The 72,089-nt window shown below is 36.3% G+C and overlaps 1 protein-coding gene and 1 pseudogene across 1 annotated transcript; both read right to left on the bottom strand.

Annotated features, from left to right (window-relative positions):
• Positions 1–23,858: 23,858 nt before the first annotated feature.
• LOC149183371 (protein TOPLESS-RELATED PROTEIN 2-like) lies at positions 23,859–48,973 on the bottom strand (annotated as a pseudogene).
• Positions 48,974–50,743: 1,770 nt separating this feature from the next.
• On the bottom strand, positions 50,744–51,403 carry LOC149183370 (putative UDP-glucosyl transferase 73B6). The gene has a single exon (XM_089414926.1). It carries the CDS (start codon positions 51,401–51,403, stop codon positions 50,744–50,746), a length of 660 nt encoding a protein of 219 aa, XP_089271052.1.
• Positions 51,404–72,089: the final 20,686 nt, after the last annotated feature.

The raw sequence follows: 72,089 nt of genomic DNA, 5'->3' as shown, positions 1-72,089 counted from the left end.
CAAAAAGCTTCACGAGCGAACACATCACCTACAAGACAGAGAGTAGTGGTAATTGAAGGGCTGTGAACCATATATCCGTTTTTTCCATTTTTACAAAGTGGATCCACTCTGTGAACTCCCATTATAATAATAAGATTCCGAGGAATCCTTTTTCAGTATGAAAAAAGCTTGATAGTATTATAAATCATTGATTCTAAAACACAATATAGTAGGATAGAGAGCCAATACTTGTAGCTCGATAAACAATCTATGTTGCAAAGATACGGGGTATAAAACAATGCTCTAGAAACCATATCATCACTAGATTCTAGGGATAGGAGACAAAACCCACAACCGGCTATACTTGCAATAACTGAGAAACATGTGCTTTTAGAAGAAAAATCTGAATAATAGGTTCATGAAACATACCAGGGCCTGTAGTATGATCACTATGTACCCAGAAGAGAGAAATCCTAGATTTGATGTGTTTCATTCCCCACTGTTATGTTCATATTCCATTTTTCAATCTGTGTATGGAGCCCTTTCTTTGAAAGATCATCTGCAAGTATATTCTGGGATCTGTCATCATGGTTAATGGAGGAATCCTTTGTAGTTTTCGAAAGAGAAGCGATTTTGTTCATCCAACTAGAGAAATTGTGATTTTTTATGGAAATCTTACCGTTAACATGGTCTATTGAGTCTGGAGTCTCCATCGATCTGCAAGGAATGTATATTTAGGAATTTATAGAACAGAAGTAGTCCTGATAAAGCCATAGCTTCCGCTTTGTTATTTGTTCCTTCTCCCCCATTCCAATAGATAGAAAAACGGTGATCCTCCTTTATACTTATGAAGACTCCACAAGCACATATTCTATTTTGAGTAGCCCCATCAAAATGAACCCTAGGAAAACTCCTCCAGAAAGCTAATATTTCCTTTGAATTTTCATTTTTCTGCTGAGGGATGGGGGCTGGAAATGCATTGTACTGAGAATTGATAAGTTCAAAAATAGTTTTAAAACTATCCTTTCTATCTTGAAATAAAACCTTATTTCTCTATTTCCAGATTGACCAAAAGACTAATAGAGGGATAGGTCTCCAAATCGCTTTCTGTTTACTCCACCAAACAAATGTTTCTTTATTGTAGAATGAGTAATATAATTGAAGCCAAAATAAGAGGCCATATTTTTCCAGAGCTTCTCGGAATGAACACATTTTAAGAAAATGTGTAAATTGTGTTCTTCCTCATATTTGCAAATTAAGCAGATAGCAGGGCCATACCAGTTCCTCTTTTGCAGATTGTCCAAGGTAAAATTTTTATTTTGAAAAACAAGCCATGAGAATATGATAATCTTATAGGGACACCGAGATTTCCAAAAGGTTAAAGGGAAGATGTTTTCAGAAAATGGAATATGGACCTCTAGAAGAGATAGATATATGTCTTTTACATAAACATTCATCATCCCTCCCCCTTCTAGGTAATACCATCCTCAACTTCAGATCTACATATCCCCATGTTTTTCATTATCCAAACAATCTGATTCCACTGTAGGGCTAATAAACCATTAAGGCCCAGCGCAGAGGCATTTTTTCAGATGGGTAGAGTACCCAGCCATTCATCTATAACCTGTGCCCACTTAAAAATTCCCTTTTGGTGGAGAAAATGTAATACTGTGGAGAAAAAGATATATCTTCTTCTCCGCCCACAATGGCATCAAGACCAATAATTATATTGTTCCCTATCTGAAAGCTCCACACTAGGTTTTTGAGAAACCACTTTTCTATCTTATGGAAGCTTCTCCATATGGTAGATCCCTGGGTAGATCCTATCGATCTTTTCCTTTACCAATAAGTAATATCTCTATTTCCCATGTATTTCACTCTGATGGACTTACTTGATATATTGTACTCTAAAACAACTCTCCATAAAGATTTACACAGCAAAGCTAGACCAAATTTTCGTAGATCCATGATACCCCATCCCCTTATCTTCTTTGGAAGGGTAAGGTTTGATAGTTTAAAGAGGTGAAATTTCCTTTTTTCCTTATTTCCCCCTTATATAAAATTTGCTAGATTGTGGATAACACTTGCCGGTATATAAAATAAATGGGCCCAATATACGCTAGCTGGGCGAACACAAATTGAGTTAAAATCATCCTTCCGGCCACTGAAAGGCATTTATATTCCCATCCTTCTATTCTCATAGAGTACCTGTTGTGGATCCACGTCCAGTCAACACCTCTATAGCCCAAAGGCTTCAGATGATGCCCCAAGTATTTGATGCCCTCTTTTAGTGGTTTCACTTGTATATTGTAGAGCAAGACAAGATAATGTATTATTTCCATATTTACATCCCCATGATGAAAGGAAGATTTTTCATCATTTATAAGAAGCCCTGTAGCTCTTTGAAAATTTCCCACAGACTGTTCCAGGAATGCCGCCATACCATTGCAAAAATCAAAATGTCATCCACAAATAAGTTATGAGAAAAATAGTTTCCCCTAATAATTTTTAGTGGACGACATCTACCCTCCCCGAGAGCTCTTTTTATATTAAAAGAAATCCTTACTAAACACATTGTACATTAATGATTTTTAGTGGGCGACATCTACCCTCCCTAAGAGCTCTTTTTATATTAAAGGAAATCCTTACTAAACACATTGTACGTGAACTGTGAATCTGAAAAAAAACACCGATAAACTTTGTGGTTATGTAGAACAAATTTCGAAGAAATATTATATCTTGTTTTAGGATAAATTTTATATCTGCTAAATATCATATTAAATTTTATTTCTGCTAAATATCATATTTTTTTTTCTCGTTAATACTATGCTATGCTATTATTTACATTAAAAGAAAAACAGTTACAGCCATGCTATCATATGCCAGAGGCCGGGGATGGCCCCTGGACTTACAGTACTCAAAAATCCACCCATACAGGGTCCATGCCACAGGATTGAATACCCACGCAGGGGCCTTAACATAAAACTAAATCGCCCGCGCAGGGGCAGCTTCCTTGAGACCAGACACCCACGCAGGGGAACTGCCACAGAGATAGAGAGCCCACGCAGGGGCTTTGAACTGTTGAAGAGCAATGAGGGCAGAGTTGTCATTCCACTCAGGGGCGTGGAAGAGAAAAGGAGAATATTCATCACATTCCCTCGCAAAACAGAGACTTGCAAAACAAGGCTTGGAGACGCAATGAACACTATAATTCGCATACAAAACAGGGACGTTCAGAACATACCGGCTGCCATAGCGGCTTACATGACAATTCAAGGCAAAACCAGAGCATCGAATGTGATGAAGAGACTGAGCGAGCGGACGACTAATCGTCTGGCTCCTCTTCATATATCCAGCACGAACCTTCCGGGGGGGGGGGGGGGGGGGGCCAATCAACCTTGGCTTTCCCTGACGAAGGCGCCTCCTGAGTCGCTGGAGGGTCGAGGTCTGGCTTGGAGCGATCTTCTGGCATTCCTTCAGCAGCCCGGGAGCTCTCAGCCTGATGAAGCTGTGGGCGGGGCTGCTCCCCGACCTCCTCCACCGGTTCTTCCAAAAACAGGACAGAGACATGGGCATTAATACGCGAATTGGCCGGGGAGCTGTTAAAGGAGAAAACCGCTGTGCCAAACCCAGGAAGAGGATTAGAGCCCGCCTCAGGATTGCCAAAATCCATGAACTGGCTCGCTTGCAGGGGATTTGCTTCTTCAACTCGATGACATAAACAACGACAACAGCGAGAAGAGGCATAATCGACTGAGGGGCGAGAAGTGCCACCTCTGCCAGAGCCTCGACGGCTGATAAGGCGCTGTCGGGGCTTGACCATGGTGGCGCTGGAAACCGGAGAGCACAACAGAGCAGGATGAACAGAAACGCACCCGTCGCCCACTCTTGCAGTCTTGCTCCCAACTTCAATTGCAGAGGGAGCGCCTTGAGCCAGACCTCTGGGCGCTGATAACCATAATCCCAATTCCACACACTGTAAACAATCCAATGCACAACATTCCTTACCTTCATCATACTTATGCTTCTCTGCGTTGCCTCGACCCTCGCGGACCATAACTGCACACATAAATCGTAGCTGTAATCCGGACCAGGCAATAAATCGCCGTCCCTTCTCTCCTCAGCACCCACGCTTGCAATCCCTGACGGCAGATTGCAGTGAATGCCCCTCTTAAACTTGGTACCGCCCATGGTTACCAGGTGTCAGTCCCATCTCCGCGCTCGTGGCACCCGCATCCGGGGAAGCAGCCTCTTTTTGGATTAGCTTGTCTAAATCCTGAGCCTTTGAAGTGTCTGATATGATGGCCGTGGTGCCTGTGAGAAGATAGTGATCGTTGTCTGCACCTACGTTAGCTATGAAGTCAGCAACCTTGTTGCCTTCTCTTTTTGTATGAGTGAAGGTGATAGCCCTGTTGCTGCGGAGAACTTGTTCAATGGCTTCTAGCCTGGCCTGCTAAATATCATATTAAGTAGTCAGCCAATGATTAATTAATTTACTGCAATTTTATGATTCTATTAAATATCACGTTATTTTTATTAAAATTGTAATAAATCAATAGGAAAAGCAAGAAAGCTTATAAATAAATAACACCACTAAGATTTCATCAAGAATAACATGACTTAATTGTCTTATATGTTTAAATTTTTAAATATTTTTCATTATACTTGTGTTTTGTTATTTAAATTATATATTTAATATATAAATAGATTAGGTAACATTTACACTTGTACATTAACATAATGAAGCATCTTTTGAACTTTTGACGTAAATTATCGAATATGTGAACCATCTTGAACATGCTCTCAATAGAATGAAGCATCCTTCTATGTAAATTAGCAAATTTGTGAACCATCTTGAAAATGCTCTGGATATAATTTTAGTCAGAGCATTACTGCTTTTTCCAAGTGATTAGGAAGCTTCCACATGAACATGCTCTCAATAGAATGAAGCATCCTTTCATGTAAATTAGCAAATCTGTGAACCATCTTGAAGATGCTCTGGATATAACTGTAGTCAGAGCGTTACTGCTTTTTCCAAGTGATTAGGAAGCTTCCACATGAACAAGAAGTTTAAAAAAATACATGGACTTTCCCTATGCCTTTTTTTAAAGGAAGTATTTTACATTGATAAGTTATTTTAAAATATAAAAAACTCAAGCATCGTTGAAATATATCATATTAGTGAGTTTTACTTGTAATGTGGAAAATACCACCTAAATTAAAAACCCTTATAGCTACCATTTATTCCCCGTCAGATTATACAGCAACATAATTCCCCGTGACAACTTGATGTAACAAGTTTGGTCTTCTTGAGATTCATGACAAGTTTGTAACTAATAAAATATGAATATTATATTTCTACTTATGGCATGTCTGTGTTCGTTGAGGGAACATTTTGATTAATCCTTTGATCTTTCTTCTGGTGACCCTTCCGTGCTTCATGCCAAATTGAACTTTTTTTGTGATTGATATCTGACCTTTAATTTGGGCTACCATTATTGTTAGGGCCGGCTCCTCGTTTACTTGTTGAAATGGTTGAAAGTGATTCTTTTGTTGCTTTCGTCTTTTAGAGATTGATGTTTGATCGCTCATTTGGACCTTCTGATCATGTGCGTTTCCACTGTTTTATGCAGAATGCAGGGTTGCTCTCCGTCCGCATGTATAGAGCGACTTCATGTTCAAAGCGACTCGTCATTTGGACGTTTTTGTCGGTTTCCTTTCCTTTCCTTACTGCATTTTTCTAAATAGAGGTAAAATAATATTAAAGTGATAAACGTAGGAAAATGTTAATCTTCTTATTAATGGCTGAAGCAAAATAAAATTACACTGATAAATTTAAGAAATTTTAATCTTGGGTCGTAAAGCTGGGTCCGCCTAATCGGTGTGCACCAACCCTTCCGTCCCTCCCTTTCGTGGGTGCGGTGCTCTTGGCCTTGGTCGCGGTTCCAGCGCTGTTACTTTGCAAAAATTAGAATGCTGAAAGCATTTTTCTTATAGGGCAAAAAAAAGATGAGTTTATATTAAATTATTTTAAAGTCATTAAGATAGGTTAAGAGATTATGTTTATAAAATGTAAAGAAACGAAATTATGTTTATAAAATGTAGAAAACCATGTTAATGGCCACATATCTTAGAACTATATATCAAGAGTGAAATCTACTGCTCAAAGAACCACAGACAAGTTATTTAATATGGCTTAGTTTTTCTAGTAAAGACAAGAAGCACATTATTCCGTGTAACTTTACTTTATTCCAAGAATAATGACTCCACTTAAATTTACCTATCAAAACTAATAATAAATACTCTAGTATTGGTTTTGAAAATTAAATTCTAATAAAGTTTTGCATTATTAATTTCTTTAAATTTTAAAGAACAATTTAGTTTTAAAAAAATCACTATTAAGCAACCTAGATTATATTGGTAAAGGTTGTGTTCATTAAATATCTAGCGTTCCGCTTTTCATTATAATTTTAATAATAATATTTAATCATAATTAATTAATTAAATAATATTAATAAAAAATAAAAAATAAAAATTTATTTTAAAAAATTAATATATTTGAAAATATTGTATTTTTTTTTTTTTCTCTGCAAAACTAACTAACTATTTTATTATGTACAGGTGAGCATTACATTCAGAAAAACATGCTGCCCAGAGCCGACTGTGGCTTCCTGGGTTGCTTTACATGACTCAAAATTCGCCCTCGCAGGGGCAGCACCTCCAAACTGTACCAAAACATATAACAAAGAGCTGTTCCCAGATAATAACCAAACAACCCGCGCAGGGGCATCCAACAAAAAGACATATAACCGACTTTGCCAGAATTACTACCCAGACTACAGACGACTTGAACATGAACACTATCTGAAAATATACAAACACAGATAATTAGCAAACTCCCAAAACCAACCACAACCCCGAACCCATACCAGACCTGAGGCAGAGCAGTGTTTGCCAGATAACGCTTCCGAGACTTAATCTTCAGGCTTTTCTTCAATGATTCTGCACCAGCCTTGCCCCTCAGGGATGCCCGCCATGGGATCCTGCGCGGTGGACGGCAGCTCCTGCTCTTGCAATTGAGTAGGGGCTTGCTGCAGCTCCGTCTCTGAGTTGCCCTCTGCAGTTGAGGGCGGCACCATTGGGCTTTTCTCCCTCTTGCTCTCTGGAGGTGCCTCAGCTGAGACAGAGTGGGTGCCTTCTTCGTTCTCCTCCGGTATCTTTGTGAACATGATTGAGATATGAGCGTTGATGCCGGCATTCTCCCTCGAACTGCCCAAGGTGAAAATGACAGAACCAAATGCTGGAAGCATGGGCCCTCCGTCGATGGAGCCACCGGCCTCCAAGAACTGACTGGCTGGAATTGGTGTAGCTCCCGCCCTTCTGTAGCAATAGCAGCAACAGCAATGATGGTGGACATCTGCTGCAGGGGGACGCGAGGGCTCTCCACGCCCAGTACCTCTCCTACACGGCTGCCTTTCCCGCAGTCGCACCATGGCGTCGGCTGCTCCCCAATTCGTTTTGCTGCGGTCTCTCCTTGTTGAGCGCTGGCCCCAAATTGGTTTGAGGCCAAACTCAACTGCACAATAACTAAGCCCAGGATAAACAATCCAGACGCAATCCTTGCCTGAGTAAATGCCTTCCTCCTTAGCATCAAAATCGCCACACTTTCCTTCCCAACTCCACGTCGCTGGTTCGGCGTTCTGAGCCCAGAAAATCGACATTCCTTCCCTCTTAAGCCAGCTGACATTCCCTCGGGCTTTGTCCGCATTGAATACCTTCTGCAGGTTCTCCATTACTCCCTACGCTCGCATTCAAGACCGCGCAGTGCGTATCCTGGGTTGGCTTCTCGGCGGCGAGGTGCCTTAATGAGCCTTGATCCTCACGTGGCGTCACATGCAGGGCATGTGGCTCCCCATGTCCTAGCTTGATGACACCCGCATCCGGGGAAAATATTGTATTTATTATATACTTAGTCTTATTTTTTTTATTTTAATAAACATAAAAATATTCATAAATAATTAAATATAAAGCTATAATAAAATAAAAAATAATTATAATTAAAAAAAAAAAAAAATTTAAAAAATTTTAAAATTAAAAAAAGAATATTAAATATTTAATTGGGAAAAAAGAATGGGAATATCAATTATTTCATTTTAGTTAGTTCGTAGCTTTTATGTTGGGAAAATAATCCAAATGGAGTTAACTTATATTATGGTAAAATTTGGGCTAATTTTTTTTAAATTAAATGCCTCTTATATAACTTATTGCCTTAATTCAAGTTTAATGGGCATACACTATATTTGTGATGGTCGAATCCTTTAAATTAACTGCCCTATTATATAACCCACTTACTTTATATAATTGTAATATAAATCATATTTAACAAAAAATAAAGGTATTGTTTGCCTATAGATCTTGCCTCATCTTGCCTCAAGATATTTGATATGCCCGGTAAAATAGTCAAACTAATGTCTTAGTTGCTAATGAAATTCGCATGCATACAATCAAGGAGGGCAATCTATACCATCGCATATTGATATTGATTGTAGAACACTCACGCAACTAGAAACCTTACACGTATCTAAATGTCCCACTTTAACTCCTTTTTCTAAACCCCTACAAATAAGCACAAAAAAGTAAAGACAAGGTTTTTTTCCACATAAAGAAAGCTCGCATGTACCCTATATTGATACGATAAACCATCCATATTTATCAGATATAGAATTATGAAAATTGAGAAGGAAGCCAATTTACATTCATAGCATAATAAAATACATAAGGATTTATACCTTAGTCATAACATGTGCTCTCATCTAATCCCCTAGTTCTCCTTTTCCCTAGAATTGCAAAGAAAATGGGTTCATTTCACATGTAAAAGAACGGTATCTAACAATATTTCACTAGCACTAGTTAACTAAATGTCACTCGTTCATCCCCTGAAGATTGATACCTTGTTTTAGTTAACTAAATGTCACTCGTTCATCCCCTGAAGATTGATACCTTGTTTTTGTTCACATGTTTTGTTCATTAACTCTGTGGGGCATGTGTGCAAACTTGGTAATACACGGGATAAGCGTCATTGCCACATGCAACTTGGTGAACATTTCCATTTTACACTCAATAGTAAGATTTGTTCAATTACAAGATAGTGGTGATGGCTGACATATTCCCTCAGGTTATGTAGTTTCCATGGGGGTGTGAATAAGTTTTGCAAATAGGAAGAGAATATTATATATAATTTTGGGATAAATTTTATATGTGGTAAATATTATATTATATAATAAGTCAGTGATTAATTTATTATAATTTTATTTTTTTATAAATATCAAATTATTTTTATATAATGGATAAGAAAAAAGTCATTAAATTAATAATAAAATTATAAGAAAAATATAGATTATAAAGAAACAACAACACCAAGATTTGAAAAAATAACATATTCTCCTGTTTTATATTTTTTTATTTTTAAATTTTTTCAACAGCATTAAATTTTTTTAATTAGGTAACAGTGACACTTATACATATATTTTCATGTAAATTAGCAAATGTATGAACCATCTTGAACGTGCTCTCAATAAAACGAAGCATATTTTCATGTAAATTAGCAAATGTGTGAACCATCTTCAAGATGCTCTTAAAATAATACTAATCAGAGCGTTACCACTTTTTCCAAGAGACTAGGAAGCTTCCACAAGAAAAAGAAGTTTAGAAAAATAACATGGAGTTTCCCTGGGATTTTTTTAAATAACGTATTTAACGGTGACAACTTTTTTGAAATATAGAAAATTAAGCTTGCTGAAATATCTCATATTAGTGACTTTTACTTGTAATGCGGAAATGAACAAAAACAAACAAAAAACTTTATGATTACCATTTGTTCCGGGCAACATTATACAGCGACATAAGTTCCCTTGAGAACTTGATGTAACAAGCTTGGTCTATTCATGGCAAGTTTGTAACTAATAAAATATGAATATTACGTTTCTACATAAAGAAAGTCAGTATTAATCCTTTGATCATTCTTCTGGTGATCCTTCCGTGCTTCAATGTAAATTGAATTTCTCTTGTGATTGATACCTGACCTTTAATTTGTGCTTCCACTAAAGTTAGGGCCGGCCCCTCGCTTACTTGTTGAAAGTGATTCTTTTGTCGCTTCAGTCTTTTAAAGATTGATGTTGGATCGCTCATTTGGACCTTCTGATAAAGTGCGTTTCCACTGTTTTAAGGAGAATAACTATCGACCTCTCATTTTGACCTTATACTAAAGGCAGGATTGCTCTCCGTCCGCATGCCGCGAATGACTTTATGTTGAAATCGACTCCTCATTTGGACGTTACATAAGAGTTAGATCGGGCTCTTTCCGTTTTTGTCGGTTTCTATTCCTTTCCTTATTGCATTTTTCTAAACAGAAGTAACACAATATTAAACTGATAAACTTAAGAAAACGTTAATCTCCTTATTAATGAATGAAAATGTGCACCCACCCTCTAGTCCCTTTTGTGGGCAGCTGGCCTGGGTCGCGGTTCCAGCGCTGTTACTTCGAAAAAATTAGAGTGCTCAAAGCATTTTTGTTATAGGAAAAGAAAGTAGATGAATTTATATTAAATCATTTAAAGCTGTTTTAAGATGGTTTTAGACATTGTTTTTGTAGAATGTAAAGAAATGTGTTGATGGAGACAAATCTTAGAGGCATATGGTAATAGGCAAGTTATTTAATATCGATTAGCTAGTAAAGACAACAAGCACATTATTCCATGTGACCCTTTTTTTTCGATAAAAATAATGAATCAACTTAAATTTACATACTAAAACTAATAATAAATACTCTAGCACTCGTTTTCAAAATTAAATGTTAATAATGTTTTGCATTACTCACATAAATTAGTTCTAAAAAATCCATTATTAAGCAATCTAGATTATATGGGTAAAAGTGTTTATTAAATATTTAATACTTCTCTTTTTTTTTTAATTCTAATAATATTTGGAAATATTATATTTATTAAATATTTGGTATTGTGTTTTTCATTTTAATAAAGATAACAGTATTTATAAATAATTAAATATAAAACTATAATGAAAATAAAAATTCAATTATAATTTAAAAATTAAAAAAAATAAATTATTTGTCTATTCAACTTAAGGTGAATGATGATTGGTTGATTCTTATTTTTATTTATTTTTAATTCATGATTGAGATTGATTGTCAAGGGAATATGCTCCGCATGTGCTTAGATTCTCAAGGGAATATGCTCCACATATGCTTAGTCTGAATGGTTATCAAGGGTTGTAATGTGTCACGGAGTTTGTTAGGTTGCATTGAGTTTTAATAAATTAAAAAAATAGATTGGTGTGAGATCCAACCCACTAATTTCTTAGGGATTTGAGATTATTCCAATTTTAATATTTTCCTCCATGATAAGTTCCTCATTATTATTTATAACATTCATTTTTATATAAGAAAATTTTATTTAGCAAAATGATCTATTACTTTTAATAAATTAAAAAAATTAGATTTAGATTCGTGGCTCCGAGCCCACCAATTTTTTAGGGATTTGAGATTATTCCAATTCTAATAGGTTTCTCCATGATAACTTCATCATTATCATTTATAATATTCATTTATATGAACAAAATTTATTTAGCAAAATGGTCCATTTTACATAAGATGTGTAATTTTTTTTTTATCAAGTTAAAGTTGACCCATAACCTTTTTATACGAGGTTAATCAGGGAAATGTATGCATTAGTAAAACATTTTTTTTTTTTGTAAGCTAAGGAGAGACCTTCTTTTTCTATTATCGCAAATTGAAATCACTACATGCTTGTGGTGATCTCAACCCGCCCGAGGGGAAACCGGGTTTCTTGACCACCTTATGTTTTTAATAGCCAGCCAAAAATAACAGGTTCTCATTCTGTCTTTCCATGCTTTATACACATCAACCTTATAGTTACTAAAACTGTTTTTTGTCTTCATATTAAAATAACAAAAGTCCTACAGATAACTAACTATCACTAGAGAGAGACATTATAGAAACCTCTAATTATCATGCTTTCTCTACTGGTTCGCTGTGCCTGCCTGTTACTCCTTCTCCTTCTTGTCATTAGTAAAACATTTTTAGTATTGCAATAAGTTTTTTTAATTATATTTATTAAGCCTTTCTCTATATCAACTACATTAATATTTTTAATATAATTATACTAATAAATATTTAATTTAGGAAAAAAATCAACACATCAATTACTTTATCACAATTCCTTTTTAGCTTTTAATATGGTCAAATAATCGAATGCACCTCGTTTATGTTATGGTCAAATTTATACTGAAAAAAATCTTAAATCAAATGCCCTAATATATAACTAACCGACTTCATTAAATGTTAATGTAAGTCATATTTAACATGATGATTATGATAAATATTAAAATATCTTTATTTTTAATTAATTTCAATAAAAATATTTAATAATTTAAAAGAAATTGATATTTTATAAAATCTAAATTTATGACCTATTTAATTTATTTTCTTATGAAACTTTATAATAATATAAATATTAAAAAAATTATATATAATTTTTTTTCAATTTAATCTATTAATTTTATAATTTTAATATATTTAATAGTGAAATATTTATTTCATTATAAATTTAACATAAAATCCAAAAAGGTAAATATTACTAATTTTTATTTCCCCATTAAAAGATAAAATAAAAATGAAAATATTAATATTTTCATAATATTAATTTTAAAATAAAAATGAAAATATTAATATTTTTGTAATATTAATTTTAAATATTTTAAGTTGAAATTTTTATTTCCTTAAAAGACCACAATAAAAACTAAACATCTCATGTTAATGTCATATCTCATGACAATGTCATAATAGGACCTCAGGAGATCCAAAAATTGACTCTTCCTAAAAAGAAGAGGGTTAACTAAGTACTAGGTGATCTAAAGTTAAACAAAGCAAGCCACACAAGTTGCACAAAATAGCTTTGCAGTAAAGAGTGAAAAAAATAGGGAACAAAAAACATACACATGATAAGTAACTAGACAGAAGGATAGAAATCATAAATTCCAACCTACATCGGCTAGTAAAGCCCTCAAATATTTTCTTCACTAAAGGAGGGGAATACCAAGATGTTATTTGATTTCCTCCATCCTCTAATCTAAGTCTATCAAATGCCAATGTATATGCTAAATGGAGTGTAGGATATCTACTAGCTGCTCATTTCTATCTTAGAGTGTATGACCCATAAGGAATATGATCTTCCAATGAAGATCCATTTTTTGCATATATTGGTTGAAATGACCTCTTCTGTGAGTTGTGTTTGGAATCCAATCTTCCCATTAAGTGAGAACCTTTATGTTATAGAGAGGGTGTCTATGCATAGAAGCTTCTCATTCACCATGTGTAAGAACGCATTTAATATGACCTAACGTAAGTTCACGGTAATGTGATGCAAAGTCCTCCTACTAGTGGTTCATGCAAGTGTCACCCTTGCGAGCTTTCTCATGGTAGTATGTTGCACCCCTCCACACTCATGCCCAGTGACGAGGCATGGGGAATAAGATGGGTGAATAGAAAAGGTCAATGAAAGACTAAGGAGGATCAAGTAAGAAAAGGCAATGGGGGAAGATACATATTAGACAAGAGTTATACCTAGTAAAATCATAGTTATAGGAATCTCCTAATAGGAATTGTAGGAAGGTTCACATAAGAGAAAGGAACGTAAATCAATCACAAGCAAAGATAGCGGCCACAATAAGGCACTAAAAAGGAAACTCAATGCAAGAACATGTGGAAAGAAGACCATGAACTAGAAAATCCAGACAAAGGAAAAGAATCTTAGCACGACTGTGGCGATTGGAGCCCTCAAACTAGGTGTTGTCGTAGGGTGCAAGGAATGAATACTAGAGCCAACCAGGGTAGATCCAAGAGGGGAGAGAAGAAAATATTGAAAGATATAAGGAGAGTGGAAGAAAATTAAAGTCTCGCGCTTCTTAGCTCACTATGTATTGACTAACCTAAAAATGTCCTTGAAACACAAAAGGAAACAACAATTGGAGAGTCAGATATCAATGCCAATTCTGAATTGATGCAATAAGGTAAGAATGGAAGAAGCTTATCCTAGAAGAGTGAACTCCAACATTGGAGATAGGTTGCAGTTTATGGAATTTGTGACATGGTGAGGTGAGTTATCCTAACATCTTGAGTATTTCTCAACCACTATTCTTTCCAAGATTGTCCAAATTTGCAAAGCCTTCTCAACCAAAATTAATTCTAGTGAATGTTGCAATATAACTAGCATGGTTAAAAACTTTATGAACATTACCACCCCATGTCTAAGACTCTAGTTTTTGCATGGACTAGATTTTAAGAAACTCAATACCGCTACCATAATATGCATGTTAATATTGGTTGTAAAGGCCTCCCTCCTATCTTAGAACATTTCCACTAAATCATTCACATGGTAATGCTACCACATCAACTATTCCATTTGTGAGGTGGGACAACAATAGCACCACCCGTGGGACAACAATAGCACCACCCCACTCGACCCCTTACTCCCCCACCCCCCATTTCCTCTTGATAAGTCACCACATTCCAGTCTGAGAAGTCCTTCTATGCTAGCTACTAGCAAGCTTCCTTTAGTAGAGATTATGGCATAAGATTCCAAGTGATGATAGAGATGGAGATGACTATAAAAACCCATAATTTTCTAACATATTAGCTATCTTATTCATTGTCTGTGAAGCATGCATTGGAATCAACACTGGAATCTGGGAAATAATATAAGAGACCTATTTCGAGACACATTCCTATCTCCAACTTGACAAAACCTTCTATAACTAGGTACTTTTTAAAGGGTTCCTAATCATACTTATAACAATTTGGGAATCAACCTCAACGAGGATCTTGGTGAGGCCTACCGATAAAGCATACCCTAATCCCATATAGAGAGAAATTGATTTAGCTACTTTGTTACTATTGATTCCCTTACTCATAGAGTATACGAATAGAGGAAAGTGTACCTTATATTTGATAATACCCCCGTATCTCATGGGACTAGGGCTACCATTTGACGCACCATCCAAATTTAATATCAGGAAGGAAGGAAGAGGGGGATTTGGGATGATGAACTAGAAGGATACACATGGAGAGGGTTGGGGGGACAATAAAAGGGGGTAGTTAAGGGAACGAGGCATCTAGGACCCTTGCTTCACGACTAGAAATTTTCCAATTCTACAGGGACCACTTAAGAGTGAGTATTGGCACCTTTACCTAATAATTGATAGATATCCAAATTGAGTTCAAAGGGATTGAGGAACCCTCAAAGATTCTACTATTTCATTCTTTGAATATTCCTTAGAGAAGAAAGTCAAGGGAGAGGATACATAGATTATTTAGCTTGAAATGGAAAATTCCTAGGATCTCCTGCAAACTATGGTATTCAAAATATTGGCGGGATCCCTATCAAATTGCAGAAGAAACCTACTAGTTTATTCTATAACATCCCTGAGAATCCACAACCATTAAATATATGCTCTAGATTGTCTTAGTGAGGATGACAAAGAAAACACCTTGAAGTCCGTTGTAGTTTCACTTATGAATATCCTCATAGGTTAGTGACTTATTCTAAAGTAAAAGCTAGAAAGATATAGGGAATTTTGGATATACATTATACTTCTAAATCCTTTCCCAAACTTTTTCATTTTACAAACAATATTGACGTGCTTCTAAACTTTAGACTTCTCTAACAACAAGGTTCCTTTTTATTTATATCCCTAATATCATGTCTCCCAATTAACTTAAAAATTTTCACCTTAATAATATTGTATAATTGTGTGTAAGAGATTTTTTTTTTTTCCCTTCTAAAAATATTTTCTTTTTTAATACATAATCTTCGTAGAAAAAAAAACCTTGCTTAGAATTAATAAATTAGTCACATTATTCCTTTAAACACATGTATTTGATGATAAATTCTTGTTTGAACTATTTTTTTTCTCTACTATATAAACGATACTATTTTAATTGTGTCCATGATGATGGTGACACTTAATTAATGTTTTTTCACCTATCCACCCATAAAAACATTATATAGTGACTTAAAATTTCCCAACGGGTGCACCTTTGGCATTATATACCTTACACTTAGGTTTCTCTTACATAAATATTACTTGTCACGTTTTCTGATAGCAATATGCCGCCACCCTTAAATAAGAATATTGCACCCAATGGTTTATATCAAGATTACATTTGGTTGATATAAATTGTAATAGTCCAGTTAGTCCATCCCGAACATATCGGATTGCTGTTATGAAGTATCTCAACATAACGCTTGGAACATCGGTTACATATATAGTATGTGTAATGAATTAATTATTATGGACTATAGGTGTTGGCCTTGGTATAGAGAAATGTTTTATTTCGGTCTAGTTATCTGGAATCGGTAAGAATATCTTCATTTTTCCACATCTTGGTTGTACGCAAATCCTTGTTCTAATCAAATGGTGGAAATCACTTCCGTCGGGTAGAGGTGTAACTACCTTCGGGGTTTCCGCCTAAGCTTTGCATTTTGCACTTTTTCCTACAGAGAAAACCCTAACTGTACCTCCTGTGGTTTTACCATAATTTTTTTGATTCTAGGACAGCCCCGGGAGATAATTCTGTGGTCAACACAGAGCATTCCAAACATGCTTGTCGACGAGGTAAGCAGTCGTGTTCCTGACGGATACGATTGTCACCTTTCTCGTTACTTTCAGTAGTGTTATTTATATGTTGTCTTAACGGTGTTTGGGTCTCTTTTGCGGACTGTACTCCATCGCTGATCGTTTGGCTTTTACTCTAATTTCTTACCCATTTTCTAGTTTTGTATGAGAATTTTTGGAATCTTCTGTATTTTGTTTGAAGAGTTCAATTTTTCAAGTGAATACTTCACCCATTTTCGGGATAAGAAATCTAATTGTTGATAAAAATAGTGTTTGACAAAAATATATAGAAAATGGGAAAAAATTAACCATTAGAAATAGTGAGATTAAAAGGAACGTTGTATAAATGATAAATTTGACTAAAACTATAGAAATAAAAATAATTAATAAAAATTTGAAATTAGATTATAATTTAATATAATTATTATTGGAATCATCCAAATATTGGTTAGTTATATTAAAATTATTGAAATGAAAATAATATATATATATATATATATATATATATATATATAAATTAAACTTAAGATATTTAAAAATTTTAATTGATCAAAATTTAAAAGGGGGAAACATTGGAAATGGCTAAGAATTAAAAAGTATTATTATTGTATTAATTATATCAAAGTCATAATTAATTAATTATATAATTTAAGGTTAATTAATCTTAAAATGAGAAAAATACAAAAATAAATAAAAAGGAATGACATTGGATTACAATATATAAAAATTTAAAATTATGATTTTGAGTTACTCAAAAGTCAAAAGGTAAATATTTGAAATGGTTAAGAAATGAAATATTATTTAAATTATTGAATAGTTTTATTTTATTATTTATATCAAAGATGGCTAAATTGGAAAAGTGAAATTAATAAGTAAATGTATTAAATTAATTGAATATTATGATGAAGAATAGAACAAGCTATGTAAAGAGAAATATTAATCATAAGAAGAAATCTATAAGTATGGGAAAGGGGAGGAGAATACTTAAAAATGAGAGAAATAGAGGGAAGAAGGTATTAGGAAGGTTTAGAATTTAAATTACATGGAAAGAGTTTAGATGATAAGAAATGGATGGTGGGTTTCTAGGATTGGCTTAATTGGTATCCATCATCCAGGTTAATAAAATTATTAGGATGTTTTTAAATTTGAAGGGCTTCCCTAATGACCCGGTTTTAATGATATGGGGCAAAAGCTAAGATTTTAGTTTTTTCAAAACAAATAAGTTGTTTGATTGTATTGGAGTACTCAACAATGGAAGCTTTTGCAATGCGGTTATGGATGGTGTGAGTGATGTGTTCTTTCAACTGAGCTTTAAAGGATCTACCAGATTATTCTATATAAGACATTCCACATGAACATGGGATATCATAGACTCTAAGACCTAACATAGGGTCATTTTTATCCTTAGCTAATCTTAAGAGTTGGTTAAGGGTTTTCTGGGGCTTGAAGAAGATTTTTATGCTCTTTTTAGAAAGGATCTTTGATAAATTATCAGCAATTCTTTGAATATAAGGCAGGTTAATTTGGCTAAGGAAATAGTGCTCGGAAGGTTTTTAACATGGCTATGGAAATCATAGTGGAAGGCTTTGTTAATCGGGGAAGGTAAATATTTTGTTTATTTTTAAGATTTTTCAGACATCTTCGAGTATGAGACCAATTTAAACTAATCCCTTATCTGTCACCATCTACAACTAATGTAACTGTGAATGGGCGTGGTTATGGAGGAAGAATTTTTCATACGATCGTCGTATGTTTATTTCGTTTTTACCTCCACTTATGGTGCTAGAAACTTTTATTTTCTTAATTTCATGAGTGAAAGTACTGTGAAACCCCAACCTGCTTCTCTTTCCTTTTCGTGTATGTTTGGTAACAGGTTTACTCTACTTTCGGGCATGGCGTTCTATTATGATTCGATGAGAGTATATTCTTTTATTGTTCTTCAGGCTCATCTTCCATGCTTTTTTATTTTACACTATTGTTATTGGTATTCGAGGTTCCCACTCCACCAGAGGGTCGCAGTTATGTAAAGTCCTAAGGCTCGAGAGTTCTAATTTTTCTTATAATCTTTCTGCGAAAAAGAAGGGACTAGAGTTCTCATTTCCCTAAGCTTTATTGTTTTATTGTTTAGGTTGTGTTTAGATATTCTATTTTTGGCTACGTCACATCGATTTGGAACATGCACCCTACCGGAAAATGCTTTTTAAATAGCCCTCAACCCCTTTATATTTTAAACCATCATCTAATGTTATTTATTTATATGAATGTACACTGGTAGTTTCTTTCTTATTCCATACTCTATTTTTCAATTTTTCAACTCTTTTCGAATAAATTTTTCATGTTCTACGAGATGACTATTTCTTTCTCCATATATGTTCTCTGTGAAAAAAAACTATTAGTTATACACTCATATGGGGTTTAATGATAAGTTTCACTGGGTGAAATCCACGAGATGGAAGTTTAAATTTCTTTGAGTATATGCCCTGTTGTGTCTTGGCTAGAAGAGTAGGCGACCCCAGAGCAGACCTCTCAGCTCTTGTTGAGGCATAAGTTAATTGCTATTGTGTGCGGCTTGCAGCCTATTGCACCTAGCCTAGTTTTATAGGGGCAGCGAGTTAGATTTGATCCCCTGTTTAGAATAACTCTCACCACTTACCGATTATCCTAAATTAAAAAAAAATATTAATTCAATTTTTTCGTTTGTTTGCTATTATTTTATAGCAATATAGTCAATAGGGTCTAAATGATTATTCCTACTTGATAAATCATAATTTTTCGATGTGGCATTAAGACAAATAATCTTTTTATAACAAGATTTGATTTACTAATATTTGTAAATTATTTTTTATAGTAAACTATGGAGGGTTCTGAACCTTATTATTCGATGTTTTTTCCTTTTTACTGGAATGATTATTAGAAATAAAAGTGCTTGCAATTTATACTAGTTGTTTATATTTAATATTACACTCTACAGCTCTTTATTGGGCCTGCTTTATAGATGTAAAATATCTTTTTTTTTTAAATAACATGTTATATATATTTGGGGACTATCTTGAGTGGTTAATTTCCTCTTTACTGACTGCTTAAGGACTAACCGCAACCTTTTCCTTTTACCTATTTACCTATAGAAAATTTATGTAATACCCAAACTATACAGTTTTCATACAATGAAAATGTTCTTGTCAGTATTTACATAGAGTGCCCTCTCGAAGTCCTTACAGGTTCTTTCTCAATACCTTTATCAGTACTTATTAAAAGTTCCTTTTATTTACCATTCCCAGTATGGTTCTCATCGTAAAGTATTGTTCTTCTCAGAAAAAGGTATATTTTCTTCATTCCTAAAGAATTGTTGTACATGCAGATTTGTTCATACATATACAATATATAAATATAACTTATAATTACTTGACACACAACATTTTTTTACATCCTTTATCAACAGGAACATACAACATAGAATTCAACCGGAGAGGAGTATAAGTCAATTAGAATTTATTTAATATATATTCGGAAATAAATAGATGGTTGTCGTGGCCCAACAAATCGTAACCTAGCTTCTTGGATAGTTACCCAGGAGGCCCACCCAAAAACAGTCAAAGAGCCTGAAAATAATGTAACATAAATAAATGATATGTTTTGCAACCCTCCAGCAGTGTCATGCTCATCAAGAGGGTTCCCACCAGCCATTCTCTCCCACGAGTGGCGTCTTTTAATTATTGTCTTTCTCTCCCATAGTAATATTAGCTAAGTCTAGAGTCTAGGCATTTATCTCTCGCCTTTTTCCTTCTGTTTTTCTCCAGAGTTTTGAATATAAGATTAATCTCATTCTCTTTTTGCAATATAACGAACTTTCCAATATTTTCTCCGTTTATTTCGTAAAATATCATATATCAAAGAATTTATCTTATAATATTCATATAATAATATTTATCACATGTTATTTTTTTTTCCTTTTTCATTTTTCAACCAAAATTAAAAGAATGTCATAAATAGAGTTACATGGGGTATTACATCTCCCCTCACTTTAAAAGGGCCTTCTTTCGAATCACAAGAGTAAATCAGACTTCTTTTCATCCGTCATTTTTCAAGCCGCCTCTTGAGCTTGAAAGTGCTTTCATTGCACTTTATTTTGAGTGATGGCTTGATTACTAGGGTAAATCTTAGTCTTTTTTGAATTATACATTTCATTTACGACATGTTCTCATTTATGCTACACAAGCATCATTATTTGTTATTTATGTAGCCTACAAGGGTCAGTAGTGTGTACCCATAGGGCTCATCATCATGCTTCATAGCCCACCCAAGGTTGGGAATCTATATTAAACAAAGCAAGCTGTGAGGCAGCATGTCCCTGCATTGAGTGGGGTAGTTGCTCAAGCAAATGTTCTACCGGGGCAAGGTTTCTTTGTTGTTCATGAAAAACATATTCGAGAATTGAAACTGAACCACCAGTTGTTTACCCATCAGTGAAAGCAAAGGCATTAAAACAAAGGCATTAAAGGAAATCTTGAAGATGAATTGGAGCTATAAGGCAACGGTAACACACAGCCACCAGAGGGGTGAATATAAGCAGTAATAGAACTGTTGATTTATTAATTCGGGGACTCTGCAAGAAAGCAGGAAATCCATGACTAAGGAGGCAACCATTAGTTCTAAGCAAAGGGCAGTCCCTTAAAATGTTGCGGTTAGGCCAAGAGAAGCTATAACAAGAAACAGAACCAAAACGAAGCAAAAGAAGGGACAAGCTATAACAAGAAACAACATAATCCACCTGTCTTTTTTTCAAACTGAATTTCCATGTGACTGTGAAACACTTACTCCAATAGATTCTGCAACCTTGAAGATGAATTGGAGCTATAAGGCAACGGTAATGCACAACCACCAGAGGGGTGAATATAAGCAGTAATAGAACTTATGATGCTCATCAGTATTAGTTATGCATGTTGATTTATTAATTCAGGGACTCGGCAGGAAATCCATGACTAAGGAGGCAGAGCATGTGTTTTGAGAACTTCACATCGATGGTTGACAAAGGTATCGAATCAGAGCTCAAAATTCAGAAAACTAATTCAACAACACGACATTGTGCTTTCGAAGAGAAAGATGTAACTTATGAAGCCAAAAATTTGAGCTAATACGATAATCACCAAGAGATATCAGGCCCAATCAACAAGAAAGTCATCAAAAGGTAAAAGCCAATGCATAGTTTTGATACCAGACTTCAAAATACCACTGCCAAGATAAAAAAGAACGTACTATAGGTTAGCATCAGTCATTGTAAATATATATCAATTCACTAATTAGTCACAAACATCTTAAAATTAATCACTGATATCAAGAGATTAGATACTTGTATGAGTTTTCTCATTATTATGTGTGGCAAATTTAGTGCACTCAGCCTTGTTATTATGATTTTAAGTGTGGCTAGGTTCTGCAATAACGATAAAGACTTTACGAAACAAATAGCCACCTCAAGAAAAGCAAAAATCTACCTATATTGATGGCATGTTTCACTTCCGGAGCGTTATAAATAGCAAGTTGGCTCTCATGCACGACCAACAAGTGGACTTCATCATTATGGAACAATACTCTAGTATCTCCATCAACTGGTGATGGTCTTGACGCCTACAATTGAATATATTTTCACTTTCACTTATCCCATCCATTTATACCCCATACACAAATCTGCACACAAAGATTGATATGAGAAATCACTTATTTCAATGAGTGACTCAAATGCAAATAAGAAAACATAATGTGGACATTGTATATCTGAATTGTTGAATCCTCCATTCCAATAGCCTTAGCTAACTGTTGCCACTAGCACTCTGCATTTAAACAAGTTTTATGTTGCCACTGGCGCTCTGCATTTAAACAAGTTGATTATACATAGCTTACAATAATGCACACTAATCCCTATTGTTAAGGATTCAATAATGCACACTAATCCCTATTGTTAAGGATTCATTGTAAGTAGGATCAGTTGTAGCATGACAGTCATGTCAATCATTTGTAGCATGACATTCATGTCAATCTTGGGACCAAAATCGTCAAATGGTAGACCTAAGAGAGACGATTAGCAATGTTGCAAGACACCCATAGCTCCAAGGTAGCAGGGCATTTTGGAGTACACAAGACATTGATTCATCTACAACATCACTACTAATGGCTGAAGATGGAAATGGAGCATGATTTCAAACCATCTCATCAAAGGCTGCATATTTTGCATGGCTAACATAGTGGCTGAAGATGGAGATGGAGCATGATTTCAAACCATCTCATCAAAGGTTGCATACTCTGCATGGCTAACATAGGGCCTGACAGAACCATATTTGAAAAGGTAACAAGTTTCTCCATTGAGGTGTCTTTGTTGTGTCACAGTGCATACATTTCTTGATTTGAGTCTGTTGGTCTTGCTCTCTCTTCTTGTTTCCTTGGCTCATCTTGGTAGGTTTCTTTGCAGGGAAGTAGGATTCTGCAAAGAATTTTGAATCTGAAGATAGCACAGAAGAAGTGGGTCCATTCTCTAATGCACTGGCTGATGAAGCAGGTGAGACTACATGGGAAGACCAGTTACAAGCAGGGGCTCTTGACCTTTTGCTTCGTGCACACCCTAGCACTGGAGTTTCTGGACTGAAGCTTGGGGTTTTCCATGAGCTAGAGCTAGTGTCCAAGCTAGACAATGGACTGGTGCTCCGAATTGGGTTTTCTATATGGGGCTTCTCTTCTGGAGTTTCTGGAATGAAGCTTCAGGTTTTCCATGAGCTAAAGCTAGTGTCCAAGCCAGATAATGGAATGGTGCTCCGAATTGGGTTCTGTTCTGACATCTCCAAAGTTCGGAGGAAAGATTGGCTTGGGCACTTGTTCGGTTGAAAATGGAACCTTTCATTTAATATGTCACTTGTGAAAGCAATGGTTATGAAAAGATAATCCGGCTAGCTTTTCAATGCACTATAAAAATAAAATTATGTTTAGATATAGCCATATCAAAAAGGTACGTTAGAGAGGAGAGTTACATTATTGAGGAACACCCTTGCAGAGAAGTGAGTTAATTACCTCCAAACAACAAAACAGTCGAAAACTTTAAACAACCGAAGATGCCAAAGCTACAACATGTAGCATTATGCTTGAAATCATTTACATTACATGCAAAGTCTTTGCTCCATGGAATTTTTCCTGAACTAGTTCCAGTAAGAAATTACAATCTTGCCAATATGCCTTCCATACCACACCCTCTCAAAACAAAATATCAAAACCTCTGCTAACAATTTAGTATAAAGAGAAATGATCCTGGTAAGATGGCACCACTATTGATGGTAGATATACGAACAGATAAATCATAATTGTAAGGCACAAGGTAGCACAAATGACTCTGATAGATGGCACCACTATTGATGGTAGATATACGAACAGATAAATCATAATTGTAAGGCACAAGGTAGCACAAATGACTCTGATTTTTCTTCCTCTCTTTTTTTCTTTCAACTCTGCTCTTCAAGCGTTACCTTGAATGTAATTCTGACCCTTGATTGCTTGCAGCTGGATTTGAATTGATAGTTCCATTATCCAGAGGTATTATACCCCATTTGCATTCTGATTCTAGAGGCTCAATCACTTGAATACCTCCATCAGTCAACCCAACGGCAAACTGATTAGGTTCTGATGGATGTGCAGCAATCACAAGTGGATAGACATTGCCACTGCACATATAAATCAACACAAATCCATGGTATAATTTTTCTCTAAAATGGAAATTCCATTGAACTTTTGAAGTTTTCGATTGTGCTATGAGATAGCTAAAGCTACTAACCTGCTCAAGCCCAGCTGTATATATATGGAAGGTGCAATACGACAATGTGGCCTCAAGCTTTCTGAATCAAATACTCCAACAACACCATCGATGAAGCTAACATAGATTAGAAGGCCATCACATGAGTATGTTGCATTTGAAATTGATGCAGACAGTGAATCATGGGGCGTCCACTGCAATGCAGACATGTACAACAATCATGCGCCATTTTATCAGCTTTTTAGATTCCCTGGCAGTATTTTCGTTAAAATATGATACATAAACCAATCTTGCTAGCCAAAGATAAAAAATAAGAAACAAGGAAAATACTTGTCTAATTTGTACTGTATAAGATTACTCACATTATAAGATGTTACACTGAAAACACAGGCTTACATGGCCCAAGTGTTTTCGGGAAAACTAGTGTCTTTTTGATCTGCTAGTCCCACTAAGATGGGTAGCTATCTTAGAAACAAACAATTCAAAGCACTTTAAGATTTCCTTTATGTATGATAGATAAGAGAGAAGAAAGGAGCACCAACCTGTATCTTGTGCTTGGCTCCTTGCTTGCTTCTTCTCTCCCTTGATAGCGCTCGTCACTCTTCTCCTACTTGTCCCGCATTAGAGAAAATCTATAGAGGCAAAGCAACATCACACCATCAAAGCATCGAGATCTATGATATCATAAACAATGCAGAATCAGAAATACATTAACCATACAATTGCATCCACAAATGACAAGATTTACAAAAACACATTTATATGGAAGAAAACTCAAAGAACATTATTGATAGTAGAAGTAGAAGAGAGGATTACAACCCAACTGTCTGATCCAGCATCATCCTCCTAGCATGAAAGCCCTCTTCACCTCATGAAAAACAAGATCACCCAACAATACACTGTTTCTTCTTAAAGAGAAACCAACAACACTTCCTTACAAATTACAAAATTCTAGCCTCTAGATATCTCATATAAGGGATCCATTTATAGATATTTGCAGAGGGGTGAGTCAGCTTCTAGGTTTCTGATTAGTGTCATTTCACTAATAGTTCTTGGTTCCACTTGGAGATTTCATGATCTCCTACTCATCCCTGGGCGAATTCAGAGAGGCAAGTGTCATATGAGAAGTTTCTAGAAGATTCTCTGGGTTTCCACTTAGCAAACTATCTCTGACATTTGTCTGCTCTCACCCATCGCACCCCACAGAAGGCTCTTTCAGTATGCATTGCACCCTAAGCATGGAGCAGTCTGTATGGTCCAGTTTTGGCTAGTTCTGAGTGGCTTTTCAGGTGGAACTTCTGTGAAATGATGTAATCAGTTGACCATGATTCTTCACGGTGTGAAAAAACACTTTTAGGGTTTTAATAGCCCTTGGTTTATCAACATATGTGATTAGGGTTGCAGTGCCCAAATATGTCTATAACAGTTGCCCCCTAGAGCATGAGGTCGTAAATCTTCTGATGTCGGGTGAAATGCTTTATCATGAGGATCCGAGGTATTCGAATTGGAAGGTGACCTGTATAAAATACAATACAATACATTATCTTCATATTATTTTCATGATCTAGCTGAGGCGGGCATTCCCATGCTCTACTTTATAAATTCATTTTCATGTACATAGGAAAGATAATCGCCTGCTGTTGTAGACTAGTGATTCTTGTAGAGCCATCATCCCTTAGCTTGGATGATCATCTGTGTAGGTACTGTGTACATTTTATGTCTTTATCTTCTTGAATATATCACAGCTCGGATGGATGAAACTAGATCTGGGGTCTTCAAACTCGTTCAATCTTCGCCCAATGTACAAGTCGATCTATGCGAAAAGATGTTCTGAAGTAGAACATGGAAAGACATCGCCTGATTACTAGGCAATGATGTAAGCTATTAATAGGCATGACAGGAGTCACCGATAATGATAATGACCCTCAAGGTACCATAGTACAATTCACGTGGTGTGAATATAGGATCTGATGTCGAACACCATGCTAAATCTTTCGGTCGAAGGCCATTGATGTAAACCTGTCGCCCAAAGTGAGAAACTTGCCATTGAGGCATGCAAGATTCAAAGTACTGAAAGGGTTGTTCCTAAGTCAACTTCTTGGATAATGAGTTGATGTTGACAAGAAGTGACCCATCGTAGGAGGGCCTTAATGAATCCCACATCTACAACATGAAATGAAGCAAATGATTTTCTAGAGGTGAAAACGATCTGATGATACAAGGTTTAGGAATGGCGGTCATGAAAAATGAAGGGTGAAGGTATTACAGTGGATGAGGTGTTAGCTGGGTTGGTGAATTCTCTGAATTTGCAGTGGATGAGGTGTTAGCTGGGTTGGTGAATTCTCTGAATGACTTCTCTTGAACATATCGGCAACACTGAGATGGATTAGTAGCGTTAACCCCAAAAATGGATGGTACGGAGGACCAATGGTGTTGTGACCGGTGAACGGAATAACCCATCCTAACTCAATCATGGTGATGGAGTGAAAGTGTCATGTTCAAGAGCAACCTGCTACCAATGAAGTTCTTCAAATTTTCTTCCCTTTTTCCCCAGTCATTGCTGACCAGTACCTCTTTATTTTTTTCAAGCTTGAGGAGGATAACATATGCTTGTTCTATAATTTGTCCTTCGAGCAAACCTGTCGCTATGTATTAGCGAGCCTAGTGACAGTGAAACTCACTCTTGTCCAATGGACAAGTTTGTCGCTATTGTTTTAACACGTTTAATGACAAAGATAACTCAGTCCTTTTCATGTTTAGAGAGTTTGAAAAGAGACGGAAAGGAAACTCTAGTAGTCCTTTTTCGTGGCATAATCCATTAAGTTCAAAAAAGTGTAAAATAATACGAAAGGGATGACTTTTCAATAGCTTTAACGAGCGGAATAAGACAAGCGCTCGATCTTTTTGTGTAATGATCCCTCGGGTCCAAAAATATTAAAATGTAGAGGAGGGATGGCGCTTCCCCTTACTTTAATGAGCTAGAAAGGCTAGTAGCTCGGCAATCTTTTCATATTTTACGAGTCTAAAAAGAGCTTAAAATAGACTCATTTTTGAGGAACAAGTGATGTTTTCGGGTAGCAACTAGTTCCAGGTACGTTTGGAACTTCTCAAACACGGTAGCGTAATGAGGGTGGCTAATAGAATCACTCGTTGTGGCTGTTCCTCAAAAGGGTAAACAATCAAGTGGAGGCGTATGATCGGCCAAAAGAATGGAGGTGATGGTAAGAACACAACCAAGGCTCAAAAGGTTGATAACAATGCAATCACAAAGGTTATTTACCGAGGGTGGATTCATTTTTTAATGAGCTTGAGTCTTTAGAAACTATGCTCAATGGTGGGTTTATTTTTTAACGAGTTGAACCCTACGGTAACATTACTCAAGCCATTCGTCTTTAAAGAAGTATCTTATTAGTAGGTTCATTTTTTAGTGAGCTTGCCCCATGCGAAACTTTGCTCATTGCCTTTTGTATGCAGGATGGAAATGACCAAACTACAGAACTAACTACACTAAGAGTTAATGAACTACTAAGGTTAGGTAGGATAGTTTAGATAAAACATTTCCTTTGATTTGCCTTCATGCCGCCGACAAAGGTGAATGGTGGATCAGACCATTCACCTAACCTAAGTAGTTAAGCTAAAAGTAAGGCTAAAACACTATGAGGTTAGAGTTACGCTGGTCGCTTTTCACTTGCATAAAAAAGGTTTGCATACCCCCAGGCGTTGAGAAAACAAGAATTTCCACTTACCTTATGGAAGTTACTGTACTTAAGCAGGATAATTTTGTCTGCGGAGCAGACAAAACACTTCCTTGGCTCTATCCATTGAAATAGAAAAAGGTGAATGGTGTGAGCTTCCAATCACATAACGTGCGAGGAGATAAATGTTTCAGATTGATTCCATATCCTATACGGAAATGGTGTTTCAGACTAGTCATATAACCTACAAGGAAATTTGTGTTTCATCTAGGTTCGCTTGCCGAATAGACTAGGGTGCATGCCCCCTAACCTTCATTATATTCACCAAATTACTTGCAGTAATTAGGTGGATGAACTGGAGGTTGAAGAGACATTCTTGATGCAAAGAGACAATTTAGGGATTGTGTTTGACTCGTAGCTGTGTTTGAACTGGGAAATGAAAGCTGGTCGACAAGTTGCACCATTCTGCCTTCATGTGGGAAACGCATCACTCGAAAGAGTGTGGAAACAATAGCTCCCATGCTGTAAACGTAGTCACACCCAAGGAGTAGATTGTAATCTAGTGGCCCTTGGACTACTATCACATTCAAGTGAATGGTTTTCCTTCTCAAAGTTATAGACAAATTTGGAAGGATCCCTAATGGTCAACTAGTTCCTTTGTTGAAGCCTGACAAATTTGAATTCTTAGGTAGAAGCGATGGTGAACCAAGTGCTTTCCAAACAGTTGAGGAAAGGATAATCATGAAAGCCCCTTCATCTATGATAGTGCCAAACATGATCATTTTGTAAACTTGTACTATGATTCAGAATGGTAAATTACCTCGAAGGTGGGGACCCACTAGTAGATTCCAATCGAAGGAAACGACTAGATTGCTTGGAGGGGGGACTGAATAAATGGCTGGGTGAATCTCTTGAAATGGGGAACTTCCCTTCTGTCGAAAAGGAACAGGTATATTGCCCCCATGTTCATCAAACTTTGTGCTAATAAAAAGAATTTGAACGGTGTCGTTCTCATTCTCTTTGGAAATTGTATCATTTGATGGTGGACCTTCTGAAGGCAAGACTGGGTCAGCTGTTGTCTCAACTTGTTGACTTTGGTCCGGTATGGACTCAGAGGGTTTATCTTCAATCATAGGCATTTTGACTGACAACTGAGGTATGTCAGTCGGATTTTCAACTAGCGATGGACTTGGCAAGAGTTTCCTGTATCCAGGCATAAATTGCTGCGGTGAAGCAGGTCGGTTATCCAAGACACTTTTAGCTTCGTCCATAAAAGGACAACGGTGAAGGGCATTATTGCCTTCACACAACCTACAAGGAAATTTAAATCTTCGTTTTTTTTCCATTGACTTCGTTTTCACTAGTCGATGGTGTGTTCTCAACATGATCGATAGAGGTTGATGACACCAAATGGTGCAATCGGGGAGACCAGTCTCTCAAGATCTATGGAATGCAAGGAAAAAGTGGTTTCCTTTGAAAATTATGCATGGAGATTTGGGTTTGGAAGGTTCAGTGTGCGGATTTTCACTGGATGATGCATGGTTGCCCCCTTGCTTGACTGACTTCTTCTTCTTCTCCTCCCTTTCTTCTTCTTCTCAGTTACTTGGTTTTTAGTATCACTAGTTTCACCAAGTGAAGAGGAAGAAGAAGAGGGAGAAACAAATGAAGTAGAAGGTGAGGGAGCAACTCCAGTATCATCTAGTTGCTGATTCAATTGCTGAGGAATTACAATGTTCTGAATGACAGAGGTTGAGAAAAGCCATACTGGAAGGCCAATTGTGATTCCTAGAAGGGACAATGTAGCTACATATGGAGCACGAATATCTCTCCAAGAAGAGAAAGGACTTGGATTTCCTCCATGCGGAAATCTTTGGTTGGTGGACTCCATTTCCTCAACCTAAGATCAAAGAAGGAATAGGGATGTTATTCTGAATTAAATAAATTTTATGATGCTTTGACACAACTTTGCTTTTTCAATTTTTAAGAGTCGAGAAAAAGCTAAAGGTGACTCTAGTCGCCTTTGATTTTTAATGAGCCTGAAGTGACAAGTGCTCAGATGAACCTTCTCTTTTAAGGAGTCGAAAAGGAATGGAAGTGACTACTCTGGAATTCTAGACACAGGGATTACCAAACCAATCGCAAAACTGCAATATACACCTTGGTGGTAAATTAAACAGAAATTACCAAGGACTTTATGTACAACAGTCAATCTTCCCGAATGCTGTGTTGAGAGCATTGTGATTGATAGGGCAATAGACACGACTTCCTAAGGATAAAGGATATCGGCTTATTGTGGTCTCCCAATATATACTCGATGGTACGGGGAGCACAAGTCTGTACTGGCACTTGCCATATCAAAGAGGAGGAATCACCCAACGTTTGATGAAAACGATAGTTACTAGGTTTTACAATGTTGGAATACGTCTCTAGCTTAGACTTCTAGATGTTGTGAATTAGGTTCCAAAGTGTTTTTATATTCATTGAGGTTTATTTTGGAGTTGATATTTTTAGAAGTTTGCCTGTCAAGGTTCACCCCATGATGTAGATTTAAAATTCCTAAATATGCAATCTAAAATGATAAATAGTCGTTTGTTTTCTTTTATCAATGAAAATCCTGGCTACTAAGGAAAGAAGAGCATGATTTCTTTCAATAGAGAGTAGAGAGCACACACTAAATGCACTTTCCCTAAATCATTTTCCGCATGCAGTCTAAATGCAAATGCACATGCATGTATTTGTTTTTCCATTTCCTTAATGTGAGAATGCCAAAAAGAAAACTAAGTACAGATTTGAACTATTTTCTTCAAAGCGACACTTAACTAATTTCTCTTCAAAATGAAAAGAAGAATAAGACGACACTTTCAATTTCGAATGGAAAACTGCTTTCGACACTTCAAATATTGATAATTCAAATCAAATACAATGGCAACAGTACAATCGACTATCTAGAAGAGGAAGACTTTCTGACGCTCTTCTTTTTGACTCAAAACAAAAGTTGTGACACTTCTTTTCATCAAAAACGGCAGTTCGATTAAGCTACTTTTGACGAAGGACGATTGTAAATGATGAAAAATACATAAAGAACATTCACAAATCCTAATCAATGGAGGCTGAATAATGTAAAGGAAGACGGCTTCAGTAATGATATATTGATCATAAGCAGCAAAACTACTGAATAGTACTAAAAACAAGGAAGAAAAAACCAAATTCCAGAGAAGGAAACAGTATCATTCAATCATCGCACCTATCCTTAAGGGAAACATGGATGCATCTAACCTGCAACATACAGGAGGTGCGATGCATCTAGACTGCCAGTTAGAGATAGTGCGATGGACTAGGGAACAAAACTAAGCTTGGTTTTTGCTTCAAAATTTGTAGCCAAGTTCAGTGATTTAGGCTGAGCTATGATAGACAGTAAAAACAAATTATATGGGTATGATCTTATGAGGTTATTGAGCTACCACAAGGGCACTTAGGATGTTTGAAAGTTAGATGTTCAGTTCATAAGCCAACCTAGAGATTGACTAAAGCAGCGTTGATCGACATTGCAGTTGCATAGCAAAAGCAGTTCGAAAGCTAGCTAGCTTAACTTTAGGCTCTGTCTGTAGTTCATAAAGCAAACAACAGTAACAAACAAACAAACTATTTGCTGCCTAGAGGAGTCACCATTTTGTTTCCGGGAAAACTAGTGTCTTTTTGATCTGCTAATCCCACTAAGACGGGTAGCTATCTTAGAAACAAACAATTCAAAGTGCTTCAAGATTTCCTTTATGTATGATAGATAAGAGAGAAGCATAGAGCACCAACCTGTATCTTCCGCTTCACTCCTTGCTTGTTTCCTCTCTCCCTTGATAGAGCTTGCCACTCTTATCCTACTTGTCCTGCTTCAGAGAATATCTGTAGAGGAAAAGAAACAACACACCATCAAAGCATCAAGATCTATGATATTCTAAACAATGCAAAATAAAAAATACATTAACCATACAATTGCATCCAGAAATAACAAGATTTAAAAATACACAATTATATGGAGGAAAACTCAAAGAGCTTTATTGATAGTAGAAGTAGAAGAGAGGATTACAACCTAGCTGTCTGATCCAACATCATCCTCCCAGCATGAAAGCCCTCTTTGCCTCATGAAAATCAAGATCACTCAACAATACAATGTTTCTTCTCAAAGAGAAACCAACAACACTTCCTTACAAATTACAAAATTCCAGCCTCTAGATCTCTCAGATGAGGGATCCATTTATAGATATTTGCATAGGGGTGAGTCAGCTTTTGGGTTTTTGATTGGTGTCATTTCACTGATAGTTCTTAGTTCCACTTGGAGATTTCATGATCCCTTACTCATCCCTGGGTGAATTCAGAGAGGCCAATGTCATATGAGAAGTTTCTAGAAGATTCTTTGGGTTTTCACTTAGCAAACTGTCTCTGCCATTTGTCTGCTCTTGTCCATCGCACCCCATAGAGGGCTCTTTCAGTATGCATTGCACCTAGCTAGTGTAGCAACTAGTATGAATTGTACACTAAGCATGGAGCAGTCTGTATGGTCCAGTTTTGGCCAGTTCTAAGTGGTTTTTTAGGTGGAACTTCTGGGAAATGATGTAATCAATTGACCATGATCCTTTAGGGTGTGAAAGAACACTTTTAGGGGTTTAAGAGCCCTTGGTTTATTGACATATGTGATTGGGGTTGCAGTGCCAAAATATGTATATAACACCAAGTGATCCAGTTTAGAAGCGTTATAAATAGAAATCTGGCTCTCATTCACGGCCAACAAGTGGACTTGATCATTATGGAACAATACTTTAGTATCTCCATCAACTGGTGATGGTCTTGACACCTGCAGCTGAATATATTTCAACTTTTTCTTATACCATCCATCTATACTCATTACACGAAGTTGCACACAGAGATTGATATGAGAAACTAATTATTTCAACGAGTGACTCAAATGCAAATAAGAAAACACAATGTGGATATGTATATCAAGTATGGGATGTACACCTAAGCATCAGCCCCAGAAGATACCAAAATATTGAGAGAATGAGAAAATGTTAGACCAGTTATTCTCTTCTGGTGGGCCTTCAGCTTTGTTTTCACATACAATCAGGCAATTGAAGGGATTTTTATATTCATGGAATCAACTTATTTGGATTGTCAATGTAGTAATGATGACAAGAGAGAATTTATAGAAAAAATTATCACAGCACTTGATCAACTCGAACATTGTGTATCTAAATTGTTGAACCCTCCATTCCAATAGCAATGATATTATTATCCTGAGGATGGAAAGCAAGAAAAGATATTACAGGTGGGGACGGCATAAATGTTGACATGACCTGCAAAGAACTAGGTGTCAGGCCATGCTTTAACAAGACCATGGCAACCTATATGGATGAATTTCTGATTCAATATGTGATAAATTTGAAATCATACATAATAAAATTATAGTTTAAACAAAGTAAGATGAAGCAAATAAACCCAAGAATCAAGATAATAGATGCTTGTTTACACTCTACAAAATTGTTTCACCTTAAATGTCATCATGTTGAATAGGGACACCTTCCCACCAGAAGTGGACATAACATAAGAATCATTCTTTGACAAGGCTATGCATGAGACTGCTTCTTCTGGATTTGCGTCACTCATATCATTTGTCATAAGAATTCCACTTATTGGCTACCACAGTTGGGGTGCAGTATTTGCTGTGGCCTGGAAAATGAATTACCATCATTCAAATGCTTGCAAATTCTTATTAAATGCAGAATTCTAAAATTGAGAACAAATAGTATGTTAGGACGCTTTTAGAGTTGTACCTTGCCAGATGGATTGCGATTATTATGCATCCATTTCCAAAGCTTGTGAACAACATTTAGAGGAAAGAGCTAGGACAACAACCCCTGAATTAGTATATATTAATATGGCTACCTGTAAAACACATGGAACATTATATCTAGTTCAAGCATGAAAAACTTTCTTCATGCTTGTATAGGAAGAAGCTATAACAAGAAACAGAGCATGTTGATTTATTAATTCAGGGACTCGGTAGGAAATCCATGACTAAGGAGGCAGAGCATGTATTTTGGGAACTATTGGACAAAGGAGGGTGATATGCAACGAAGCTTGTATTTGTGGGATGAGTGCAATAGAAAGGTGACTGTGCACATTGTGCTCATGGATAGGCTTAGATGGAGAAGGATAGAGCTAATGATTTCTTGACATTGATGGTTGACAAAGGTATCAAATCACAACTCAAAATTGGGAAAACTAATTCAACAACATGACATTGTGCTTTCAAAGAGAAGGATGTAACTTATGAAGCCAAAAAGTTTAGCTAATACGATAATCACCAGGAGATTTCAAGCCAAAATCAACAAGAAATTCATCAAAAGGCAAAAGCCAATGCACAGTTTTGATACAAGACTTCAAAAGACCACTACCAAGATAAAAAATAACATGTTGTAGGTTAGGATCAATCATTGTAAATGTATATCAATCCACTGATCAATCATAGACAGCTTAAAATTAATCACTGAAATCAAGAGATTACATACTTTTATGAGTTTTCTCTTTATTATGTGTGACAAATTTAGTGCACTCATGCTTGTTATTATGATTTTAAGTGTGGCTAGGTTATACAATAATGATAAAGACTTTACAAAACAAATAGCCGCCTAAAGAAGTGCAGAAATCCACCTATGATGACTTCAATAATCCTCTTGGTCTAGGAGATTTGATCTAAAAATCACCCTTGAGTGACCTCAGTTAATTAATTGATGACTGAAGGTATTACAAACTCATGTGCTAGTGTCTATCTATGTCATTTTAGGCAACGGATCGATCAGATTGCAAAATACACAGACACTTGGAAAATGGAAAAGAACAAGAGAGGCACAGTAACAAATACAAGAACACAACAATTAATAAGGAGTTTACCCTATTCTCCGGAGCTACATCTCCGGTCCAACTTTCAGTGGTGGCCTTCTTTTATTGTGTCTTTAAAGCAAAGATTTACAATGAGGAGCTCAATCTGAGTCTTGTGAAACAGAATTGCTTGGCAGGGTGGTTCTTGGATCCGCCAAGCCACTAGAGTGGATAGACTCTTTTCCTATCCAAGTCTTCACTCCTCTGGTCTTCAATGGGAGGAGCTAATGTTGTGCTCAATTCCCAACAGATCCTTTCAGGGATTGCTCGATGCTACCTTATGCTACAGGTCAGCTCGACTCTCTATCTTTCTTCTTCTCGCTTCGTTATCTTTTCTTTTCTCTGTCTTCGTTCTCTTCTTCTCTTCATCCCCGTGTGTTCTGTGTCTGTTCATGGCTTTAAAGCCAATCGATCTCATCCTATTCCATCCCTATCAGGTCACTTGTTGCTGCTCGCTTAGAGTTCCCTGCCTCGGCTTCATCATCAATGACTCACAGGGAGTGGCCACTTGTCCTCTCGTGAACTATGCCAACTCTTTCTCGTCGGTTCGGTTCTTCGGTTACACCATGGAATGAGTCATTTGCCATCTCAGCGGTCAAATCGGACTTCAGAATTCTTTATGTCGTAGCTTAATCCCCTGTCAAATCCAATTCCTCCATCGGGCGTAATCTCAACCGTTAGATCTAGAGCCCCCAGATCCTACGCCATTCGCTCATTTTCACATAAATTAGCAAATGTGTGAACCATCTTCAAGATGCTCTTAAAATAATACTAATCAGAGCGTTACCACTTTTTCCAAGAGACTAGGAAGCTTCCACACGAAGAAGAAGTTTAGAAAAATAACATGGAGTTTCCCAAGGCTTTTTTTAAATGACGTATTTAACGGTGACAACTTTTTTGAAATATAGAAAATTAAGCTTTGCTGAAATATCTCATATTAGTGACTTTTACTTGTAATGTGGAAAAGAACAAAAAAAAAACAAAAAGCTTTATGATTACCATTTGTTCCGGGCAACATTATATAGCGACATAAGTTCCCGTGAGAACTTGATGTAACAAGTTTGGTCTATTCATGGCAAGTTTGTAACTAATAAAATATGAATATTACGTTTCTACATAAAGAAAGTCAGTATTCGTTGAGGGAACATTTTGATTAATCCTTTGATCATTCTTCTGGTCATCCTTCCGTGCTTCATTGTAAATTGAATTTCTCTTGTGATTGATACCTGACCTTTAATTTGTGCTTCCATTAAAGTTAGGGCCGCTCCTCGCTTACTTGTTGAAAGTGATTCTTTTGTTGCTTCAGTCTTTTAGAGATTGATGTTGGATCGCTCATTTGGACTTTCTGATAAAGTGCGTTTCCACTGTTTTAAGGAGAATAACTATTGACCTCTCATTTTGGCCTTATACTAAAGGCAGGATTGCTCTCCGTCTGCATGCCGCGAATGACTTTATGTTGAAATCGACTCCTCATTTGGACGTTACATAAGAGTTAGATCGTGCTCTTTCCGTTTTTGTCGGTTTCTATTCCTTTCCTTATTGCATTTTTCTGAACAGAAGTAACACAATATTAAACTGATAAACTTAAGAAAACGTTAATCTCCTTATTAATGAATGAAAATGTGCACCCACCCTTTAGTCCCTTTTGTGGGCAGCTCTCATTCACGGCCAACAAGTGGACTTGATCATTATGGAACAATACTTTAGTATCTCCATCAACTGGTGATGGTCTTGACACCTGCAGCTGAATATATTTCGTCTTTCGCTTATACCATCCATCTATACTCCATACACAAAGTTTCACACAGAGATTGATATGAGAAACTAATTATTTCAACGAGTGACTCAAATGCAAATAAGAAAACACAATGTGGATATGTATATCAAGTATGGGATGTACACCTAAGCATCAGCCCCAGAAGATACCAAAATATTGAGAGAATGAGAAAATGTTAGACCAGTTATTCTCTTCTGGTGGGCCTTCAGCTTTGTTATCACATACAATCAGGCAATTGAAGGGATTTTTATATTCATGGAATCAACTTATTTGGATTGTCAATCTAGTAATGACGACAAGAGAGAATTTATAGAAAAAATTATCACATCACTTGATCAACTCGAACATTGTGTATCTAAATTGTTGAACCATCCATTCCAATAGCAATGATATTATTATCTTGAGGATGGAAAGCAAGAAAAGATATTACAGGTGGGGACGGAATAAATGTTGTCATGACCTGCAAAGAACTAGGTGTCAGGGCATGCTTTAACAAGACCATGGCAACCTATATGGATGAATTTCTGATTCAATATGTGATAAATTTGAAATCATACATAATAAAATTATAGTTTAAACCAAGTAAGATGAAGCAAATAAACCCAAGAATCAAGATAATAGATGCTTGTTTACACTCTACAAAATTGTTTCACCTTAAATGTCATCATGTTGAATAGGGACACCTTCCCACTAGAAGTGGACATAACATAAGAATCATTCTTTGACAAGGCTATGCATGAGACTGCTTCTTCTGGATTTGTGTCACTCATATCATTTGTCATAAGAATTCCACTTACTGGCTACCACAGTTGGGGTGCAGTATTTGCTGTGGCCTGGAAAATGAATTACCATCATTCAAATGCTTGCAAATTCTTATTAAATGCATAATTCTAAAATTGACAACAAATAGTACGTTAGGACGCTTTTAGAGTTGTACCTTGCCAGATGGATTGCGATCATTATGCATCCATTTCCAAAGCTTGTGAACAACATTTAGAGGAAAGAGCTAGGACAACAACCCCTGAATTAGTATATATTAATATGGCTACCTGTAAAACACATGGAACATTATATCTAGTTCAAGCATGAAAAACTTTCTTCATGCTTGTATAGGAAGAAGCTATAACAAGAAACAGAGCATGTTGATTTATTAATTCAGGGACTCGGTAGGAAATCCATGACTAAGGAGGCAGAGCATGTATTTTGGAACTATTGGACAGAGGAGGGTGATATGCAACGAAGCTTGTATTTGTGGGATGAGTGCAATAGAAAGGTGACTGTGCACATTGTGCTAATGGATAGGCTTAGATGGAGAAGGATAGAGCTAATGATTTCTTCACATTGATGGTTGACAAAGTTATCGGATCACAACTCAAAATTGGGAAAACTAATTCAACAACATGACATTGTGCTTTCAAAGAGAAGGATGTAACTTATGAAGCCAAAAATTTTAGCTAATACGATAATCACCAGGAGATTTCAAGCCACAATCAACAAGAAATTCATCAAAAGGCAAAAGCCAATGCACAGTTTTGATACAAGACTTCAAAAGACCACTACCAAGATAAAAAATAACCTGTTGTAGGTTAGGATCAATCATTGTAAATGTATATCAATCCACTGATCAATCATAGACAGCTTAAAATTAATCACTGAAATCAAGAGATTAGATACTTTTATGAGTTTTCTCGTTATTATGTGTGTCAAATTTAGTGCACTCATGCTTGTTATTATGATTTTAAGTGTGGCTAGGTTATACAATAATGATAAAGACTTTACAAAACAAATAGCCACCTAAAGAAGTGCAGAAATCCACCTATGATGACTTCAATAATCCTCTTGGTCTAGGAGATTTGATCTAAAAATCACCCTTGAGTGACCTCAGTTAATTAATTGATGACTGAAGGTATTACAAACTCATGTGCTAGTGTCTATCTATGTCATTTTAGGCAACGGATCGATCAGATTGCAAAATACACAGACACTTGGAAAATGGAAAACAACAAGAGAGGCACAGTAACAAATACAAGAACACAACAATTAATAAGGAGTTTACCCTATTCTCCGGAGCTACATCTTCGGTCCAGCTTTCAGTGGTGGCCTTCTTTTATTGTGTCTTTAAAGCAAAGATTTACAATGAGGAGCTCAATCTGAGTCTTGTGAAACAGAATTGCTTGGCAGGGTGGTTCTTGGATCCGCCAAGCCACTAGAGTGCACAGACTCTTTTCCTATCCAATTCTTCACTCCTCTGGTCTTCAATGGGAGGAGCCCAATGTTGTGCTCAATTCCAAATAGATCATTTTAGGGATTGCTCGATGCTGCCTTATGCTACAGGTCAGCTCGACTCTCTGTCTTTCTTCTTCTCGCTTCACTATCTTTTCTTTTCTCTATCTTCGTTCTCTTCTTCTCTTCATCCCCGTGTGTTCTCTGTCTATTCATGGCTTTAAAGCCAATCGATCTCATCCTATTCCATCCCTATCAGATCACTTTTTGCTGCTCGCTTGGAGTTCCCTGCCTCAGCGTCATCATCAATGACTCATAGGGAGTGGCCACTTGTCCTCTCGCGAACTATGCCAACTCTTCCTCATCGGTTCGGTTCTTCGGGTACACCATGGAATGAGTCATCTGCCATCTCAGCGGTCAAATTGGACTTCAGAATTCTTTATGTCGCAGCTTAATCCCCTGTCAAATCCAATTCCTCCATCGGGCGTAATCTCAACCGTTAGATCTAGAGCCCCCAGATCCTACGCCATTCGCTCATTTCGCGCGGTTGACTTGCTCGACCGTTAGGATGCGATGAGCGGTGGTTTTCTCTCTCCTCTACCTGCCATGCATCGGGCGTTGAATGGAATCACTCATTTTTCTCCAATTTCGCTTACCGCCCAAGGGTGCCCCCGATATACCATCAGTTTTGGAGCGCGGGTCCCGCCTTTAGCCTTTAGCGCTTTCCCCACATTTTTCTTGGCTTCCATGCAACTAAGAACTCGGGGCCTTTCCTTCTTGAGAGGATTTTCCCAGCGCTAATCGTGCATCAGAAATGGCATCCTTTTCCCAATCTGGGCTTCCCAAGTGCCAGTTTTTCCTCCTGTGTAGTCTCCATGGGCCTCGTTCAGCGCTCTTTGACTGAGGTCCTCTTCATTCCTCGCTGGCTGCAAACTGCCACTGTCTAGAGGTCTTCCTGATCTCTCTATGCTCACAAATCTTTGAAGCCTGTCCATTTTTGATACAGTCATGGTTCGTTGATTATTCTTCATGGATCCAATTCAGATCACGACCTTCCCACTGAAAAAGCTTTTGGACCACCAAAAGTTGGTTTTCGAGCATTGACTAAGTGAGGGTACAATTGTCTCACTTGTCCAATCTCTATCCACTTTGCACTACTCAGCTTTGAACCTTTGAGCCCAATTCTAAGGTACTCAACATCTCCCCTGTGCATCATCCTCACCTTTCTATCCAAAACTATGTCTTCCTGAAATTCATTAAGATATTCAGGTAGCAGGTCATCAATAGAAGGCAATTGACTCTGCTCTTTGGGATCCTCAATTAGTGAAGGTTCAAACAATCTCAAGCAATCTGCATGAACGACTGAGTAGATGTGCATGTAAGCTGGTAGATCAAGGTGAAAAGCATTCTCACCAATCTTCTCAAGTATCTTGAAAGATCCATACCTGATAGGCTTTAGCTTTTTACCCTCACTTTGCATCCTGTCCTTGTTGATATACAACCAGACTTGGTCACCAACTTGGAAACTATGCTCCATCTGATGCTTGTCATGCCTTGCATTGTATTTGGCTTGGCTATTTTCCAGCTGTTCCTGTACTGCATGGTGGATTCCCTGGATTTTTTCAATGAACCTAGTTGCCTTATCCAGATCACTGTGTCCCTCAACTGTGGTATCTTTACCAAAGACAAAATCTAAAGGAGACCTTGGTGCAAAACCAAAATAGGTCTCAAAAGGAGATCTCTGTGTACAAGAATGTTTTGCTCTATTGTAAGCATGCTATACATAACACAAATGTTCATCCCAAAGCTTAGGATGTTTGTTGCAATATCCTTTGAGTAACTGGATCACTGTCCTATTAGCTACTTCTGTCTGGTCATCAGTTTGCAGATAAAAAGCTGTGTTTTTCTTTAGTTTGGTGTCCATCAGTTCCCATAGACTTGACCAAAAATTCCCCACAAATCGGGTGTCTCGATCAGATACAATGGAGGTGGGTAATCCAAAATGAACCCATACATGTTCAAAGAATAGTTTTGTCGTTTGTTTACCTGTAATCTGTTTGTTACAAGGTATCAAAATACACATTTTGTTGAACCTATCCACAACAACATACAGATAATCATGACCTTTCCTAGATTTAGGCAGTCCTCCAACAAAATCCATGGAAACACTTTCTCAAGGGTGAGAAGGAACTCGTAGTGGAGTGTACAAGCCTAGTTTTCTATTGCTAGGCTTGCTTTTAGCACACATAGTACACCCTCTTACATATCTAGAAACTGTCTCATTCATTTTTGGCCAATAACAAAATATTTGTAGCTGTGCAACTGTTTTACCTACCCCAAAGTGACCTGATATTAAAGAAGTGTGTGCTTCTCTAATTATCTTTACTCTCTCAGTTTGTGGAATGTAGAGTTTCCCACAATGGTATAAGAGTCGGTCATTTACATGATAATCTAATCATTCTACCCATTTGCCTTGACTCAGTTGCATATACATCTTTAAAGTCTATATCTTGAGCATATTGTTCAATGTAGCTTTCATGTAGCACAGAATTATGCTTAATTATAGTAGAAGAATTTATAATGGGTCGAGATAACATGTTTGCAACTTTATTATGTATGCCCTTTTTATATTTGATGACTAAATGAAACTGTTGTAGCAAACCCATCCATCTGTAGTGTCTTGATTGTTACAACTTAGTTTGGGAGTGTAGATATTGAAGTGGTTGATGATTAGTATGTATTACTATCTCTTTGTCCATTAAGTAATGTTTCCACTTTTTCACACTCTGAAGTAATGCATACAATTCTTTATCATATGTAGGATAGTTAACTGCGGTAGGATTAAAAGTCTTAGAATCATAACATATGGGTTTACCGTGCTGTGTCAACACTGCTCCCATGGCATAGTCACTGGCATCTGTTTGGATCTCAAATGGTCTTTGAAGATCATGTAATGCTAGTATAGGTGCTGTACTAATCTTTTCTTTCAAGGTGTTGAAGGCTTTCTGCTATTTGCCTCCCCACTGAAACACCTTTTTCAATCCTGTTAAAGCATGTAAAGGAGCTGCAATTGAGGAAAAGTTAGAAATGAACTTCCTCCAATATTGTGCTGCCCCTAAGAAGCTTCTCACTTCTATAGCAGACTTGGGTTTAGGCCAGTTTACAATGACTGCCACCTTAGAGGGGTCTATTTTCATTTCACCACCCCCTACTATATGACCCAAATAATTTAGAGATGTTTTGCCAAATTCACATTTCGAGAGTTTAACATGAAGTTTTTCTCTTTTCAAAACATCTAGTGTCTGCTTAACATGCTTTAAGTGTTCTTCCCATGTTTTACTAAAAATCAGAATGTCATCCAGATACACAATAACAAAATCATCAAGAAAAGGTCTGAGTACATCATTCATTAATATCATGAAAGTAGGAGGAGCATTAGTTAAGCCAAAAGGCATAACCAGCCATTCATACAATCCCTGCTTTGTTTTGAAAGTAGTCTTCCATGCATCTTGTTCTGCAACTCTGACCTGATGGTATCCACTATGCAAGTCTAACTTGGAGAAATAAACAGTTTCCTTCAATTGATCTAAAAGATCATCTATGTGAGGAAGGGGATAATGATTTTTGATTGTTATCTTATTCAGTTCTCATTAATCAACACACATTCTCCACTAGCCATATTTTTTTCTCACCAAAACAATTGGTGACCCACATGGTGATGTGCTAGGCCTGATGAAACCCTTCTCGAGCAACTCCTGCACCTGCTTCTTGATTTCAGCATTCTCTAAAGCAGACAACCTGTACATTCCAATGTTAGGCAACGGAGCATCTTGTTGCAAAATAATATCATGTACTATTTCCTTTTTGGGTGGCAGGCCTTTAGGTTCTTGAAAGAAGATATCATACTCTGAAACAACCTTTTCTAAATTAGCTTGTTGTTTAGCATTACAGCCCTCAAATACATTGGTTTTATTAGGTTTCTTTTCCTTTACAACCATCAGTAAGAATTGTTTGCATGAATTTATCATTCTTTTCATTTACCCTGAGTTTATGAGAGTATAATTATTCTTGAGCTTATGAGCTCTTACAAAGTATTTGATTCCATGTTTAACAAGTAGATACTTGTTATCAACTCTATAGAAAATAACTTTCCTATCATACAAGTAAGGACCCCCTAAAACAATTCCACATATATCCAAAGGAATTATGTCTAACTCAACCTCATCTACAAATGCTGACCCAAAAGAAAACTTGAGTTTGCATGGTCTAGTCACTTGTAGTTGTGCTTTATCATTCAACCATCCTAATGGGTATGGTTTCTTGTGAGGTGTAGTTTCTAATCCCAACTTCTTTACAATTGCTTCAGAAATTAAATTTACTTGTGAGCCACTATGAAACAAAGTATCAATCTTTTGATGTCTGGAAATAACTCGAATATGAAAAAGCTCATGTCATTTTCTCTCATTTTCTTCATCAATAGTAGATTGTGCAGAATTACTAGTAGATGCTTCAGAATTCTTACCTTTTATACTTATGGCTGCAATGGTTGTTTCATCTCCTGAGTCTGACCCCAAATCTTTCTGAATAGCTACAGAAGTCTTCCTCTTCTTGCCCTCGAACTTCTTAGGTCTCAACTTTGGATGCAGAATCCAACAATGCACATCATCATGCCCATACTTTTTATAGTGAGTGCATGAAGCTTTGCTTTTCTGTGTAGTGTTAGCCTTCCTTGGTTTCCACTTCTGCTTTCTTTTCTCCTTGTTCTTCCTTGCAGTGGGTTGGGATGGTCCCCCAACTTCTGGATTTCCATTCTTTCCTCTATGTTCTAGATGAGTATCTTGTACAGATACCTCATCTATACTAGTGGGATTAAACATGAGGATGGTATGCCTCATGTAGCTGTGTAGACCACCAATGTACTTCAAAAGAGTTTCAGGTGAGTCTAATGAGATTCCTAGAATCAATTCTCTTTTTCTAAATTCTCGAGTGTACCCTTGCACACTTTGCCCTTTCAACTGCTGAAGATTTTGCCAACTCATCATGGCTTGTTGCATGTAGGCCAATGGGTAGAACTGCTTTTGGATTGCAGAAACAAATTCACTCCAGACAGAGATAGTCTTACCATGTCTTTTCATATTAGCTTGGGTTCTGCCTTCCCACCAAACCAAGGCAGTGCCTCCAAGGCGTAGGCTTGCCAGCTGAATCTTGCTCTTGTCTGAATCGATGTTCTGTACTCTCCAATAAACATCAATTTTTCTAATCCAATTGTCCAACTTTTTTGCATTTAACTCTCCATCATATATAGGTAAATCAAATTTGACATCTAGTTTGATCAAAGATACTTTCTTTTTGTGTTTAGGGCTATTAGGAGGTGTGAGAAAGCTTTCCTCTTTCCCTTTTCCTTTTGAGTGGTCATGGAAGTGAGACCCATCTTCTCCTTTGTCTTGTTTAGAGCCTGATGAATCTTCATCCTTGTGTTTTCTAAAGTCCCTATACATTTCTTCTACCATGGACTTTATGGCTAGGAAACTTTCTATGAATTGAGGGTCTGGCCCCATTGAACCTTCCCTTGACATTGTCTTCCAAGGATAGACTCTCCCAATTCTAGGATTAGTTTCGACCAACCCTCCTTCTCCTAATTTGAGCTTTCATCTAGTGAGAATTCAACAACTAAACCAACACAAGCTTGTCTAACCTTACAGCCTAGGGCTCTGATACCACTTGATCTAAAAATCACCCTTGAGTGACCTCAGTTAATTAATTGATGAATGAAGGTATTATAGACACATGTGTTGGTGTGTGTCTATGTCATTTTAGGCAACAGATCGATGAGATTGCAAAATACACAAACACTTGGAAAATGGAAAACAACAAGTGAAGAATAGTAAGCAAATACAAGAACACAACAATTAATAAGGAGTTCACCCTAATCTCTGGAGCTAAGTCTCCGGTCCAGATTTCAGTGGTGGCCTTCTTTTATTTTGTCTTTAAATCAGAGATTTATAATGAGGAGCTCAATCTGAGTCTCCTGAAATAGAATTGCTTAGCAGGGTGGTTCTTGGATCCCCCAAGCCACTAGAGTGAATAGACTCTTTTCCTATCCAAGTCTTGACCCCTCTAGTCTTTAATGGGAGGAGCCCAATATTGTGCTCAATTCCCGACAGATCCTCTCAGGAATTGCTTGATGCTGCCTTATGCTGCAGGTCAAATCGGCTCTCTGTCTTTTTGCTTCTTGCTTCACTGTCTTTTCTTTTCTCTGTCTGTTCATGGCTTTAAAGCCAATCGATCTCATGACTGCTCGCTTCCTCTTCCACCCCATCGGATCCCCTGTTGTTGCTCTCTTGAAGTTCCTTGTCTCGGCTCACAGGGAGTGGCCACTTGTCCTCTCGTGAACTGCACCAGCTCTTCCTCGTCAGTTCGGTTCTTCAGTTACACCATGGAATGAGTCATCCGCCATCTTAGTGGTCAAATCAGACTTCATAATTCTTTATGCCGCGGCTTAATCCCCTCTCAAATCTGGTTCCTCCATCGGGGGCAATCTCAGCCATCAAATCTGGAGCCCCCAGATCCTACACCATTCACTCATTTCGCGTGGTTGACTTGCTCAACCATTTGCATACGATGAGCGGTGGTTTTCTCTCTCCTCTGCCTACCACGCATCGAGCACTGAATGGAATCGCTCATTTTTCTACAAATCTGCTTACCGCCCAAGGGTGACCCTAATATACCGTTGGTTTTGGAGTGCGGGTCCTGCCTTTAGCCTTTAGCGCTTTCCCCACGGTTTTCCCGGCATCCATGCGACCAAGCACTCGAGGCCTTTCCTTCTCGAGGGGTTTTGCTCAGCGCTAATCACGCATCATAAATGGCCTCCTTTTCCCGATCCGGGATTCCCAAGTGTTTTGCCTCTTGCGTGGTCTCCATGGGCCTTGGTCAACGTGCTTTGACCAAGGTCCTCGTCTTTCCTTGCTAGCTGCAAACTGCCACTGTCCAGAGGTCTTCCTGATCGCTCTGTGCTCATAAATCTTTGATGTCTGTCCTGTTTGGCTACCTTCATGGTGCTTTGATTATTCTTCATGGATCCAATTCGGATAAATATTATAGGCCACTGATCAGTGAATCGATGAGGGTTAAACTTTACAGCTCCTTCAATCAGCAACTGGACCAAAACCTCGATGAATGTATATGCAAATATCACTATGTTCAAAGGATGCAAACTAGTAATAAGGAGACTATGTTTAACCTGCAAAACCAAGGAGTAGTAAGAAAAAATAAACTTTTACTGAGGGTTTAGATCTCCAATAGTTGTGGCAATGCCAGTGATAGGCCCTAGAGGGCTAAAACCTTCACAATTTAGCAGTCAAATAATAGATCGTTGATTAATGGCAATGTTGAAGCCTAAATATCTTGGTAAATTAATGTGACAAGCCTTCAACGAAATGTGTTATGGATTCAGGAACAAGTGAAATAGTTTGTTGAATCTGAGATGGTTTTATTCATCGGCTAACTACAACATGTCACTAACAAAGACAACCATTCCACTAGTGAGATCTGAAGACTGGCAATCCACAACATTGATGGCATGTTTCACTTCTGGAAGGGAAATCCTATGAGGTTCAACACAATTCTCACCAACCCGTGGTGCTTCTAACCCTCAAATGTCATCATGGAGGTTTCCTAATAGCATAAAGAGGACTGGTTTAAATAACATAGCTAACTCTTAATACAAGTAAGAGATGCAAATTTTATATCTAAAGTTTGCTTAGATCAAGCTTATGTGTCCCTTATAATGTGAATTGGCCATTGTGCATTCAAAGAGAAAGATGTAACTTATGAAGCCAAAAATTTGAAATTTCAATGAATGATATCTCTAGAAAAAAGGTCATCAAAAGGCAAAAGCCAATGTACAATTTTGATACTAGACTTCAAAATACCACTGCCAAGATAAAAAGGAACCTGCTGTAGGTTAGGATCAGTCATTGTAAATGTATATCAATCCACTGATCAGTCATAGAAAGCTTAAACTTAATCACTGAAATAAAGATATTAGATACTTGTATGAGTTTTCTCGTTATTATGTGTGACAAATTTAGTGCACTTAGGCTTGTTATTATGATTATAAGTGTGGCTAGGTTTTGCAATAATGATAAAGACTTTACAAAATAGATAGCTGCCTCAAGAAAAGCAGAAATCATTTATGATGACTTCAATAATTTCTCCAAGGACAGACTTCAAATGGTTCAAAAAATTCTTGATTTGTGCCCAGACCTGCTACCAATGAGATCAGATTTGAATATTGCTTTCACCAGACCTTAGACAATTGATCCAGATTCAGATATTTTTTACTCCAAGATAGAGGTTAGAAAAAATTTATTGCAAATAGAAACTGCCCTATCCCAAAATTAGTGAGAAAATTCTCCAATGAATGGCGCAATACCTGTGTATTTGCCAACTGTTAGTTCTAAGCAAAGGGCAGTCCCTTAAAATCCTACAGTTAGGCCTAGAGAAGCCTAGAAGAAGATTAGTCCTCAAGCTATCCAAATGCCCAATACTGCATAATCAAAGTAATGAGAGGAATGCACTAGAACTCAGAGAAAATTAAAAAATACCACTGTCAAGAAAATCAATCCACTATAGCTAACTATTAGCAAGATTAATCACTAAAGAGATGAATAATACCTTCTAGAGGAATAGTCCCAAAACCATTCACTCCAGCAGAGACAAGATTACAAGGTTTTTGTGGGATGATTATACTGAAAATACCCTTGAAAGCCTGACAAATAAACTTTTACTGAGGGTTCAGATCTCCAATAGCTGTGGCAATGTCAGTGATAGGGCCTAGAGGGATGAAACCTTCACAATTTAGTAGTCAAATAATAGATCATTGATTAATGGCAATGATGGAGCCTAAATCTCTTCGTAAATTAATGTGACAAGCCTTCAACGAAATGTGTTATGGAGTCGGGGACAAGTGAAATAGTTAGCTGAATCTTGAAGATGGTACAAGAACTGTTGTAGCATTTGATCCTTCAAACACTATCAATACAAAATCTTCAAAACGTATCTTCAATGAGGTCACAAATACTACATGTCCATGGAATAAAATCACTATAGCATACAACTCAAATTTTGACCATAATAAAACATTGTCAAAAGTATCACTAGCATCAACCTCATGCACGATACCGAATAGGAATAAAGATGATGTGTCTGAAAAGGAAACTATTACTGAAAAGAATTAAATACAAGAACTAACTACAAAATATGTTTTGCTCATCTCAGAAATGTTGATAAAACCATGTTCCAATAAAAACAGGAGGAAAACCTATAATTCTCTCTGCAACCAAGACCAAGAAACCACAACCTAATACAATAAAACTTTAAGGAGTCATAAGAAATAGAAAAATAACAATATTAATATATTATGACTGTACTCATAGCTATATAGACCCATTCCAGATAAAGTTAAAGGGCGTCTTGGGCTTGAAAAATGTATTTTGAACTTTAGATTCTATATCTGTTCAATGTTCAGCCCATCTGAATCCTTGGGAACAAATTCTGGTAAGCTATATTTCATGCATTTTCCCTGACTTTACATGAGGAGGTTGGAATGCTATTTTGATATAACTTGGCTAAGAATGTACTTTTTGAAGGGAAGACAATGTCATCCCTTTTAACCATACAAATATCAATTTTTTCACCAAGAAATGGGATAAATATAACATCACCATGAGGCATCATCCAAATATGATAATCATTACTAACCTTTCCTCTTTGCACACCCTCCTTGGCAAGTAAAACAAGCTCCTGAAAGTAATGTTCAGGGTTTTCGCTCTCTTCAAATTCCTGAATAGAAAGTGACTTACCACAATCAACCATTGTTCCAATTTCTCAAGTGTGTACCAAGGCACTATACACAATATGGCTTAAGGCAAGCTTGAACTCCATGAAACTGATTGTATGGACTAAGGGGTATGGAACTTACTCTTTTGAATGAAATAGAATTCCTGGTTTTGCCCAACTATATGATTCAAAAGAACCAGAACCCTCCTAGAACTTCGAACAGGACAAACTGTATTTGATGAGAAGTAATCAACAGGACAAAATTGAAATCTCAATTATACAAACAATTGGGAAAAATATTAAGGAAAGATCAGTGGATACAAATATACTAAATGGAGGAGGGAAGAGGCTAATAAAATGCCATGATAATTGAAAACATTGAAAATTTACCATGAAATTACGCATAAAATATCCTTATAGTAAATCTTACAGATCATCCATACAGTTTTCAACACAAAACACTACTTTTATAAAAAAAAAAAAAAAAAAAAAAAAAAAAAAAAAAAAAAAAAGCATTACAAATTAATCTCCCACCTGCAAGAAAATGCCAACTCTTAGCAATTGCACCAAATCTAATTCAAGGATGAGGTTCGCACATGGGTTCCATAAACAACAGAATTTAAAAGACACAGAAGAGCGAAATAATGGAAAACTTACCTTGCATCTTGTAGGATGGTTGAACATGTGCATCATTCACAGTGACAAACATGGATGCAGTGATCTTTAACAAATCAAACACTGAGGGTGTAGGGAAAAACAAATTTGTTCAAAGTTAGAAATGGCACTGGAATTCACTTCTAAGAAAATTTAACAAATCAAACACTGTGGGTATAGGGAAAAGAAAATTTGTAACATTTTCAGAGTACTTGTGACTTGACATTGTGTTCTCTTGTAATTTCAACCATGTTTACTAGAATGAGCAATTTTTATTGATCTTTAACCCTACTTCTTTCAACTCCAAATTCTCATGATTTCTGATATGTGCATCATTTACAGGGACAAACATGGATGCAGTGATCTTTAACGAATCAAACACTGAGGGTGCAGGGCAAAACAAATTTGTTCAAAGTTAGAAATGGCACTAGAATTCGCTTCTAAGAAAATTTAACGAATTGTGAACATTTTCAGAGTACTTGTGACTTGACATCATGTTCTCTTGTAATTTCAACCATGTTTACTAGAATGAGCAATTTTTATTGATCTTTAACACTACTTCTTTCAACTCCGAATTCTCATGATTTTTAATATGTGCATCATTTACAGGGACAAACATGGATGCAATGATATTTAACGAATCAAACACTGAGGGTGCAGGGCAAAAAAAATTTGTTCAAAGTTAGAAATGGCACTAGAATTCGCTTCTAAGAAAATTTAACGAATCAAACACTATTGGTATAGGGAAAAGAAAATTTGTTCAAAGTTATAAATGACACTCAAATTCGCTTCTAATAAAATTTAACTATCTCGAAATCCAATCAATCAGAAGGAAGTGGAGATATGAGTGGGATAGAATTTAATTGTTATGAAATTAAATCATAACAAAATATTTAAAACTATATTTCTGAAATCAAAACAATTTTAAAATCAAAAAAAAAACTTTATAAAAGAAGTAATACAGAATAATCTAGATTAAATCTAAAATCTTTCATAAATGCTTCAGTAAACTTATATTAACAATAACTTCATATATATTGAAAAATAAAATAATACTAATCAGCTTCCAAAAAGTCCAACAATCTCCCAATTGGATAAAAACATACACTAAAATCCCAAGGAGATCATTTTACAATTGCTGTAGAATGGACTTTACCCTTCAAATTCCATCGCAACACAATTCTTGTGCAGCTGTTGCATGTCTCGAACAAAAGCCTGCAACTCTGTAAATGAAGATCCCTCTTTGTTGACAGCCATTTTAGCATGCTTCCTCAGTTCCTGAGCTTTCCTTCTCATGTTTTTCCCTTCTTCCTCCGCTAGAAGCATGGTCACTTCCCTTCTTACTTCCTCTTCATCTGGCACACTGTTCACACCCACACATATCCTTATGGCCACACCGAGGTGTTCTTCCAGAAGCTTTGAGTTATATGGTTGATCTGCAATCATGGGCCACGTGATCATGGGGATTCCCATGCTCACGCTCTCCAGTGTAGAGTTCCACCCGCAGTGACTCAGGAATGCACCGATGGAAGGATGCGAGAGAATAAGGAGCTGAGGAGCCCATCCCCATATTATTAGCCCTCTATCTCGGGTCCTCTCTTCGAATCCTTCTGGAAAACCCACTTCGGTCACTTCCAGTTTGGGCTCAGTGTGAGGATGTCTAATTGCCCACACGAAAGCTTGCCTGCTCGCCTCTAAGCCCATAGCCAGCACACATATTTGCTTGTCGTTCATAATAAATTGGCTCCCCAAACACAAACACGACGGATTGCGGAGGCCGAGAACCCAGCCACCGCAGGCATTCCTCCTCATCGATATCCACGGCCTTTCCCCTATTCTTAATAATTCTTGGATCGATCACCGTATCGTTAAATATAGTAGTGGTGAGTATGGTACCTATGCTCTACATATGTTTCATTGTCAAGCTTCTGATGTGATCGATCCCGTAGGAATCAAGTTCATAAAACTTATTAATCAGGATACCTCGACCCTCCATGCCACTGTTAATGTTCTCCGCCAAAAAAGCCCACATGGGAAAAGAATCGGGACATTATAATACCCCCAACAAACCCTTGCGAAGTGATGTGGGCCCCATGAATTCACTTGCTTTGACGCTATATTTTCCACAAGCCATGAGTCCACTTGCCTGGGCACTCTATTTTGCATAACATGCCATGAAATACATGGATGAAGCCCCATGAACCATAACATTCCATGAAATATGTGGATGAAGCCAAATGAGGTCATTTGTAAATAAAGCTCACAGGGAAAGTAAAAAAATGTATTCTGGAACCCTTTTGGCTTCAACCACTGCTCCATAAGCTACCTTGGCTTCTACCCATGCAGCATTTTCCCATTTTAGTTCCAGAAGCATCGATAGGGCCGGTGTACCCTAGCCCGGTTCCAAGTAAAGATTGAAAGCTGCAACGCCCCTTTCTATTAGAGAATCATACCCCGTATTGATCGATACCATTAAATGATGCAACAAATGACACTAGTGAGCTTATTGATCCATAGTCAATTGATGAAGTTTATCAATGAAAATATTCAGTAGACTCTATAGCAGTGCCCCAGTGTCAAAGTATCAATTTACCCCGCAAAGCAGGAAAGACAACAAAGTCAAAGCTAGCAAGAGTTTATCCACCATCAGAGGATACACATGCATAGTTAAGGCGAATGTAGAGTCAAAACTAGTAGCGATCTAGAACTTTTATATACGTCTATTCTGTCTTGACGTTCGATACCCAAAATCCCATTCTGAAAGTTCTTGTTTTCTATATCTCTAAAAGTTGCTTGATGAAAGGGTATGCCCTTTTCCATAGAAAAGGTGCCAAGCAGGCAGCAACAATGTTTGAAGACATGGGATTCCCCCTTGACCATCAATGGAAATATGATCCGGAATTCATAATGGCCCATTTGAAAGGAAACAAGCAGCCTGGTACAGATAGGGCACCCAGTCGAGGGGAGAGGGTTTCTTTACCACTCCTACTGATGAGCAATACTAGCTCTACACTAGTAGGTTCCCCGTAGTACTTGCACTAAAGACTTACTAGTTGTGTCCATTCTGTTACAATCCAAAAGGTCAGATTGAACCTTTGTCTCCTCTCCTATTAGTGGAGCTATTCCTTCTACCTGATTCTCTGTCTCACTCTCTTTGTTATTGTTGTAGTTCAATGAAATGAGACTTCTCGCTGTAAGTGAACTTGAACATGGCATGGCATGCGATAGAAGTTTCGATCTAGAGATTTCAATCTCAACTCAAAATTTCCCTCACCCTTTGACCCTCTCCTCTTTAGAGCATTTGACTAGATCCAATTCCAACTCTATCTCACTTATCTTTCCATCCAGTCCAACTAAGTGATGTAGTTTCCAACTCTAACTCCTATTGAAGATGCTAAGCCAGATCTAAACTAGCTGGTAGTTCATTGAACTTCTTGTTGCTCTTAACTTTAGCTAAGCAATTCCTAAGAGTTAATATTGTCATGAAAACATTCTTTTTTGAGTGAGTACCTCAATTGAGATGACTCTTCCTGGCTCTGTGGGACACTTCAAGAATTAGAAGAAATTCCTTTGTAGTGTCTAATCAAAGTGTCTTTCTCTTGGGCATCGGTTACAATGACTGGTAAACTTCCAACAAACTCTGCTAAGCTTCCGAAAACAACTTAGATTGCATATCAGTGTTAGATTCAGCAACTTAGTCCATGATTATACACATTTTATTGTGCTGGTAACTTAGTGCATGATTATGCACAGTTTATTCTGCTAGTTAATAGCTCTCCTCAGCCTCGAACCTCTTTTGTTGGTGGTTTTGTTGGTGGTTTGCTGGTTCCCTGGTTAAGAGTTCTCCTCTGCCCTACCCTGGGTTAACCCAACTGAATAGTGGAAGTGAAATGAAACAATAAGCTCTGGGTGAGAAAGAAGCAGAAGCAGTGGTCGACAACGATGACAATTGCTAGCATGATGAGCCATGTGTAACCATGCATGAGGTTATCATGCATGAGGTTAATGTACCGTGATCTATAGATAAATCCCAAGGTCCCTCCTGATTTAGTCGAACTAATGCTAGCATTAGTTCAGAGATTGGAAATGCTACGGAAACAAATGAAAATGGAAACGAAATAAATGAATATAGCATATGCTTTTGGCCTCCCTTTCTCAGGAAGAGGCCAGATAAGATGGCTAAATAGATTTCATTATAAAAAATATACGGGAAACCTAAAAACATTTGTGATAACCAGCTCAAACTAATATTAGCGGCAGCTTTTTGATTACTATAGTCCCATGCCATTGCCAGATGGTAGGGACTAATAAGAGTTAGAAACATTAATGTAAGCACATTGACAATAACAATAAATTTATTTCTTTCTTGTACTTGTCCAATGGCTATGCCGAGTGATATGAAACTTGCCCTGTGGTTCCACTATAGTTTTTCATAGAATGGAAATATTGTTCCCATTTGCTCGATTTACATAGTGATAATAATGTTTTAAGAAACATTTACTTTTCTTTCCTTTCATGATAATAAAATCTAGTGACTTATCACAAAGGTAGCATTACATATGCTTTTAGCTTAATTTTCAGATGTTCCATGTGCATTAGTTATGAATTAGTATAGTTTAGGATAAGGTTTTTTGCTTGTCATTTTATAGGTTGCTAAATTCCTTCCTATTTTTTTTATTGGATTTAGCTAAGTCCGTCTTTGCAGCCTTGATATACTCTCTTAGAGAGAAAAAAAATTCCCACACTGCAACATTCCTTAAATTTTGTGCTTTTATCATCCTCTCAGCGATAAGATTTTGCATCCATGCTAAGTTCTTTCCAACTCGTAAATTTGTACAATTCTGCTAAGTTTATCCAGTCAGTTAAATTACCACCCACCTGTCCATCTTATGGCATCAGCTAAATTCCATCCTTTCTTAACACAATTTTCTTTACTTAAAATTATCTAATCACAATACCATGTAGGCATACAACAATACAATAGTTTTCATACACACATGTACAATAAATGCACATATAAAAATGACTTAACACTTTACACATTACCACATATAATATAGAGACTAAACCATCTCTATTCACGTGAACCAAGCTCTACTGCCTCTTTTGCTTTTCGATGATCATAATGCAAGTGCCATGCTTCATGGGAATTCCTTTTTGTCAAAATATTACTCTTTTCATGCAATCCATAAGTATTCATATTTCTATTCTAATGACTGATGATAACCATGTGAAATGCATGGAATTGTTTTACATTTATATTTATATATTTTTGACATTATCATGCTTCATGTTTTCATCGCATAAGTAGATGTGCCATTTAAGTCAGGGTTAAGAGAATTCCCATTTACCATTTTATTGTTTACACTCTCAATTTTAGCCTTGATCAATTTCATTTTAGAAATGTGTGCGTAAATATTATCATTTTATAAATATTTTCATAACTACATCCACATGCCTCTCTGATTTTATGTCTCCAAGCACAAGAAACAAGCTATTATTACTCTCACCTTTAATTGGGAAGTCTCAAAATATTTATTTTTGCTTGTTATCACAATAAATTATTGTGATATTCTATCCCATCTTACCAAAACTCTGTAAATTTTTATCGTGGTTTTTAAGCTAGATTTTTTTAATACCACACAATTACCTACTTACTCACACTTCTTCTTTCCATGAAAAACAAAAATATTACTGGCAATGCTTGTGCCATAAATATTTAGGATATTTTGATATACATAACTAAAAATTTAGACTACAATTAAGTCAATCCCAGACATTCCTCAATTCAGAAGGTCACAAGGGAATCCTTTTGGAATTTTCCAGAAGTTTTATTTTTTTTCTCAGTAACTATATGATTATCTTTTCCAAAATATTATCCGTTCTAAAGACAAAAGTTACTCATGATAGCTATGGGAGTTTACTCAAAATCATAAGTTAGAATATCTGAAATGATCGTACTTGAGTTATGCTTCTATTATAGGTTTCTTCTTTGATACAAATATTTGGTGTATCCAATTATAGTTATAAAGCACATTAAAATGGGGTACCTTCTATGTTAGTGCTACACTTTATCTTACATAATATATAGTTATCCACCCTTCTCTTGACACTTTTCAAAGGTATTTACCTTCCTATGGAGCATATTGCATACATTTTATGTGTTTATACTCTCAAACTAGAGTATTCATAGTGAAGGTCTCCTAACCTTCTTAGTATTTATGGTGCATTAGCAGTTTTAAAAATCAAGAGTCGACTAATTGAAATAACCCTCAGGTCTCACAATGCTTCCCTGGCCAGAAATAGAATACCTTTTTGGCTTTGCTAAAATTTTTATAAGATAAATGTATGTTCCAACTTTTTGTGCTAGTTTTCCTTCACCAGCTTACTTTTGACAAAATCAAGTCCTTTTTTTTTATCATATTTAACATCCTTCCTCTATTCTCATCCATTGTATCCATTCACACTCTACAATTTCCGTGTAATTTATTGAATGTACTATTTATAGTTACATAACCTATTTCTAGTACTACTACAAGGAGATTGTTATAGTACGGTTTTTACTAGTAGTTCTTTCTTGTCTAAAACATAGCTTATTTTTGTGCAACCATCTCTACTTATCTTTACTTCATTGATAATCATTGTTTCCATGTTTAAGATTTAGACTTAACCTCTAAGGGACCAGTTCCCTGAGGTAAGCTTTTCTTCTTTTCCTCCTATTGCATTTTCTTGATGGTTATAGAGTTATAATGGTACTCGTGTAGTAACTTCAAGTGATTCCACTCTTGTTGACCAATGATATCCCAACTATATTCACTTGAATATAAACAACACTTGTTGTTCATATTTTCCTTACAAGATCGAATCTCATCAAGGTTTATTGGGTATTGTTTCAGTTGGCTATTCTTTTCCTCACCCATATTATATAGGTATAATGATTTAGTACACACAATCATACACAACAATCTGGCTTTTCTTTCTTAAGTATAGTAATATCTTCTGTATTATGCATAAATTGGTACTTGATTCTCTGATTATTTTTTCTTACTAGTATGTAAGTTTCCAACTCGACTTCTAACCATTTTTTGTTTTGTTTTCTTATGGGATTCTTTTAATCATGGATTTCAACATATGATACAATATTGATCTACTATACCAATTATACTATGATGATTACATTCAAATCTACCACAAAAAATTCTCTTAGCATTACAACAATTTACAACATATCTAGATAGCTACTATATTCATAATTCCTTGATCATAGTTCCATACCACCATACCTAAAAGGGCGTTGCCATACCACCATACCACTTCCCATTTCATCATTCTTAAGGGGTATTGCTTTTATAATGACCTATTATGGCCCTGGTCATCATATTTCATTAAAAAATATTAGCTATAGATAGGTTCTATGTATAGACAGAGTAACCAATACTCATATTTATATATTAAACCACTTATGCTTGACCCCAAGTGCTTGTTTATTTAATAACTTTGTTTTTTAACCAACTTCCACAATTATCTGAGTTTCAATATTCATTATGGCTGCTACTTACGAATGGTATCATATAACAGTCTATCTTCTAGCTTCATACAATCCACCCTATTCGGGTCTTGGTCCATAACAATTTTGTTTGGAATTGTATCACCAATTTAATCATGTTATAAGAATATTCTAGTCCTTCTCTCTATCAGGTTTTTGTAAGTCTTGTTGAATCAAACTTATATACTATAATAATTCAACCTCTCTTCAGCCTCATTAGAAATTATTTTACTATCAGTGACTTCTAGTTTCTAAATATTTCAATATTTCCAACAATTATGCTATAAGAGGGACATTATCTCCTAATTTCACTTAGGTCTGATCTCCTTCCCTATCATATCTAGCAGGTGATATTACCCTTAATATTCTCTTTACCTCACAATTCTACGTAATATCAACTATATTTTTTTTAAACCTTTAGCTCTTCATTGGACTTTAGGCCTCAGAGTTGAACCTATAGCTCGGATACCACCTGTCATGTCTCCCCTTAATATTCTCTTTACCTCACAATTATACATAATATCAACAATAATTTTGTTAAACCTTTAACTCTTGATTGGACTTTAGGCCTCAAAGTTGAACCTATACCTCTCATACCACCTGTCATGTCTCTCGATTAACTTAATGATTTTCACCGTAGTAATATTAGTTTATGCAATTGCAAGTAAGATAATTTTTTTTACTAAAAGTAATTTTTTTAAATACAAAATCTTTTTACAATAAAAATTCCTTTCCTTTCTTAGGATAAATAAATTAGTCTCTCTTATTTCTTTAAACACATTTCTTTGATGATAAATTCTTGTTTCAAATTATTTTTCTCTATTACATAAACCATACTATGTTAATTGTGTCCATGATAAAGGTGACCCTTAATTAATGTTTGTTCGACTATCTTCCTATTAAAACATTATATAGTCAACTAAAATTTCCCAATGGTTTATGTCGAGATTACATTTGGTTGATACAAATTGTGATAGGAGTCAATCCACCTTGAGCATATGGGATTAACATCATTAAGTATCACAACTTAAAGCTTGGAACTTCGGTTACGTATAAAGTATGTTTATGAATTAATATTATGGATAATGGTTATTGGCATTAGTATAGAGGAATGTTCTAGACGGTCCAACTATATGAAATTGGTAAGAATATATTTGTCTTTCCATATCTTTGTTGTACACATGTCCTTGTTTTAATCGAATGGTGGAAATGGCTTCTGTCAGGTAGATGTGTAACTACCTTCGGGGTTTCCACCCAACCTTCCCATTTTGCACTTCTACCTACAGAGGAGAGTCTAACTTCGAATGCTAAGGTTTTACCACAGATTTGTTATTTTATAGATTCTATGAATTCATTCCACGAAGGTCATTCTCTTGTCAGCTCATAGTGTTTCAAACATGCCTGTTGACATGGTAAGAGATTGTGTTCTCGTGAGCTATAATTGTCACCTTTGTTGTTACTTTCAGTAGTGTTATTTATCCATTTTGTTAATGATTTTTGTCTCTCTTTTGCACAGTATACTCCACTGCTGTCCATTTGGATTTAACCACAATTCCATGCCCTGTTTCCATTGATGTATTAAATACTATCCCTTTATCGCTTCCATATTGAAAGGTAAACTTTTTTGTTTATTTTTAAGTTTTTTCATAAAGCTTCGAGAATCCCGCAATTTTAAACTAATCCCTTTTTTGTCACAGTCTGCAACTAAAGTAACTATGAATGTAAGTGGTGACGGAGGCAGAGTTTTCCATCCCATCGTCATAGGTATATTATCCTTTTACCTCCACTTCTAATGCTATCAACTTTTATTTTCTTCATTTAATGAGTGAATTCCTAAATTTCTTATATTTCGTTTTTGTGTATGTTTGGTTATCGGTTTACTCGTTTTTCAAGTATGACGTTCTATTATACTTTTGTCTAGGGTATATTCTTTGCTTGTTCTTTGAACTCGATTTCTAGTTTTTTTTTTTTTCAATTTACTCTACTCTTATTGGTATTTAAGGTTCCACTCCAGTAGAGGGTCATGATTATGCAAAGTCTTAAGGCTCAACAACTCTAAATCTTCTTTTTATAGTCTGTCTGCAAAAAGAGAGACTGGGGTTTTCATTTCCCTAAGTTTTATGGTTTACGTTATTTGTTTATATATTCTATTTTTTACTATGGCACATCGATCTGGAGCATGGACCCTACCGAAAATTATTTTTAAACAGGCCTTGTCCTCTTTATATTTTTAAAAATTATCTACTATTATTTATTTATATGTATTTATATGTATGCATATATTGCATGCTCTCTTTTCCGACTCTTTTCAAATAATGTTTTTCAAGTTCTATGAGATTATTGTTTCTTCTTCAATGTGTTCTTTCGAAAGAAAAAATATTAGTTCAACTATATCATTTGTTAACTATTTTCTTTATTGTGATTTAATCAATAATGTCTAAATGAATATGGCTTCTTTATAAATCAGAATTTCTAGATGTAGAATTAAGATAGAGAATATTTTTATCACAAGATTTAATTTACTAATATTTGTAAATTATTATGATTCTAGTAAAGACGTTTGGCGGGTTCTGAACCCTATAATTCAAATTTTTTTCCCTTTTATTGCAAGGATTATTATAATAATAATGCACACAATTCATGCTACTTGTTTATGTTCAATATCCTACTCTACAATTATTTATCGAGCTTGTTTTATAAAGATAAACTATCTTTTTTTCTTTTTTTTTTAAAGGACCTTGTTATATATATCTGTATGTTTCTAAATTTCCCTTGTCGGACCCTCATCAGTCATACTTAGGGTTATTTTATTATTATTAAAAGTTAGGGTTGGGGACTATGCTGACTCATTGATTTTGTTAGAGAACCAAATCACAAAATGAAAGAAAATATAGATCAACGACAATTCTTGGATGATTCAAATTATAAGATATCATTGGTATATATAGGATTCTAAATGGTCACAATATAACCTAATACTACATAACAATAATAATGTAAGGGCACAATAATAACAACAATGGGCTTCTATAGGGCACAACAATAACAATATGGGGGCTACATGGGCACAAAAATAATAATAAGGGGGCTATAGTACTATTATAGGGACCTAACATGCCCTTCTCATTCAAAAAATGTGTTTTCCTCAACGTTTGAATAGTTCTTAATGTTCTTGTATAAAATTGTCATCCTCCCATGTGGAATCTTCAGTGGGTAAGTTCATCCACTTAATGAGATACCCTAAAATTGAACAATTTCATAGCTACAAGTTCTTTTTCTGTGGTTTCTTTAGGCTCCAATATGATTTTTCCTTCTTTTTCAATTTTTGGAAATATTGTTTAAATTGGGAGCTTGTCACTGATAACCTTCTTTAAGCATGAAACATGGAAAATTGGGTGTACTTGAGAAGATGTAGGTAGCTCGAATTTGTAGACCATAGTACCAATCTTTTGCAACACCTTGTATGACCATAGTACTTAGGTGATAATTTATTATCCTTCTTAGCTTGTTGTGAGGGACATTTGTTTGTATGGTTGTAGCCGTAAAACTACCCTATCGCCTACATCAAAACTTCTTTCTTTTTTTTGCTGAAGCAAGAGTCGGACCATCTATTTAATTATAGCATAATAACCAATTACATAAAGTACAACCTCCCCAAGGAGAAGTGGGCCACTCAGTTATCAAGCCACACATATCTTTGGGGACCAAGCCAATGGCCCACTAACCATTACATCGTGACCTACAACATTCAAACTGTCACCAAGACTATGCGATTCACCTCCATAGATCAAACGATTGAGGATCTATATCAGATAGCAAACAAGCACACCCTATAATCAACGAATCAGACCTGATATCGATATAGATACTACACTAAAAAGATTTCGAGTCTGCTTGGGAGGCTAAATCTCGGGCAAGTAATCTGCCCGAAATCCACCGATCTCACCTTCACTGCAAAACTAGCACGTTAATTAACAATGCACCCAGACCCGAAGATTAATAAAGCCCCCACTTAAGCTAATTTTGGGTCCAAATGGCATGGTAACCATCGTGCTACTTGTCTAGCGAAATTCCTAGGATTGCTTCAAATCTGCCAATCTGCCAGTAAGTTAACCAATCCCCTGGTAAAGCTAATTCAAAGGTGCTCTTTAGTGGATTTCATTTTCATAGAAAGACTTGTCTTATAATATAACTCCCGCCCGAGAACTTTTGGCTTGTTGAGTTCTCGGTGCATATACCCTCCCGAAGACCGACAACCTTGTCCACATATAACCATGCACTGCTTATCCATACAAATCAAAATTCCTCTCTTTCCATTAGACTGCATCCTGCTAGTTTCCCCTACTCTAATAAAACTCCCTATCTGCCTTTGCCTGTCTGAGACACTCTTCTCTCAATTTACCTTGGGGAGTCTCTATCCAGTCAAATATTTTATTGCTCTTAGCACAGAGTACACCTTCATTAGGTAATATATCCACTAATTTGTTGGTTGTTTGACGTACATGAGTAAAATTAAGGGTTATCATGATCTACAGGTGGGTTTGAATCCATTGATAAACTTGTAGAAGCCGCCAATGCCTCGAGACTTTATCTGGAGCTGAGCCATAGGAAATTTTCTTGACTGAATTAATAATCAATTCGGAATTAGCTTCAATTATGGTATTATGAAGATTTGAGTGTATCAAGATTTCTAGGCATTGCTCAAGGGCCATGAGCTCTGCCATATTATTGGTGGCCTTCCCCAAAATACTATGAAAGATGGTTTTTATGCAACCCTTTTCATCTCTTATTACTCCTCCATACCTAACCATACTCGGGTTTCCTTTTGAGGCCCCATCTATATTGAATTTCATAAAACCCTGAGGGGGAGGTTGCCAAAAATCCTTATTAGTTATTATATGACTTACATTCATGTTTTTTCCCTGTGGGAAAAGCCCTTGAAGACCAAAATGTAGTAGTATCTGCACATCCATATCTTTTGGTTGGTCCTTAAGGGGGTTTTTAATGAGGGTCCCTACCATCTCCTTGAGCTGTCTTAAAATCTGAGCCATGACATTCTGGGGAGAATCTCTCCTGTTCTTGAATATTCTGTTGTTGCATTCTTTCTAGACATCCTAGATTAGAAAGCTTGGAACTAGAGCCCAAGCTTTGTTGATTATTTCATTATCAGAGAAATGTTTCCCCCACTTCTTCAAAGTACTAGTAATGCTACCCATGTCCCTGTCTGCTTGATTGAGTATTGCATCTACCCAGTTCCACAAGGTGGAAGTGAATGGGCATAAGTTGAGTAGGTGATCCATAGTTTCTTCTTGTAATTCACATAGTTGGCATCTAGAAGGACCGGATACCCCTCTTTTCCGAAGGTTTTCCCAAGTAATAATTTTTTTTTTGCTGCACTAACCACATGAACAATTTGATTTTCATCCAGCTTTGGTTCTGCCATAGGTCCTTCCATACCCAATCAAGGTTTGGAAAGTCAAGCCCAAGGGCTATGCGCTTGGCCTCTTTGAGGTTAAAGTTTCCTTCATTGTTTTTGCCCCATCTCAGCTGGTCCAAATCTGTTGATGTCAAAATATTTCTCTATTCCAAGATGGCTGTTAAAGCTTCTGCCTTTGCCTTCAACAGGGAGTCATCACTGTGTATCGGGTCCTTCCATATTCTCCATTTTTCCTTGCTTCTTTCCTAATCCCAAAAGTCACTTACCCTAAGTAACCTTTTGTTGTCAGTATTGTTCTTGAGATTGGTGAATTCTTCTCTTGACGGTTTAGGTTCTTATTGAATTATCTTCCCAAAACCAAGTAAGGTTTCCATCTCTTGTTTCCCAGAAACTGTGTTTCTGAACAATTTCCCTATTCTCCCACGCTTTGTTCCAAATTTGGGAGCCTTTGATGAGCCCAGACATTCTAATGTGATCCATTTCCTGCCAATTGCCTACATATTTCTGTTTCCAAATTTTGGCCCAAGGTGAAGCTGAATCTTTTAGCCATCTCCACCATAGTTTTTCCCCCCAAACTCTGTTAAGTATGTTAGAGTCATCAACACCCAATCCTCCATGTGTCTTAGGTTTACAGATCTTTTCCCAAGCTACCAAAGCCCATTTTTTTTCTCTTCTCCTTTGCCCCAAAGAAAATCTCTTTGGATATTTCTGCATTGTTGCATAGCCCCTTTAGGAGCTGGAAGGGCTGAAAACACAAATATGGGAACTGTTTGTAGGACAAATTTTGTGAGCACTAGTCACCCTTCTAAATTCAAAGACTTATGTGTCCATTTCTGGATTTTTTCCTAGATCTTATTGGTCGCAGGCTCCCAAACTGCCTTGCTCAGAGGTTTGTCTATTAGAGGTACTCCCAAATATTTGGAGGGCAACATATCTCTTTGAAAGCTGAGAATTGTAGAAATATTTCTCTGAATGGCAATGTTAGTATTAAAAAAGAAAATCTTTGATTTGGTAAGGCTTACCTCTGTACCCGCAACCATTGCAAAATCGTTTAGGATTTGTTTGTAGGCTAGAGCTTCCTTGACTGTGGGTGTACCCTGCAGCATGGTGTCGTCCACAAATTGTTGATGGGTCAAAGCATCTCCATTCCTGGTGAGTTTGAGACCCTGGATTTGGCCTTCATCTTTGGCAGATTTGATAGCATTTCCAAGCCCTTCCATCATGAGAATAAAGAGGAAGGGTGAGAGAGGATCTCCTTGTCTGAGACCTCTCGAAGGTTTAAAGGTTGTGGATGGTGAACCATTTAACAGGATAGAAAAACTGGAGGTAGTTACAAGGGCCATTACCCATCTTATCCAGTTATGGTCGAAGCCATAAGCTTTTAGAACTTCCCTGATGTAAGCCCAACTTAGCTTATCATAAGCCTTTTCTAGGTCAAGTTGTATAATCATTCCTGCCTGCTTATTGCTCTTAAGTGAGTGAACTACCTCGTGATCTTTGATGACATTGTTGAGAATTTGCCTGCCTTCCACATATCCAATTTGCTCCTCAGACATGAGAGTTGGAAGAAGGGGCTTAAGCCTGTTGGAAATTATTTTGGAAATTATTTTGTAGACCACATTGCATAATGCTATTGGTCTAAATCTGTCTGGTGTCATAGCATTATCCAGCTTTGGAATCAAGGATATGAAAGAGGTATTGAGTGCCTTCAAAACACTTTTTTTTTTCCTTGAGTCCTCCACCACATCAATGATATCGTGCTTGAATATTCCCCAACATGCTTAAAAGAAGTCAAAATTGAAACCATCCAGACCTGGTGCTTTTCCTTTCTGCATCTCTTTGATGACTCCACTGACCTCCTCTTCATCCACTAGTTTTTTTAAATTGCAATTGTCTTCTCTTGTAACATGCTTAGGAATGTGTTTTGTAAATTCATTGATGAATTGTGATCTATCTAAGAGAGGTTCCTCTACTATCCCTTGGAAATGTTGAACTAGAGAAACTTCTATATCTTTGTGGGTATTGAATTGATTTCCTTGAGAATCTTTGGTTTTTGAAATCCTATTGTGAGACACGTGATCCATGGTGGATTTGTGAAAAAATTGTTTATTCCTTTCTTGTTCTTTTAACCATTGTACCCTTGATTTCTGTTTCCAAAATATCTCCCCTTGCTTGAATAATCCTTCCCATTTTTGTTGATGATCATCAGCTAGTTCCTTTCTCTCCTCGTTGAAGCCCTCTGTAATGAGGATCTGGTTAATTTTGTGTAGCTTCCTTTCACTACTTTTTTGGCTTCAAAAATGTTCCCAAACTCATTCTTATTCCAATCTTTAAGCTTGAGTTTGATGTGCTTCAATCTTTTATGCAGGAGGAACATTTTGGTTCCCTAAACTTGTATATCCTCTATCCACCATTTTTCAAAATTGCTAATAAAGTTAGGATGGGTAAGCCAAATGTTTTCAAACCTGAAAGGTCTGTTTCTTGGAGTTCCTATAGAGGATGTTTCAAGTTGAACAGGCTAGTGATCCAAGCCACCAAAGGGGAGTATTGTGGCTAACAAGTCAGGGCCTATAAGGATGAGGTCCTCTGAGATAATAAATCTTTCAAGTTTTGAGGCCACTTGAGACTCTCCTCCCCTTTTATTATTCCAGGTGATGATACCATTACTTGTATCTGTATATACTAGCCCGATGTTGTTTATGAACTCCTAAAATGCTATGGAATCTCTGCCTAGTGCTCTGGTTCCACCTTTTTTTTCCGATGGAGACCTGATCATGTTAAAGTCCCCTCCCAGAATCCATGGGATACTCAAATGCTTGTTTCTTAATTCCTCTAGTGAGGTAAGAAGCATGAGTTTGTCTTCAGGCTTTTGTGGACCATAAACATTTTTGATCAAATAAACTTCCTTGTCCCCTAAAGGTTCGATGACCACTGAAAGATAGTTCTTGGATGCTTCAACATCTAGGATTCCTAACTTCTGAGGGTTCCAAAGTGTGAGAATTCCTCCTGCTGTTTTATCTGCTTTAACTTCTAGATATTCATATTTAATTAGCCATTTGTTGTGTATTTCTCTTATTTTTTCTATTGAACATTTTTTTCCTGGATAAATATCATATCTGGTTTTTCTACTTTCATTCTATTGTTGAGATTTCTTTGTTTCCTTTTGCTTCCTAGACCCCTAATATTCCATGTTGTAAGCTTCATTAAGAAATATTTGTAAAGGAGTAACTAGTTAGGTCTTTCATCTTACCTGAGTTGATCATGAGTTTTCCACATTCAATCAGCAACACATTCTGCTTTTTTCTTCCTTTTTTCCTTCCTGGGTTCTTGGGAGCTTGTCCCCCTGTTGCCTCCATAGTTTCAACCCCTCCATTATCTTGACTATCATAGTTTATTTTGATCCCTACACCCTTCGCCTGCGTTCTCAAGAGGAAAAGTTGTTGTACTATGTTAAATTCATCTTGAGATAGCGAATCCACTCCTTTGGTTGTTCCTTCCTCCAGGATCTTTTCTAGATCGAGATGCTCCCTTTCCAAAATGTCCTGCAGTTCATGATCCTCCATACCTACTTCACTTGGGCTCATCTCTTGGTCCCTATCAAGTTCCATAGTGCTTGGCTGATCCTCCCTTTGCTGGTTTTTATTAGGTCTGTCCTCCATGTTCTCATCCTTTTCCTTCTCAACAAGATTGTCCTTCATTACTTGATTCATTCTCTCATCCCCCCCTTCTTCTTCTAATATCTTGAACCTATTATGACTAGTTTGTTTTTCCTCATAACCTTTTATTTGGTTTTTTCTCCCTCCTTTTCCTCTGCCCCCCACCTTGGTAAAGCTTTTAGTCTCTTTACCTGAGGTTGTTTTGATACTGCTCTCCATTTTATTTAAAGGGCAGTCTCTGAAGAGGTGCCCGTGTTCATGGCATTTGCGACATCTGAAGGGTACATGCTCATAGTCAACTGCCTATACCCATTCCTCATCATAAACTTCTAGAGTTATTTCATCCAAAAAAGCCCCAGAAAGTTCCATTTCCATGCATATTCTAACAAAGGAGGTATATTTTCCTCGTAGAGTGGCTTCTGATATTTTCAAAAAATGCCCTAGTTTATTACCTATGGCTTTTAATGATTATGGTAACCAGTAATCTAGAGGTACGAAATACAGTCTTACCCATACTGGCACCGAAGTAAATGTTTCTCGCTCCAGAACAAAGTCCATTACCCATGGCCTCATATAGAGGCCTACAGCTACATAGAAGTAAGGTCCTCCTTCAAACACCCTGTCTCTATCCACTAGGTTCTTAAACACAACTGTGAAGAAACCCTTGGATACAAGGTGTAGATCTATTTCACCCTTAGGTATCCAATGGTTCTTTATCCATACATGTAGTGCTTTCATTGTTGGCGAAAACCCAATGAACTTGCATATCACTGCATAAGTCGCCATGTGCTCCCTATGCACCTGTAGTGCTCGATCACTTAACACCTCTCGTGGTGTGATGGATGCCTTAGTTTTACATGGTCTAGTCCTACCGTTGGCGTCAGTCTTCTAATTTTCTGCTCCTATACACTTCTCTCTTCTGACTTGCTCTTGCGTTTCTGCCTGCCCCTGTGCTCTGGTGTGTTCCTTCTTTCCTCCATCTGTACCGCCGTTTTCCGCTTCCATGGGCTTCTTGAAGTAGTTTGATACAACATGACTATAGGAGGGAGTGAAGTGCCCCCATTCTTACCCCTCCATGGTGCCCAACTCTGTAATCCTGCTGCAAACCCTAGTTTCGCTTGTTTTCAGAGTGCCCAACTCAGTATTTAAGCAATATCAATCACATATACATCAAAACTTCTTTCACTATGATGTCGATATGCCTATTTTTACATTTGATTATGTACTAGAGTGAGGTTGTCGCTTAAGAGTTGGAGAGCTTTTTGTTGATGATTGATGTGATATTCTAGTGCTTCAACCTTAGAATTTTCTCTTAATGATGACGTGATGGACAATGAATCATATCCATAAAGTGCCATAAATGGGGTAATTTTTGTTGTAGTATGGACAAAACTATTATACCACCATTCATCTAGAGGTAAACACTTCACCAATTATTTTTTATTATCAGATAAAAAGCAAGGAAGATATCCTTCCAAAAAAAAATTCACTATCTCACTTTGCCCATGAAATTGAGGATGATAATATGAGCTATGGTATAATTGAGTACCAAGAAAAGAAAATAATTTTGTCCAAAAAATCCCATTGAAAATGGGATCTCTATCATTCACAATAATCTTTGAGTTTCCATGTAGCTTTTGAATTGTTTACATAAATGTAGTAGATATTGTACTAACATTAAAATGATGAAATAATGAATGAAAGTGTGCATACATGGTAATTCTATCAACTACCAACATGATGGCACTCTTTCCTTTAGACTTGGGTAAAACTGTGATAAAATACATTGATACCTCCTCCTAACACTGAATTGGAATGACTAAGGGTTATAACAGACCTATGGTCTTAATTGTCTCAACTTTATTTTGTTGGAAAACCAAATATTCTTCCATAAACTTATGAATATCATATTTAAGGCCATAAAAAAGAAAATCCTTCCTGAACTTTTGATAAGTTTTTAAAAATACTGGTTGTCCTCCTAAAGGAGAAGTGTGCACTTCCAAAATAATATTTTGTTTGAGTTGGGAATTCTTGCATAAATATAATGATCTTCGTACCATAATGAGTCATTTTTCCAAATAAATGTATCAGACGTACTAGGATCTTTTTACAACTTTTGAATGAGTTTCCACACCTCTTCATCATTCTTCAATTCCTCCCATATTGTAGTTTTCCAATTAGGTTGGATAATAGAAATTTCATAGTGAAATGCTTCTGCATCTTTATCCCTTCTTGATAGTGAATTTGTAACAACATTTTTCTTACCTTTTTTGTAGATGATTTAAAAGGCATAACCTAACATCATAGTAACCCATTTTTTCTACTCTTCTGAAGATAATATTTGTTCCAAAATGTATTTAATACTTTCATGATATGTTTCTAACTTCAAGTATCCTCCTATTAGGTAAGGGTACAATTTCTTTAGGGTATATAGTATTGGAAACATTTCGTTATCATAAACAAGTTTGTGTAAATACTTTCCCTTGATTGGATTAATTTCAGAAACAATCAATATTTCTTTTAGCATTAAAACAACACCAATTCATTTTCTTGACACATCACATTCCACCATAAAGGTTTTTGTGAAGTTTGGTGTAGCTAAAACAAGAGCTTGGAACATTTCCTCTTTAAGATGTTCAAAGTACTTAGTTGCTTATGGAGTCTAAGAAAATGCATATTTCTTCAATAATGTTATTAGAGGTGCTGCTATTTTCCCATAATTATTAGCAAGCTTGTGATAATACCCTGTCAACCCAAAAAATCCTCGAAGATACTTTAAGGTTGTGGGGACTTTCCATTCCTTGATTGCTTTGATTTTCTTAGGATATACCTTAAAAGTTAACACCCTCTAGAGATACAATATGACCAAAATATTCCACCTCCTATAACCCAGAGAAAAATTTCAAGGTTTTTGCATACAATTGTTTCTCCTCCAATAGTTTGAGCACCCTGTCAACATGTTGAACATGATCCTTCCTAGACTTGTTTCATATTACTATATTATCATTAAATACTAACACAAATTTTCCAAGGAATGGTTTTAAAATGTAATTCAAGAAACCTTGAAATGTTGAAGGTGCATAAGTAAGGAAAAAAGGCATGACCACAAATTCGTAGTGACCTTCATGAGTTTTCATTTTTTTTTGGGAATTTCTTTAGTCTTGATGCAAATTTGATGATATCTTGAACACAGTTCCAACTTAATGAAGTAAATTGCTCCATGTAATTCATCCAACAATTCTTCATGGAGAGGAATGGGGAACTTATCTTTAATAGTGGAATTTTTTAGCTCCCTATAATTTAGACACATACGTCATGATCCATCCTTGTGTACCAATACTATGGGAGTAGAGGAATAACTTTTTCTAGGTCGAATTATACCTGCCTCTAGCATTTTTTCAAGCATACGTTCAATTTCACTTTTTTGGGAATAAGGATATCTATAAGGTTTAATGTTTATAGGAATATTTCCTGGAATCAAATGAATAGCATGATCATTATCATGAATAGGTGGGAGGCCTTAGTGATTCTGAAATACCTTGAAATGACTTCCCAAGATTGTTTGGATTTCTGGAGAAACAAATTATTTTGATGTTTGAACATATACTGAGAATAATTGTGCAATTATGTGCTTTCGTTCTTTCTTCCAAATATATGTCATTCCATTAGATTTTATTATATTCTTTGTTTTCCCTATGATGCCCCTTAGTTAAATTACCTATCCTTCCAAGGAAAATTTCATGAAAATTAAAAATTATTGTCCCCAAATATTGTAACCATTGGACTCCTAATAAAACATCAACAACACCCATTGGAACCAAAAGGTTTGAAATATTCATTACATATTCCCCCATGGTTATATTTATATTATGTCACTTCCCTAATAAAATTATAGTTCCCCAATTTGTGACCATCACTTGATACATTAGTGTTGGATATGGAAAGAAATTCAATTCCTTGGCTATCTTACAATGAATAAAATTATGGGTAATACTAGAACTGATAGTCACTATTACCCTTTTTCTTAGATATCCTGCTATCTTGATATTTTGAGGAGTGGTAATTCCAACCAATGCATTACACAATATGGTTTGATTCATTTCTTCCTTCTATGCGGTTGTTTCTTGGTGTATATCCTTTTATTTTAGGGTTTCTTGTTCCTTTTCTTCCTCCTCTTCACAATCTATGTAAAATCATTTCTACTCTACACACTTATGACCCTTACTGTATTTACTATCACAATTGAAACACAACCATTTTTATCTTTATTCCTCTAATTTTTGTGTTTTCAACTTTGTAGGTTGTGGGAAGCTAGGAGCAGTAACACTTCCATCTCTATAGTTGTGCGTGGTAAACTTCCTTGTTGCCATATTTTTTCTTTCCACCTTGAATTCATTTTCCAATAAATTAGGTTCTGAAAGGTGAACCTCATGTTTCATGTTATCCTTTAAATTCTCTATGAAGACATCAATCATATGCTGCTCTGCAATATCACTTACCTTGATATTCAATATTTGGAACTCTTCAATGTGCTCTGCCATTGAACATTTTTGTTTGAGATTTATCAATTAGATAAATAAGGTGTTTTGTTTTGTTTTGTTTTCTTGTTTTTTGTTTTTCGGTTTTTTTTTTTTTTTTTTTTTTGTTTTTTCTTTTGTTTGTTTGTTTTCTTTTTTGTTTTGTTTTGTTTTGTTTTGTTGTTTTTTTGTTTGTTTTTTTTGTTTGTTTTTTTGCTTGTTTGTTTTTTTTGGTGTTACCATAAAGTTCCTCCAATTCTTCCATAAAAATTGTCCAAGTGACAATTGATTTGCGGGAACAATTCCATCGATACCACAAAATTGATTTTTTTCTAAATATAAAGATGTAATACATACCTTTTATGTGTGTGGCACATCATATAGACCAAATAATTTCTCCATATATAGTATCCATGTTACCGGATCCTTGGCATCAAACCTTCGCATATCGATATTTCTAATATGGTTGCTCTTCATCCCAAAATTGGAGTGTCTAAAATAATGATTCACATTTTGTTTATTATCTTCATGAGTTTCATGAAATACCTTATCACCACTAAGAAGTCTTTCTTCTAGTAAATTTTCCAAACCTTCCTTCAAACCATCCACTTTTTCTTTGAAGCCAATCATCTTGCTTTTCATTCCATCCATGTTACCTTTTACTTCATCTTTGGTTTCTCTTTGTGGGAGAAAAAATTGTTGCACTTGGTCCTATAATCTTGACATATCATTTTTCAATTCTTCCTCTTCATGCGTGATAGTAGATCTTTCTAAGGGATTAATGGGTGTATAATTATTTTGTTTCGGAGGAATTTTAGAAATAACTATGGATATATATGCTTCAATATTCCCTTTAAATCGCTTCAAACTGATTTTTCAAATAAAAGTTATGCAATTAAAAAACAAATACACACATTTTTCTTGCTTGTAGGATCTCTATATTGAAACTATTGTATCTCTATAATTTTAGCTCTCTAAGGTCTAAAACTTTGTCCTTTGGTACCCATATGAGTCATTTTCCCAATGCCAAAAGTCTGTCTTAGATTGGATTCTTCAAGTTAAAGTTGTTCCCAATCTCCCATGATGGCCTAATTATGAATTGGTTCAATAGAGCGAACATGTACAAAATATAGTGTGTCACTGTTAGTTATTTGGACCTAAAAATAATACATGACAAACTATTCTCTATGAAATTTTAGTTAATTTTGACAAAATCTAAATATATTTTCTGGTAGACAATGTTATGACAATTTTCCCTAGATCACATGTTTGAGGTTGAATTCTAGAGCATGCAACCACCCTAAATTCTTTCGACCATATGAAAATGTAGTGAGAAAAGATC

This window comes from Pinus tabuliformis, chromosome 3_2, assembly GCF_031772625.1.
Source record: "Pinus tabuliformis cultivar Carrire ecotype Pingquan chromosome 3_2, CPIR1, whole genome shotgun sequence".
NCBI classification, from domain to species: domain Eukaryota; kingdom Viridiplantae; phylum Streptophyta; class Pinopsida; order Pinales; family Pinaceae; genus Pinus; species Pinus tabuliformis.
This window is presented reverse-complemented; position numbering and strand designations above follow the sequence as displayed.

What these genes read in the sequence shown, in the direction of transcription:
- LOC149183370 (XM_089414926.1), bottom strand. Translation starts at nt 51,403, where the DNA reads ATGAGGAGGAATGCCTGCGGTGGCTGGGTTCTCGGCCTCCGCAATCCG.